We start from the raw sequence: 72,089 nt of genomic DNA, 5'->3' as shown, positions 1-72,089 counted from the left end.
GAAGCATAGAACCATGTGAGCTTTGGGCCCTGGGGACATAGAACCTTGTGAACATTGGACCTTGGAGACATAGGATCCTGTGAACTTTGGGCACTACAGGACCCTGTGAACATTGGGCCATGGAAACATAGGAACCTGTGAACACTGAGCCCTGAAAATATAGGACCCTGTGAACATTGGGCCCTAGAGACATAGCACCTTGTGAACATTTTTTTAATGGGAACCAGCACCCTGAGAACATATAAAAGCCTGGCAAAATAGGGCCCTGAGAAAATAGAACTATTAGAACAAATGACACAGGAAACACAGGGCCTTGGGAACACAGGGCACTTTGAAATTAGGACCCTGGGGGCAAAAAGGACTCTAGAAGCAAAGGACCATGAGAATATAGGCCCTTGAGGACATAGGACCCTGGGCAAAAGAGCCCTGGGAACATAGTTTCACACCCATCTAAAACATTGCATGCCTGCATTGTAAGCAATCTCAAATAGACTTTTATATACAGGCCTCGCACTTAACTCTTGTGTTATTCTGTTATCTTTAAAAATGGACAAAATCCAACATCAAGGTGGCTACTATTGTTGTTTTTAGCTAGCTGTATGTCAGTGTCACAACAGTTCTCTATGGCTCTGAGAGGCAAGTGGATGGAACCACAACCTCTCAATCTCAGTCCTGCTTTTTCAGTCTTGTTTGTGTAACTACAGGGCAAGATGAAAGTGCTATCAGCTATTCTGATAAAGTCTGCTTCCTTGGAAGAAAGCGCGATAGAGGAGAATGAAATTAAAGCTCCTTGAAGTCTTGCTCTTTTGTTCCACTCTCCTTTTTTTTTAGCTCTGGCTTTTATGAGAACTGCACGGTAAAAAAAGCAGCAGCACCCATCTAAAACTTTCTCACAGATAAATGTCTATTGCGTGTGAGTGTTGGGAGGGGTGGTGTATGAGAGTGGGGGTAGTTGGGTGGGTGTTTTAGTAATTGTAATCCACATGGATCCATCTCCAGACTGTGTATTAGCTTAGCATTGCTGCTATTCTCCAGGGAACCCAATTGGCTCTCCATCGCCGGGGGCACATACAGAGCTCTTTCAGTCTCCAGCCTTATTTTCTTCTGTGTAGCAGCTCAAGTAGAAAGGAGAGGAGGGTGAGGAGGATTTCTGTGTGAAAAAGGCATTTAGTCTTTGGGTTTTTCAAACAGAATTTCAAAGGCCTTTTAGTGAGTTTTACCTGGGGGTTGTTCTGTAGTGTTTCACAATTTTATTAAAGTGATTCACAATTTGAATCCAGTATGAATCTACAGCATGTGCGGATTTTACAGTCTGATAGTAATAATTGTGTAATGATTTTAATCCAGTATGAATCTGCTGTTGTAACGTGGAGCAAGGAGGCGGACGTATACGCTGAGATAAGCGACTTATATTTTTATTATGGGCAAATCCAGGGTTCAATGGTTCAGGGTCAAACAGCCGATATGGAGAGCAGGAGGGACAGACATGACAAAATAAACACAGAACCTCAAACAAGAACCAAACACCACGAGAATACAATACTCAATACAGCCAGCACATCAAACAAAGACCAACAGACACAAGGGGCAAACCAGAACTACGAGGGACAGGTGGGAAACAGGTGGAAACAATCAGGGGTGGAGCCATGAAACAAGAGGGCAGGACTGAAAACCAAAACAGAAGCACATGGACAGGACTGGGAAGTAAATAACACAAGCACATGGACAGGACTGGGAGGGGCACATCGTGACAGCTGTAGTTTTTACAACCTGACAAAAGTAATTGTGTAGTGAATGGTAATTGGAACTGGCTATACTCAGAACTCCTGACCTGTTCCAATCTACCTCACACTAAAGTAACTATAAGTGGATAATTCTGGTCCTAAAACTGGATTGACTGAGCCCATTTCTAAGCCATTGCAAAATACTCGATGCACAACTGAACAACTAAACTCTGTATTACTGGACCACACCACAAAAATTCCTTGTGCTGTTAATGGGATCATTTTTGACTCTAATGCTGCTCGCACTGACCACTGAGTGTACTGATGGAGTAAGAACCCACTTCTGTTTAAACTGAGGTGCCCACAACTTATTTTGAAGTCCCTGTAGTTTATTAGTCTTAGTATGTAATGAGCCTGGGATTTTAAAGGGTTACACTTGTTAAACTTGTTAACAGACGCTGCCATGTTGTTATTGTCATTGAATGTGTCTTGTGGTGTAACACTGCTACAAATCTGTGCTTATTTGAAGAAATTACACAGGTACTTTATACCAAACTAACTGATCATACAATTTTAGCACACCCTCCTCTGGAAAATACCAATCGAAAATGGCAGCAGACATTCAAAACTAGATCATAGCTTATGCAGACCATCAGAAAAGTAGAAGATAGAAAAGAAAAGAGGTATGTATACTGAAAAAGGTGATGTAATTTTTTCATAAATATATTACATCAACACTTGTGTTAATTTAATGCAATATGATTTATTCATGTGGAAAGTCTGTCATTTATTTTACTCCAATAAATCCAATGCATTTTTCAGTGCTGTTGGCAAGAGAGTCCCGACAAGCCATTCTCAGTACTGTTCATCTAGAATCACTACAGGTCACATAATAACCTACAGGCAGGTGGTCAGTTTAGATATTATGATGATGGATAGCATCACCCTGTCCTGTCAATGCCAGCAAGCCCAACTGCATACAGAACATCTCCAGCTCCCTTGAGACTGTCATTCAGCCTCACTGCCTACAGTATAGAACCAGACAGTGCAAAAGGCCAATTTACCATCCATGGGGTGGTGTAAAAAAAGACATTAAGCGTGCTATGCCTATAACCACACATGGCGAAGCTTGGAATACAAGTGTTGACAATACAAATGAGGGTGCTTGAATGTGAAGGTCAAGAAGGCCTGACATTTACAGGTCTTCCATTTAACCTTCCTTTGCTGTTAAATAGGGGTTTTACTTTGCATTACTGGCCAGCACATAAGCAGCTCTAGCAAAGTTTTTTTTCCTAATCTTTGAGTACCTTTATTCCATAGATCTCTTTGACTTCTTACATGGCCAGGGCTCTTCCGCAGGCCTAAAGTTCAATTACACACTTCTATAAGTCTCTGTAGCTCATCAATAATAAGGCTTAGTATATAATAAGCCTGAGACTTTAACCGTGTAACAAACCATTGGCCCTACACGTGTCTATAACGTAAGAATAGCTCCATTAGTTTGCATTGAAATCAGTGTAGTTACTGAATAATAAGCCTTTGTTTGAAATAAACCTAGATTGTTAAGGGTTTAAGGGGTTAAAGCAGTAGTCCAGTGTCCATCACTAAGGGACAGGGGCACTGACAATACAAATGAGGGCGTTTGGGGGTGGAGGTGAAAGCACGAGATGTTCTTTCCTTCTGACATTTAGAAGCCTCTGGTTTAATGGTGTGGGGAGTGGAATTGGCCTGGACCGCTCGCCGGCAACCTTTACTGATCTGTAGGAGTGGGGGCTACAGAGAAGAAGATGGCCTGCAAGGCAAAAGCAACATAACCCCAGACGCTGTTAGTTTGTTCTAAAATAGGGAGTCTGTACCGGATGTCACAGCTAAATTGGACCTGTAGTGGGACTACACAATATATCAATCCCTCAGCCTTAGACAGCACAGTTATTGCTGGTGATAACAAAAACATGCTGTCATTTAATATGAATTAATTTCTTATTTGTAGCACATTCTGTAGATGTTGTGTAGAAAATGCAGATTCTATAAGTTTCAATAACATGCATTTATACGTAGAAGAGGAGATATTTGATTATGATTTGAATTTGATGTAAGGTCATTTTCAGGTGTATAGCCTTGTTTTGTCTGAAGGAAAAACATCCTGTACATCCTTGTTTATTTATTTTGAGACATAGCATTGTAGACCAGAGGGGGACTTCAGAGAAGGCCTAAGGATTTCTGGGACCTTAAAAAAGCATGTCTGCAGTGTTTCTTCAATAAAATCATGCTTGTATTCAAACACTGCAAGCATTATAGTTTAACCTTTGTTCAATTGTAAAGTTTTGGATGAAAACAAAAGGGTTCAATTCTTTAATTAGATAATTATCCAATCAGGAATTGTTTTTCTCTGTGGTATCAAGGTAGATATAGCTAAGTGAGCTCTTCTACTGGGTAGGACTTCAGGAGCTGACAAGAAGTCCTAATAGATTAGACAAACCACTAGCATGAAGTAACCAAATATGCTTTTGGAAAGAATTTATGAAGAAAAACGTCACACTAGGTCTTGTCAAAGTTCTAGATACATCACTGATGATGAATATGACTGGGAGCCTAATCAGTGGGTTGTTAGAAATCTAAAACAGCAGTGGAGGCTCTATACCATCATCTACATTGAAACAGTTACAGTTAAACTACTACATGGTAAAATGAATTTTTAAAATTAATATTTAAAAAATATACATATTCAAATAAAATATTTTCTCCATAACTCTATGTCACGATTAGCTTTTTGTTTACTTTTTCATCCACATGCTTCTTTGTTTTGGTTCTTACTCCAGCCCCTTGTTTCATGACTCCGCCCTGATTGTTGCCACCTGTTTTCTACCTGTCCCTCGTGATCCCTGTGTTTTATAAGCCCCGTGTTTGCCCTGGTCTGTGTTGGTGTTTGTTTGTCTTGCTAGTCTTTGTTTGCTTTGTATGCTTGTTTGATTTGTTTGGTGTGTTTCTCCATCATGTCCAACCCCAATCTTTCCGTGTTGGCTTTTTTAACCTGGACTGTCATGACCACGACCCTGGATTTGCCCTCAATAAAAGTCGCTTATCTCAGCATATGCATCCGCCTCCTCGCTCCCCGGCATTACACTCTGTTATCAGATGAGCTAGGACTCGTTGTCTCCCTGTGTGTGAAATGTAGAGATGCTGTGTTGAGCTGCTAGCGAGCAACGAGGGTGAAAGGGGAGGGGAGAGCACCTGCTGCTGTGAAGACAATCCAGACCTGTGCTGAAATTAAACTGACAGTTTTCTTGAAAGTAAACAATGCTGTATGGCTGACCCAATAAAACGTAGCATTTAAACACAATAAAAACACATTTATAAATATTTTCTTGCTTGCTTATCTATGGTATCTTGGTAAATCATACACATTTCCATTTAAATATATTCCATTCATTTTACTGAAGGGAAACAACGCATAGATCCTCCAAAAGTAGTAATTACACTGCATGAAAAATAATAAAAGTTTCACAAGCAAACCCACAATGAGGACATATTGCTTTTTTCTTGACCTCAAAATCGAAACGTGTGCTCATAAGCACATATTAGCCCGGTGCTAACACTGTAGATTTTGTTTAGCACTTTATTTTAGAATATTGTACTTTTATTACCTTGAGTTCTCTAATAAACTAAAAATGAAAACGACACATTTTCAGTCACTCTTTATTTTTGCTGTATCACATAGTGAATCAAATTAGCACTTCACCGTATGGTATCAAACTGAATTATGAACTTTGTGAATCGTTACATCCCTAGCCCCTTATTCTCCAGGGCATATTTTGGTTCTTCCATCTGAATTTACGAGACTAAATCATGAGGCTAATTATTTAGTAACACAACGACATGAATGTAATATTTTTTTCTTTTTGTAAAAGTTCCCTTCAAATTAACATGCTTACAATTTACTGCTGAAAGCCAAAAATCTCCGACGCTCTTTGTATTATTGTATAAAAGTGATGTTTCCAGAGCAGATCACTGAAGATACACCGTCTGTTTATAGTTTAGAGCCCAGATTTGGGGAAAAACGGCTCGACTTTCAGTAGAAAAACAAAGTTCAGCTTCTTTTATTATAAGGGTTTAAAATGACATCACCATCTATTAGACTGGAGAGAAGAGCTGCAGCCTCACACGACGCCCAGCTTCTGAATGGAGCTTATGGAATATGAACGTTATGAAGAACATGACCAAGTGCGTTTTGGAACCACCGGTGGTCTCAAGGAGTTTAAGAGGCTAGGCTCATGTGTAAGTCCATGCCTCCTTTTTGGGTTTGTAATTTTGACACCCAAACCTAAAATATCGCAGTGAGCTTTTCAGCTCTAATGTTCATGGCGGCTTTAGGCCTGGTGGATTCTCAGTAAAGCAGTTCAGGGAATTGGTTTTATAGTGAAATCTTGGACAGCTCCGAGACGCCGTAGAGGCCGCAAACAAACAAGCCTGCAATCTCCGAGTCAAGTGCAAGTAATGAGCTATTGATTTTCTGCATCCTGCCATATGGCCTTTGCTGCAAAGACTCTGTTTGGCACTGGAGGGAGTGGGGTGGGGGTATGATCCCTGGTTGGGTGTCCATCTAGGCCATCTCATCGAAAACTAGTTAGCAAACACATCTTAATCTGAGATGCAGTAAATAGAGAACAAATAATCTAACATGATACGATAAGAACACAACTATTTTTAGAACACCAGACTTCTAAATTCAAGCCTACATACACTCAAGAGCTCAAGTCTCTCAGCAATGCAATGAAAAAGTCAACGGAGGACAAAAGTCCCTCAGTTATCTGCTGTGAAACACCCTGTAAATCCCCTAAAAATAGAGTCTCTTTGATGGTGTTATTCAGTAAAATTAAAAGAGACTCCGATATAGAGAAACTCTGTAAAGCCAGTTTGAGTTGCTGCATCTGTTGATGTGGTTGGAATTTAAATATTCTCTATTCATTGATCTCTTAATGCAGATGCATGAAACACATTTATTACTGAGCAAATGAAAATATGTTTGCTACTCTTGGGAGTACCCAGGCCTGAATTATCTAATGGGTTATATGGGTGCATGCACAGGGGCCCGAGCCAATAGGGGGCCGTGCAAGCAATTATAAGAAAATCTAAACAGCTGTTTTGACTCAAGGTGGGGGCTTTTTAGCAGCACAACTAACAAAATGAACTAGTATTAAGGCCGTCTTTTAGGAAAGACACTGTCCATGTCTTTCCTAAAAGTCTGTTTCATTTTCTCCTCCAATCACTGCTCAGCAACTGTTATACTACTGCCATTATCTCGTTCAAGCTTTCAGGTTTTTTAGCAGTAAGCTAATGTTCTTTTGAATGTGCTTTCAATTTGAAGTGCCAGATATTTCAAAGCTGTGCCTGGTGACACCGGATACTTCAACAGAATAGACGATTGGGGTCAGTCGTGGGCTGGAGGTTCATTGATTCGATCCCCTGAGCCGACAATATGTGACTGAGGTGCCCTTGAGCAAGACACCTAACCCCCAACTGCTCCCCAACTGGCACCATGGATAGGGCTGCTCACCACTCTGTGCTTACTGCCCCACAAGTGTGTACATTCACTATTGTGTATGTGGTGTTACACTGCACAGATGGGTTAAATGCAGAGGTGAAATTTCCCTGTTGACTAACTGGACTAACTTAAATGGGTCAATGATAAAAAACATCTCATTGATCTCAATAACGCTGATATTTGTTTCATGTTTATGTGTAATAATGAAGCTCAGCTTTAAACAGGATCAGCAGTTTTATCACCCAAAAAATGCCCTTTCAGAATAAAAGTTCTTTGCTGTTGCTGTGCCAGAAGACATTTGAGAGAATGGAACATTTGACGTTGTCATGTTATGAATTTATGGCTTTCAAACATGAAATCCTACCAAACTATTTTATTCTGAACTGTATGCAACTTTTTAATAGTTTACTCAGTGTGGATAGTGGAGCAGTTTGGAGATAAAGCCAGAGAGGCCAGGTTGAGATGGTTTGGACATGTGTTGAGGAGGAATAGTGGATATATTGGTCAAAGAATGTTGGAGATGGAGCTGCCGGGTAGAAGGAGAAGACGTAGACCTCAGAGAAGGTTTATGGATGTAGTGAAGGTGGACATGGAGATGGTTGGTGTGAAAGTAGAGGAGGCAGTGGATAGGGCAAGATGGAGGCAGATGATCCGCTGTGGCGACCCCTAAAGGGAGCAGCCGAAAGAAGAAGATGACTCAGTGTGGATATATAGATGGATGGTCACACCACCTGATATTTTCATATTTTGAGAGGCATACAAGTTTTTGCTGCACTGAAATTGTATTCATTTACATTTACGGCAGATGCTTTAATCCAGAGTAACTTACAATTTGATAATTTTACACAGGTAGGCAAAGGTAGTGTTAGGAGTCTTGCCCAAGGACTCTTATCAGAATAGTGTAGGGTGCTGACCCATGCAGGAATGGAACCCCACTCTATAGCATAGAAGGCAGTGGTGTTACCCACTACACTATTCCAACATGTACATGTATTCACATAGAAGAGGTAACACAGAATATATCATGTGTCTGTTACATTATTTTATAGGAAAATAATGGACACTGCGCACATCATGCCATTGACCCAAAAACATTGTAGCTACTAGTTAGCCAAGGGTATAAAACTTAATAAATAGTGATTTAAAGACATGAGACAGGCAATTACCGCACCTCCACTGCAGCTAAACAGACCACTGCATTCATTGATCAGCACATCAATAATCATTCAAAGTGTGTCATTATTATTATTAACATATTGACTAATTTAATAAGCTGTTCACCACCCAACAGGCCTCTGTAGTTCAAACTGAAAACCTCATATGCAGCAATGCCTGGCCCCGTTAACAAGATTCGTCCAGAAACTAATTTTAACATTTTGCCACAAAGCATCTAGAACACACTGCAATCTAAATGTCTCTCACTCTTTTTCCTCTCTCTCTCTCTTGTCTTCAGCATAATACAATCACAATATGGAGTGTACAGGGAAATACCTTCAAATAGGCTCCTCTGGGAACACATACAGTGACAAGTCAGCATACACTCTACGCAGAATCACAAGCGCAAGCAAAATGATAATCACAAAGGCAAAACAGCCTTGAACGCCTAAAAGCCCCAGCTTTTCATGTGTATGAATTATTTTTATGAAGTAATAGTGGAGACAAATTAAAATATATTAAAAACAGTGGCAGGGGTGTGCTCTTTGTTTTATAAAAACACTCTAAAGTGAGAGGTGGACGTTCTTTTACTTAGGTAGGCCAGGGTATTTAAAGCTGTGCCACAGGAAGGAGAACTGAAGAGAGAGTTTAAATACATTTGATATATGGAGTATCCTTTTAAATATAAACTATATCATAAATTCATAATTGCAGTGGACTACTGAACTGCAGTGAGGAGCAGTTAACAGGTCCAACTTACATAATGACAAGGCCACTGCACAGCATTGCATAATATCATGCAGATATGGACCAGCAGCTTATGGTGATGTTCACATCATCCATGATTTTGACTACAACCATGATTTTGACTGTTGGTGCCAGACTGGCTGTTTTGAGTATTTCTACAACTGCTGATCTCCTGGGATTTTCATGCACAGCAGTCTCTAGAGTTTACTCAGAATGGTGCAATAAATGTAGACTGGAAAAATGTTGCCTGGTCTGAAGAACTGTGTGCCAAGGCACACAGATGGTAAGGTCAGAATGTGGTACCAACCCTATGAATCCATGCACCCAACCTGCCTTACATCAATAGGCCAGGCTGGTGGAGGTGGTGTAATGGTGTGGGGAATGTTTTCTTGACACACTTTGGGCTCTTTAATAGTAATCGGTCATCACTTGAACGGCACAACATATGTGAGTGTCGCTGCTGACCATATGCATCCCTTCATGGCCACAATTTGCCAACTTCTAACAGCTACTTCCTGCATGGTAATGTATTGGTCACAAAGCAAAAGTTCTCTCAAACTGGTTTCATGAACATGACAATTGAAAGTGTTGTTCAGTGGCCTTCCCAGTCACCAAATCTGGATCCAATAGAACACCTTTGGGATGTGGTAGAACCACATGGACCAGGATCTCAAAGCAATGTTTCCAACATCCTATGGAATCCATGCCATGAAGAACTGAAGCTGTTTTGAGAGTAAAGGGAGGCCATACCCAGTATTGATGTAGTGTTCCTTATAAAGTACATATGCATGAAAATATGACAGAAGCAACATAGGAACATGAAATTATTTCCCATGACATTTGAGTTACTTAGAAGATCCCAGCAATATAAGGGTGTTTCCAAAATTACAAAGAGGGAACACAGGGCCTTGGGGACATAGGATTGATTTCTTATAATTTCAGTGAGAAAACCAAGAACTCGGGAAATATAGGACACTTGGGAACATAGGGTTGACCCCATCACAACATTCCACATTCCAGTATTCTGCCATTACTATTTTAAATTAAAACCATATTGAGACCACAGAAAGCCACAATACATAACATGTGGTTAGAAATCTGCACTGAGAAAGACACTCAGTCTTTTAGATAAACAGAAAAAATAGAAATGTAAATGTAGGACAATGAAAACAGAGAGGCTAGAAAATGACTTTACAAATAAGAAACAAATTGTGTTCTGAGAGGAGTGAACACTTTCAGAATAACAATATCAGCATGTAACTTAACTGTGTAGGTTTCCCAGCAAAGTAGCCTGAAGCATGCACAGCTGGTTCAAGTTTAGATCTGTTTAGATCTCAAGTTTAGATCTGGATCAAGTTTTAGATCATCAGACCTGAGAACACTGGTTTAGTGGCAGCAGGCTCAGCCAATCAGCTAAACAGTCAGAATGTGTTTGAAATCTCCACAACTTGGCCAAGTGCCACATAGAATCAATCCGAGGGCTAATGCTGACACGAGTCCAAGAATTTGACTGGGCGAGCTACGATGAAGAACAAGGAATGTTTAGCATTGTGCACCTCAGTGTGACTGAGAAGTAAGTAGCTCAGCTCCACTACTGAAAATTTACCAAATGTTTCAGTAGTGACCGTTTTGGTGGTGACAGATTTAGCTCATTTTGAGCAGAACACAGCTTTGAACAGTTGTACACACAAAGTCATAATGGTTTTCATTGAAACACAAAAAAGTTTATTTAACTGCAGAAAATTTGTGCTTCAGTATCATCTTAACTGCCAACAATCATAACTGCCAACAAAAGCCATTCACTTCCGGAGGGTTCGTTTTCATCTTTGCTAGCATCATGGGAGCCATCATGAAGCTTCATTGACTGACCACTGGGCTCATCACCCAGAATGTGTTTGAGTTCACCGTAAAAAAGGCCACGGTCACTTTGTTTGTTCGTGTCCTCAGATCTTTTAAACTTTGGTTTCAGACTTTTAGCTGTTCTTTGACGCTGCAGCCTTGCTCTCCTACGGCAGTGGGGTTACGTCATTTCGTTCGAAATCATTTCGAACATGGATTACTTACGATAAGTGCCTCCTAATTTTTCAATACTGAAACATCGGCCTAAATGTTTCTGAGCCTCAGCAGCACAAAATTATGATGGGTGCCAAGTTGGATTGACATAAAAGTCGCAGGAATTCCGATCTGGCTGTTCAGCCTGAGTTGCGTTGCCGCAGATCAGATACGCATTGGATTCCAGTAGCACATAAGAAAGCATCTCAAATGTCAGATTCAGTGTGTTTTTTACTGTTTACACTGACACACAGACACACATCTGTGCCAGATATGAAGAAAAAGATCCGATTTGGGCCACTTTCACCTGGCTTATAGCAAGTTAGCACTCCAGCTGGTCACTTAGCCCTAGTGGATCTACCTCATAAAATTGTGTGAGCTTGTGAGCAAGTGAAAGAGGACAGAGTAAGAAAGAATCTACCTCTAAAGGATGAATATGAAGCAGTCAGTCTGCTGATGGCGTCTTAGCATCACTGTGTGGGTTCCGAAGCCAATAAAACCACAGTTACGTATCTGATTTGACTTGGTGGGTTATGAGTCTGGAGGTGCTGCAGTTCCATCTGACCATGAACAATATGCCTCACTCATCTATGGAGCGATACCAAGCGAGCATTACCGTCAATACAGATGGGCACAAATAGAAATGGAGCCGCAACATCTGTGCAATGATGTAACACCTGAATCATCCCCTCAGAAACTGCTTTTCTCATGAGGTACTAGAGCGCATTCGCATGAGCAAGTGAGTGAACAAGTCCCAATTAGCTGAAGTCTGGTTTTGTGGACCAAGGACAAAGTGAAAGAAAGTCACCTCTGCGTCAAAGCACTTAGAAAATATCAAGTCTGACGTCACGTCTTAGCACAGTTACTTAAAAGGGAAATACTGATTGGGCCTATCTGAGTCGATAACACTGCCCTGTATTCGCATGTTCTTGAGCTAGGAATAGGCTACGCAGGAAGGCTGTCCATCAAGACTCACTATATTTTTTTCTGTGATATGACTTTGTGCAAACATGTTATCATTTTTCTAGCTAAACAGCCTGTTGTTCTGACCTTTATTGTCATATTTTAACATACACATAATTATTTTGTGTGGTTGGTTAGTGTAGTGGGTAACACCTCTGCCTTCTACACTGTAGACTGGGGTTCAATCCCCCACCTAGGCAAGCACCCTACACTATACCAATAAGGGTCCTTGGGCAAGACTCTTAACACCACCTTAGCCTACCTGTGTATAATGATCAAATTGTAAGTCGCTCTGGATAAGAGCGTCAGCCAAATGCCATAAATGTAAATGTATTTTAGAACAAAACTTCATTTCTGAAGCGATAATGATAAAAGCATTTGATCATTAATGTAACAAAGTCATTTTGGGCCATTTTGAGTGAATCTCTACCTTAGTTACGTTTATTTTATTCAAATGAATGACTGAACATCCCGTTTTGTCACTACCAAAACAATCATCATACTTCCAGAGCTTTACCAAACGTTTCGTAGAGATTGTTTTGGTCGTGACAATTTTAGCTCATTTTGATAAAACAATTTCTAACCAGTACATGACTAGCAAACACAGCTCTGAACAGCTGTACACCCAAAAAAAAAAAATCACATTTATCATTAAAAACCACAAAAAAGTACCTAACTGCAGAAAATCTGTGTTTCGGTAGTGACGATTTTTTATCGTCTACAGTGATTTTCAGACTTCGGGACACATTGATTTCAGGGGGATCTAACTGCTTACCATGTGGCCATGAGGGACAGGGATGCAGTCTCACCTCCTGCTCTAAACTCTAAATCTCTAATCTCTGTTTTGGTAGTGACATGAAAATGTGGGACAGCATTTTTTTGAATACAGTTTTTTATCATTTAAAAATTGAACTTTAAAAATCAAAATTCTTTATTCTTTTAAAAGAAATGAAAAAGCTCATTAATAAAAAAAAAACATTTTATCTATAATCTGATCATAAACGGATTTCTGCAGTTATCTAATCATTCAAGTGGTCATGTAAACAGCACACTCTGATTTCTTAGATCAGAGTAAGGTCCAGAAATTGGATTATGGAATCGGATTAAGAAAGGCTGGATTTTAGCTCAGTAGTCAGATTTCTCTGAATGTCTGAAAATGTCATATCTATCATGAATAAACGTGTTTGGCACTATGTCGTCTCCGGTTGGCGATGTTTGACAGTCACTTCAGCCTGCACCGGCGGTGTGGCGCGTGGTGTGGTGGTGTTTGTTTTAGAATTGTTCACAGCGGTGGTGATAGGAACCAGACATCTGAGGAGTTTAACGCCTCTAAAACTCCCACACAGAAGAAAAGGTCATTACATTCAGCCCTTATGAATCCACTGCCTGGTGTCTGAGGCATTGTTTTACAGTCGTTTTGGTCTAAAACGTGTTTGAATCAATTCATTTCGTAGTGGATGGATACATAAGAGGTGTTCTAAGGCTAGAAAACTAGTCCCCAAAGAAAACTTTTTTTTTTTCAGAAAACTTTTTTTTACAAAAAACCTTAAAGAAAAAAAAAAACACAGACGGAGGTTTACTGGTGGTTTTCAACAGTAAATAAAACGCCTATCTTTGCTCTTTGTGGACATCAGGACGCCTGGTTCCTATCACCACCACTGTAAAGAAATCTGAGTTGGTAAGTTTCAGAGCGCTCTGAATGACTTTATTTATATATCATCTGAAATATCCAGAAATGTTTGAAAAATGGGTGGAATTCCCCTTTATATCAATAAAAAAGGGAGAAGTGTTTTCAGTGATATGCGCCCTTTAATCCAAGGAACATTTTGGGGTCCCCTGAAGGGGTTAAATGCTCGCTCTGACACACACACACAAACACACACACACACACACACACACACACACACACACGCACAAACACATAGGCCTATATATAATTCATATGCCCCGTGCACGAGCGCACACGCGCGCGCTGATTTGTATCAACACCTCCCCCTTTCCGTCCCTGAGGTGAGTCCTCGCGGAAGAGCCGTTACCTGGTTACAGGCGGGCGATGGAGCTCGGAGTTATAACGAGCTGACGAGCGTCCAGAACCGCAGAGCCGGTGCCCGAGGAGGACCCCACGCCTCGCGCTGTCTACCGGAGAGGACACGAGACAGGACAGGAGACTTTTTTTTCCCGCGTCGCGCTTTTCCCGCCTTTCAAGCTGCCCGGAGTCGCGCGCCGAGCCGTTGGAACGCAGCCGCGCTGTAGAGGAGCGACGCCAACGCAGGTAAAGCTAAAACGCTGACCAGAAAAACCAAAATTCTGACAGAAAACAGCGCAGAAAAGACACTTTCCCGCCTCTTCCCTGTCAGGATGAGTCCCAGGAATCACAGTGCGCCGCTTTCTCCCGGTTTAGTCCAGGTAAGTTTGGATTTTTTCCTCGCTGTGTCCATCCCTTAAAAAAGACGCAGAAACCGTTAGGTTAGCCGCATGCTAAGTTACTTGTTAAGTTACTTGCTGATGGTTTTGGCTTTTTTTATGGGTTAATGCTTTAACAGGTGACCAAACGCTGGTTCTGTGCACTTGTTGGTTCCCTGATGGAATCTAAAGGTAATCAAAAAGGAAACTACTGGTCTCCATTGGAAACTTTCAAGCCAAGTCAAATTAGAAAGCCAAACCATGAGGTTTTAAGGCTAATGGCTGCTAGTGGTCCTTCTTCAGCAGGGTTGTGCTTAGCAACGCCAGCCGTCACTCGTTCGAAGGATTTCCCACTTTAAATCTCTGCAGTGTGAAAAACCTGAGGACCGAGGCAGGTCAGGGAAAAGAGGCTGCCTCAAACTCGGCTCAACTGTAATAGTGTGGGGTAATAACACCATTAAATAAGAGCGCCGTGGTGCTGCAGGTGGTGTTAGGCTCTAATTGCTTTGGGGGGAATTAAGTTGGCCAAGTGCAGTGAGCCGTGTTTTAATCTGTGATACACAACAGCAGCTCCATTTTATCTGCTCCATCGACCGAACGGGAGCTCTTTGTAGTTCTACAGTTTCAGACTGTAGTCCATCTGCTTCTCTGATACTCTGTTACCCTGTTCTTCAGTGGGCAGGACCCCCATGGACCCTCACAGAGCAGGTACTATTTGGGTGGTGGGTCATGCTCAGCACTGCAGTAACACTGACGTGGTGGCGGTGTGTTAGTGTGTGTTGCCCTGGTCTGAGTGGATCAGACGCAGCAGTGCTGCTGGAGTTTTTAAACACCTCAGTGTTGCTGCTGGACTGAGAACAGTCCACCAACCAAACACATCCAGCCAACAGCGTCCTGTGGGCAGCGTCCTGTGACCACTAATGAAGGACTAGAGGATGACCAACACAAACTGCGCAGCAGCAGATGAGCTGTCGTCTCTGACTTTACATCCACAAGGTGGACCGACAAGGTGGAGTAGAGTGGACAGTGAGTGGACACTTATACCAGCACAACACACACTAACACGCCACCAGTTGGGGGTCCAGTGAGGGTCCTGACCACTTGAGAACAGGGTAACAAGAAACAGATGGACTACAGTCTGTAACTGTAGAACTACAACATGCTTCTAAATGGTCAGCAGAGCTGATAATATGGACATTTCATCCGACATGCACGATGGTATCAGTATTGACAAGCAATTGCTGGAAAAAAGCCCAGCACATGTAAATATATAGATCACTAGGAATGCACAATATGAGTATTTGGCACATCATCGCTTAAAAAAGTATCAGCTCTTGCCAATGTTTAGATTTGACCGATATTTCAAACGGATATTTGATACTGGTCTGCATAAAGAGCCGAATGTGAAGTCGACGCTTGGCTTTCTGCATTTTTTTTCACTTTACTGCGTTTGTTACTCTACAGAAATGCGCTTATATTTCTCTGTAATGCACCGTCATTTATATATTTCATATATGTTTTGGCATCAAGGGCGTTTACATGCACTTCACAGTCTGATAACTGCAGAAAATGAGATTTTGTCAGTAATTTGGTCAATGCACTTGGGTAATCACTTAATGGGAACACGACTGGTCTGCAGGAGTCAGACAGTAATCGGATTTCTGCTCTGCAATCAGCCAGTAAACCCACAGAAGATGTGACGCTAACGTAACATAAAACGCAAACATCAGGCTTTTTTTTTAAACACTGAGTCACTTTTCCAGAAAATATGAATATACACACTGCCAAAACCGGTATCTTGTCAAGTTAAATGTTCTATGTATCTAATATTTCCCAATATTGAGATGGTTGTGCACTTATTATAAGATTTTCTTATAATTTCTAGACATTATTTACTTGTTTTAGGTCATTTTACTAAGTAAAACTATCTCACTATGCTGGCAGATCATTTTGCTGGTTTCCGCCACATTTCTTACAACAAGCACAATTATATGTCAATGTAGTATTACATAGTATTGTTACAAAATTACTTAAAACAAGTAAGAAATGTCTAGAAATAAAGTAGTAAGTAATCTTAAATTAAGCGTATATCGATCTCAACATGAGATTTTTAGTTTTATTGACTATTTTTAAGAGAATTTTCCTCGACATGATACTATTTTTTGCAGTGAAGAAGAACCATTTTCAGCTGATGCTTCTTTAACCTCTTAAATGGCCAGGACGTCCATTCCTCACTCCTACAGCTGAAGCATACCATGTTTTGCAGTGCGTAATCTGGAGGATTTTGTCAAGCATATAGTTGGTGTCAGTGTTGCTCCAAAAGTGTTTTGATGGCATTATGCAGGTGCTGGGACAGGCTATGAAAAAGGAAAGAAATCAGATTAAGAGTATAGATGCACTGAAAAAGCTGATTACAGCTCTTTTATTGGATTTCTGAAAATCTGACAGCCTTAATCTGATCAAAGATATCAGAGTATGCAGTTTACCAATCAGATAACTGCCAAAATGTGATAACAATTTTATTGTTGGCATGCATGTAAATGCACTTATTGGCAAATATGTGTTTAAAAATAATAGATATTGGCTCCCAATTCCCATGATTATTTAACTGTTGTTACATGCAATGTAATATATTGTCACTGACAAAACAAAACCTCATATGTTCAAAACAGTAAATCTAAAGAGGAAAACATTAAGTTGCCGTGCAACCAGATTTTTTTTTCATTTTGGACAACTTCTATTGCTCAGTTCATTATGACTTTTTAACACGGTGTAAAACGATTTTAAAATTTGTTTACGTAAGTATAGTAGATGCGGGTGATATGGCAAATGAACACAATATTGCAATATTTTAAGAATTTGAATGATACTGTAACGAGGAGCGATGATGTGGACGCGTGTGCTGAGTAAAGCGAAATTTATTTTGGGCAAATCCAGGGTCGTAGTCGGAACAGTCCAGGTTCATACAGCCAACACGGAGAGATCGCAGAGCAGACATGACAAACAGAACTCAGGCTAAACACAGAGAACAAATAGCTAACGTACAACTCAAACATCAAACAGCACGTCAAAACAAATCAAACAACTCCAACATACATCAAACAAAGACCAACAAAACCAAGGAGCAAACACTGGGCTTAAATACAGAAGGGATAACAGGACACAGGTGGGAACACAGGTGGGAACAATCAGGGGCGGAGTTACAAAACAAGGGGCCTGACTGGGGATCAAAACAAAGAAAAAACACGAACACATGGACAGGACTGGGAGGGGCCAATCGTGACAGATACACAGTCTGTCATGGTATTTATTTATTATATTTTTCAGAAATCTGATCAGTTGGATCAGAGAAAAAAGAACTAGCAGTGCTGCATTTTAAAATATACTGTCAAAAACTGTGAATATAATGACGTTTCAATATTTTGCATTCTATGTTGCACTAAATTCGGGACTAATTTTGCTCTCTGTATAATGAAACATGCAGTTTTCCAGTTCTACAGGCACTAACGATATCCACAATACACTCAGAAAAGTGTATTGTATTGTGACATAAATGAACACGATAACTGTAAATATACTGTCACATTGCCCAGCCCTGTATACAAGGTTTAAGCTCAGCAGTGCTGACTGGTAAGGCATACGTGTTATTTCAGTAATGACGTATGAGTAGCCTTCACTAATTTATCTGTACTTAAAAAATGTATTTTTATTTGTGTGCAAAATTATGTAAAAGTAGATCACGACAACAATAATAACATAGTTTAGGCTACAGCGTTATTAAAAGAGGTTCTTCGAGGGTTCTTAGGTAGACAGTTACATGTAGAACTATGTCACTTTACCATACCGTGGTTGCTTCAGTGGTTCTTGTCATGCTTAAAATGATCTCAGATTGATTTAGTTTTTTCCTTTATTGATCCCAGAGGGAAATTGCAGTTGTTACAGTTGCAACCATTTATTTAAAAGAATAAACACTTTAATAATTTAAGACAAAAAGAGAAATTTGCAATATGTACAAGTTTAAATTCTTATGAATACAGTAAAGTGGCTGTGATAAATATGAAACATACTGTATAAAACAGTTCAAATTACTGCACCTCTGAGTTGTTGTACATTGAGGGAGGAGTTTAATGGCCACAGGTGAGAATGACGTCCTGTGGTGCTCTGTGGTCATTTCAGTAGAATGAGTCTTGAACTGAATGAGCTCCTGTGTCTCATCACTGTGTCGTAGAGTGGGTGGGAGCCACTGTCCATAATGGCCTGCAGCTTAAACAGCGTCCTCCTCTCCGACACGGCCGTCAGCGAGTCCAGCAGTTTGTTGAGTCTGTTGGCGTCTGCCACCCTCAGCCTGCTTCCCCAGTATGCAACAACATAGAGGATAACACTCGCCACCACAGACTCACAGAAGATCCTGAGCATAGTACGGCAGATGTTGAAGGACCTTAGGCGTGTCAGAAAATAGAGACGAGTTGACTTTGGCCTTTTCTGTAGAGGGCATCAGTGTTCTTAGCCCAGTCCAGTTTATTGTCAGTATACACTCCCATTCTCCTCTGTGGTGGAGGTCGTGTTGTAAATGGTTCTTTAAAGGTTTTCAGTCCCATTCCATGTATTCCTCCAGCACACCTGATCCAGCTCATGAAGAGTTTGATAATTACCTAATGAGCCTGATGAGACAGAGAATACCTAAAACTGTGCAGAGCCTTGGGCCCCAGGACTGAGATTGAAAACTACTGCTTTAAAGGGCCTTTTAAAATGGTTCTATATAGCACCAAGAAAGATTCTGCTATTTTTACACATCGTAGAATTTTATTTGGTGATGTATAGAACCCTCTTTGTGAAAAATGTGCAACAAAAGAACATTACGACTGTGAAGAAATCATAATTTGTGTTATATATTGGATGTGTAAAGCATAGCCAAGCAGTACCGAGCTATAATAAAAAAAAGTTTTTGTCACACTGCTGCAAAAATAATCAAAATACACCAGCCGCTCTCCTCTCACCACGAGTTCTAGACAGGGATCTGACGTCTTTGAAGGCAGATACTCTTTGGTAGGGGCATGCTTAGGGGTGTGCTTTGGTATACTTTTCTTCACTCACATGTCATAGCCTGCATGTGGGTTGGCGCTGCCTCCACGTGATTTTGATGAAACTGGAATTCTCTCCTGTCAAGTGGGCTGACTGATGGCTTAACATTTCTGTGGAGAGTTATAGCTACAGAGCTTTGCACGACTCCGTTTTCGAGTACGTCCATTAGACTTCGCTTTTCATCCTCACGGCATGATGTGTAGGCACAGGTCAGTCGGCTTTGCCTTATAGGACTTTACCAAGTATCCACCTCAGACTAAGTGCAGTCTATCACATCTAAGGCATGTTTAGTGCTTGAAGTTTACTTGTTTGGTTATTAAGTTTCTGAGAAGTTGTTATTTATAAAAACTGACAAGCCCCAAGACAGCTGTACATATGTTTTTACTGATAACAGTATGCCTCACAGTGCCAGGAAACACATATGTGACAATGCTTAAATGGGAATTCCACACAAGGTTTTAAAATTGCTCCATCATTTGATCATTGAAATATAGAGTTCTTAGGAATGGTTTGATGTAAAATGGCTTGTTTTAGAGAAACAGTGGTGATAGGAACCAGTGGTTATGAAATCTACAACACAAATATAGCCATTTTATTTACTATCCAAAACCGCCAGTGAACCTACACATGTCCTATGAGTTTTATAGGCAGTGCTAATGATGATAAAATAGTTGTAAGTCTGAAAAATGCAGTTTTCTTTGGGGACTGTTTTGCCTTAAAGTGTCACACGTGTACCTCTCTACCATTCATATGCTTTAAAAATAAGGGTAAACATTTTATCTCAAAACTGTCACAAAATAATTCACTTTTTGTGAGGGGCCTTTCACAGAAACTCTTCAGATGTCTGGTTCCTATCACCACCACTGTGAACAAATGTGACTCGGTACTCACAGCCCATGTTCAAGTTCATGATTCAGCCTGTGTTGTTAAATAGGTGATGATAGTTATTGGGCTCTCAGATATATTAAAATTTTCACCAAATAATTATTTTAACTCAGAGTAGATTCCCACTGTATATTCAACAGGCACTGAACACTAAAGCTAGTCTCCCTCAGCCTGGCCATATCTAATAGTGTGTAAAGTTGAAATAAAAAAAGCATGGAAGAAGTTGAAGTCCAGCCAGCTGTTGACCTTTTGATAGAGTTCACTATCACCTCGCAGACAGAGTCCTAATACAGTTTGCCACTAATACTGTTAGCTTCTGATATAGTTAGCCCCTAATGCGGTTAGTGACTGAGGACAGAGGCCAGTTTCCTGCCTGGAAGGTGTCTTTCGCTACTCACCATAGTGTGGAAGAGTCAATTTCACTTACACTACTGTGCCAGCATGAGCAAAGAAGACCATAAAGCTATTTTTCTCCTCACATAACTCCTGTTTAGCTCCAATAGATTGTTGCCATTTGTCACAGGGGGAGGAATATTGTTTCAGAGCTTTGTTGCTGTTGTAAGAAAAGCTTGTATCTCCAATATGGCAGTTTTGTAGGAAAATCAGAAAAGTGTTCATGCGTTAATATAAAGAGATTTTATTCCATGTTTATACAGTGTAAAGGACAGTTATAATACACCGTAAAAAAAAGGATACAGCATTTTAACTTAACAAATGATTCTTTAAATTGAGATTAAATAGAATCCAAGTGCATCCAAGTTCATGCCTTTGTGAAAATGCCATTTTTTTTATAGTGTGTGAAAAGCCTCTGACAACTGACTAATGAGGAACTCCCCGACTCCATGTGAAAATCGTGCTTCACGAAGAATTATGACTTTGTAGGATATAGTGGAGCTTTAGTTTGAGGCAGTAAACCAAGTGAATTTTGCTTGTGAATGTCTTTGCTTGTGTGGTATAGTCGGCGCTTACATAACACTCCAAAAAAATGTCAGAATTCAATGGAATATTTTACATTCCAGTCAAATAATGCAGGCTCAGCATATAACACACCTCAACATAAAATTCAGTTGCAATTATTGTCGTCATGTCAGTTTGTAAGTCAGACAACTGCATCAAAGTTTGACCATTGTGTGCCCAGTTGGCTGTTTGAATGGAGTATTCATCTTTCAAACCCAGTGTTCTGCGTGGATGGGCGGTTGAATGCATCATGTCCAGTTTGCATATTCCATGTTTAAATGACCTACGGCTAACACTATCAATTTTAATAAAATCAAGTAATCTGTTGATTATTTTGAAGATTAATTGAGCAAGAGCTCAACACTGTAACTGAACTTAACTAAACATTCACCAACTCTGCAGAGCCTTTCAGTATTGCAGAATTTTATAATCCAGTAATTGAGTTTAAATAAGTAAATGGCCATTTTATAAGGCCAGATTTTGTGTTTTTGGACAGAGCTCAAGCGTCCAGTTTCCTATTCCAAGTTACAGGTAGTCTACTACTAGTCTGGTGACGTTTGAGGCATTTTGTTGTTTGTTGATTGTCCCAGTATAAGGGAACTTGTGTGGCTGCCAGCTGGTCTAAGCTTCTCTCTCGTCTCCTGAGTAAAGTGTGGAAGGAAGAATGCAACCAATGCAGTCCTTCATACTGATGGAGTATTTCACTAAATATCTGAAAGACTTGGTGTGTACTTTGTTCTACATTTACATTCATTTGCCGGACACTTTTATCCAATATGTCTAATTTTGTTGATGCTGTTACCAGTAGGAATAACCCAGCTTTGATGTAGACTCCTTAACAATACTCTCTTGATACCTTCTGCTGAATTACAAACTGAAAGTGAGTGCGGCTTAAGTCAGAAATGAGTGTGAGGAGCTGGAAGATGAAATATTTATGGACTGAAATGGATTGCAGGCTAGGAGAAGGACTGACATAAATAACATGCATATGAAATGTAATTTAGACAGTCAGTCAGCAGTGTAGCTTATGGAGCGAGCATGGATGCGAGCATGGTACGACTGACTACTGAAGAATGTATGAATATGCAGTAGTGCTAAGGTAATTAATTTGGTGCCTTAAAAGTATTGACTTTAGGTACCCAGTCATACACAGGTTCTATTTCTAGTTCTATTAAGTGCAAGGCAGCTTAGGAGTGGAGCCTGAATATAATGAAATGCAGAAAGGAAGACTGTGAGTGGACTATTATCAACTAATCAAGTGTTTAGAAGAGCAGGGGCTTAAAAAGCTTCTTAAAGTTTTGTAAAAAGAGTAACTAGTTAGAGTCTGTCACCATTGATTTTATAGGTAAATGATTAATATACAAAGTATTTTCACAATTAATCAAGTAATTTGAGTTTTCAAAAGTGCTAAACAATAAAAATGCATTTAAATGAGCACTGAATCATTCAGGATTTTAAAATATGCTACATATAAAAAAAAAAAAAAACGCTGTGGTAAAAATGCATACCAACGAGTGCTCATCAGGCTTAAAAGGGAGCTGTAAAACTGCATTATAGTCATAAAAACTCATTGCTAAGTCATCTAGAAGGTACATTTTTATCAATTGTGTCAGCTCTAACGCCCCGTGTAACCTAGGTTGAGTAAAAAATTTATATCATGAGCGAAATACGGCTTTGGAATAGCTTATCTCTGGAACTCTGGACTCAGCCATTTATACATAACTGTCTGAAGAGTTGATTGAAAGGAGAGAACCGCGTATAAGATGGAAATAGCATGAGGGCTGAGACCCTTCACTGACTTTAGCTCTCTGGCTTCTTCAGAGAAACAAGATTTCAGTGAATCCAGACAGACTCAGAAAACACAGTCCACCTGAAAAAAATCCTGCCTATCTGGAAATAAAAATAGTCCAGTACACTTTTTTTACAGACTTGCTGCCACTTTCAGCGCAAGTCTCCTGAGACAAATGCAGTCTGCCATTATGTAATTATTAGACGGCGTATGGAGCGGTGCTAGCCCCATAAAGTTTTACGTTTCTAAATTGCTGACCACATATTCCAGCAAATTGTAATGTATTCATTAGATCCCACTTAAAAACACCCCTGAGATATCTTTCTTTCTAGCTCCACTGAGTCTTGTCGTTGCATAGCAGGCGGCAGTGTTGTGCAGATGGTTTGAGCGTTAGTAAAGCTGTCAGTAGCCTTGTCCATCCGGCACTATGTGCTTAACAAAGCTATAAAAATCATTCACAGACTGCACCGCTCAGTCTTCATTAGTCAGCGTACGTGCTCAAAACGTACTGTCTTAATATGGGAGGAGTTGTCATGTCACTGTCTAAAGATTGAGGACCCACACACTGTCACCAAACACTATCAGTTCATTTCAAACTGTCCTATATGTCAGTACAAATGTGGCATCATTTATCACGCCAAGAAAGCTCACTGTGTTGAATAGAGAGACAGAAAACGATCGAGAGTGAGTGAGGGAGAGTGTGTATTGAGTGAGAGGAAAAAAGAAACACAAAGATGGGCAATATAACAAAAATGTAACGTGACTTTTTTATGATATATATTGTGATATCTTTTTTATGTACCAGCAAAACACACATAAAAAAGGCTATACAGTAATATATTTATTTAGCATTTGCAAACAATACGCAAGAAGAAGAAGAAAGAGGATAAAAAAAATCAAACAACTGGTGAAAAGAAAATTAAAAAAAAGGTGACATCATAATGAACTGCCATCCAACCAGCTACCTGTCTACCAGCTATCCAACCAGTTTTCTGTCTCTCTTGTTTCTATGCAGTTTATGCAGTTACTGTACACTGGATGTTGTTGTTAGGAGGCTGTTTATAATTGTCACATTGCCCCTAGTAAGACAGCAGAATTGAGAAATGAAGAGTGAGCGAGAGAGAAAGAGAGACAGAGAGAGAGAGAGAGAGAGAGAGAGGGTGAGTGATGAATGGATGGCTTCTCACATCGTCCCACTGCCCAGTTAGCATATCTTCACCAGCTGTGTTTCACCTCAGCTGGCAAACCTGGCAGTCCGTATCTCGGAATCAATTTTAAATCGCCTCTTTAAATAGTTTGTAATTACTTTCACTGGAGTGCCTCCTCGGCACCTGCAAAATATGTGGTTAGGGATGAGTCCAATAACTGCACAGTTATCCGTTGTAAAAATGAATAAGTAAACAGTTCTGCTGCTACAGTCTCCATGCAAAGCACATGGCAGGACAGTACATGTTTATGCAGTGATAATATGAACAGTAGTAAACAGAAGGATAATTTGAATCTGTATAAATTGTATTTTGTTGTCATAAAGAAATACTGATTCAATAAAAAAGAAAAAAATCAATCAAAATAATACCTGCAATTATTTTATTTTTAGTTTTATTTCTAAAAAGTGCTCATATTAATACAAACATAGTGCTAGATTGACTTCTGCATTAACCGTAAAGTCCCTTAAAGGGAACACAGTGTTTGTGTGTTTCAGTGTTGCATTGAACATTCATCAACATTTGATTGGGGAAAAGGCAGAAAGCAAGGCTTGAAAACAGCTTAAAGATCTGAGAACTGTCTGGGCATGGGCTAACATTCTAACCAGCATCCTTGATTGACAGCCCTTAGTCCAACACTTCCAGTCTGATACACCACTAAAGCACAACTAAATACAATAGGGAGAGAAATGAGTGAAAAAGCTTTTATATGGTGAATCTTAAAGAAGGCAAACTTCTCTCTGCTGCTGCGTCCAGGGATTCCTGGCATGGCTGGCTGACCGAATGAATGTATGAATGGATGTTCTTGCTAGCTCAGTTATGCTTGCCAGGATATATTTTATTCAGATTCAGATTCAGATTCCTTTATTGTTATCTTTCTCAAGTTTTGTTGAAGCTGTGGTATGGTATTAGTCACATCAGCTTTGTGATTTGTGAGGATACTGATTACAAATGAATAACCACAGAGTTTAGATTAGGACCACCCAGTTCACATTCAGTGCGAGATGTTAGGAGATTTAGTGGACATTGGAAAGTTATTTACGGGACACACATTGTGTGCCCACAAATGAAATTTAATTAACCTACCTGGAAAACACAGATTTACATTGGCTGGCACGTTAAACACTATCAGTGCACTCAGCAGTGGGTGATCTGTGGCCACTTTATGTAATTGTACATTGAGTTGTACAGGAATGTACATTGGCGTGGTGCAGTGTGCATTAATGCTGAGAAGTCTAGTTATTACTGTCAGTTCACTCTGATGGTTATCCAAGGCAACAAGTTCCAAGTAGTTTTTAGTCATTTTTTGCACTTTGGCTGTTGTTGGTGAATTTTTCTGTCATTTCAAGTCTACAAATGTTTATTTTTTGTTTTTTTTTCCTGTCCGAAAACATAAAGTGGCACTTTTGGTGCATTTGACCCTTTTCATATGAAAATTTTCAGTGCATCCTTACAATTTTGACTTTTCTCTGTTTGTTTTGATGCCAAAACAAAGGAAAAATGTAAAGGATGTTTTTTTCCTTCTGAGGAAGAGGTACATAATCATAATAAGCACTCAATCAAAAATCATAATAAATTACCTGCTCTTCCACATACTAAGATAGATAGATAGATAGATAGACAGATAGATAGATGGATGGATAGATTCATCTTTAGTGTCATTACTCAGTACAAGTACAAGGCCACAAAATGCAGTTAGCATCTACCAAAAGTGCAAACAGTAGCAATAGTGCAAAACAAATGTAATACAAATACAAGTACAAATGTATTTGTACATACATTTACAAACACAAAGGTGGTATGGTTTGAAAGTTTATAATCTGCACCCTCCACCCATTTTCTTATCTTATTTCAGTCAGAAATCATTCATATTCAAGTACCATGTTTTTGTATGTTACTGCAGTCATGTAAACGTCTATATTTGGCATTATGTTATACGGCAAGTGTCCCTTGTTATTTTTCCCTCATAAACATGCCAGCACCTCCGACGCATGCTTTCCCACGCCTCTTTGTGCCTCAGCATGACACTCAGTGTGCGAACAGAGTCCGAGCGCATTGTCTACTCACGCATCTTTACCATCACTGCTCTGTGCATACACTTCCACCCACACACACTCCACCATCTGCAGCCATGTGCACCTTGTACAGCACCAAGCTTACCACAAGCCTCACTGTTGGACATGTTAGATGCTTTTCCCCTTTTACACCAAATATAGTGGATCAGCCAAGACAGCTTTGGTATCTGAAGTTTGCTTCTTTGAGGCTAATGTAGCCAGCAAGTAATGATAGCTTATAAACCACCAACTAGCTTTGTGCATGCTGTATGCCTAAATCATTAAACACAAAGCAACTGATGCTTAGGCTTATGTGGTTTTTATCACTGTATAGAGTATATAGAATATATATTATGTATATTATATGTACAAAATAGGCACAATTCAGGCTCCCACATGGATGCTAATACCTTTTTTAAGCAATATGAAGGGCTTTTTGTCCATATTTACAGATAACAGTAATTCACAGTCTGTTTACACCTTGCATTAACATGTGTTTCATGTCTGTCTGTCTCTGATCACCTCTGAATGTGGTTTGTATGATCAGATCATAATCCGATCACAGTGCATCCTGGGGGTGTTTATACCTGGCTTTTCATTTGTCCTGAATCCAAACGCATAAATGAATAATTCATAGTAGATACTGAATAATTCATAGTAGATACTGGATAATTCATAGTATATACTGAATAATTCATAGTAGATACTGGATAATTCATCATAGATACTGAATGATTCATAGTAGATACTGGATAATTCATAGTAGATACTGAATGATTCATAGTAGATACTGAATGACTCATAGAAGATACTGGATAATTCATAGTAGATACTAGATAATTCGTAGTAGATACGGAATGATTCATAGTAGATACTGGATAATTCATAGTAGATACTGGATAATTCATAGTCGATACTAGATAATTCATAGTAGATACTGAATGATTCATAGTAGATACTGGATAATTCCTAGTAGAACTGAATACTTTGTAGTAGTTGCTGAATAAATAATAGTAGTTACTGAATAATTCATAGTAGTGACTGGATAATTTGTAGTAGTTGCTGAATAATTAATAGTAGTTACTGAATTATTCATAGTAGTTACTGAATAATTCATAATAGGCACTAATAATTCATAGTAGATACTGAATAATTTATAGTAGATACTGAATAATTCATAATAGGCACTAATAATTCATAGTAGATACTGAATAATTTATAGTAGATACCGAATAATTCATTAGTTACTGAATAATTCATAACACTAACTTATAATAGTCCGGGGTTTAAAGGGTTGAACACTTGCTGTCAGCTTGTCCACAATCTATCATTTACCCAGATGTTGCTCAGATGTTGCTTCCAATAAGCTGTAAGTAGTAGACGGTTTATTGGTCATAGATCACTTTATGTTTCCATGCCTAGCGCCTAGAGTTATATGTTTACCTTTTCTCTGGTTCACTGGCTTTCCTTCTCTCTCTCTCTGTCTCTCTCTCTCTCTCTTTCTCTCTCTCTCTCTCTCTCTCGTTCACTCAATCTGCCGCTATATTTTCTGACCGTGGGCGAAGTTCACAATTATAGCGAAAGGACAAGAACAGATCTCTTTTCAGCCTCTATCACATGTGCTTGACACATGTGCTTGATTCAGTTCTGCACTAACTGTGGGTACCGTGGGCACCATCAGCTCACTCTGTAGTAACATAACAGCCTTACACTGACAGATGTACAGAAATGTACCACACATCTGATCTGCGCAGATGTGCAGAATTAGTTTTCAAAGATGTTATGCAGCTTATGCCTTTCGTCTACTTTTCTTTTTCCTTAATAAGGTGATTTCTTATTGTGCGGATTTTGTTATATAGAATGGGATCTAACAAAGCCAAAAATTCATCAGTTTTTATTTTGTGTGTGCCAGTGGCCACCATTTTAAACAAACACATGAATATGAATGTTATTCACACTTCAGTGGCCTTTTATTTTACTCGAACTGAGGTGAACTGCGTTCTGAAAGTGAAGACAAGCTCGCTCTGAAAATATTAGTTCATCCAAAAATAAAGGCAGCACGGCACTTCCTTTATACAGTCACTCAAAACACAGTAGCTCACAAAATGCTCCAGTTATACCTGCTGATCCATTCTACTATAACCAATGTGGACGAGGCCTGGGAGTAACCCGATAACAACACTTCAAAGCCGCTAATCAAAAAGATACCGTGCTAATTAGTTCCAGCCCATGCCTGATGTGAACATGCACACACACCATCTAATCTGGACAGATTTTAATAAATTCATGGAGATTAATTACAGTTTGATAAGGTTAGACAAATACAGTCATGCCCTGAGCATACAATGCTTATAAGGGTTCTGAAAAATACTTAAGCATCTGCACATTGTCACTATACTGAAATGCTGTTTAGCAAGATTTTGATTTTACTCATGTAATTACTGAAGTTAAATACTGGTACTATTACTCAGTTACGTCTCCAAAAGAAATAAAATATGCTTTTTACTCCTTACATTTTCATTTAGACCTTAAAATGCTTACATATTTTATTGTAACCTTTAAAAAAATCAAAGTTGTGTAGAATTAGAGCATGTTGGCTCAAGCCCAGCATTAAAATATATAAGTTCCTGCAATTAAAAAAAAAAAAGTCCTCATTTATATATTTATTTTATAGACCTGTTTGTTAATATAAAGATCATTTTCTACCTTCACAAATATACATTTGACTCAATTTGATTTCAATTAAATTTTCAACTCAGTTACCAAACTTTAAGTACAGTCCCTTTGTATTTTTCCACCGCTGAATGTATGTGACCCGTAAAGCCAGGGACATCCATTTTGGAGAGGGATTGTTTTTGAAAATGGGAGCAATTTGTTCTTTTTCGTGTTCTTCTTCCTCTTTTTTCCAGTCTGTAGATGTTTGAGAGGTGTGCGATGACTCAAGTTGGGTTTTCACACGTTTTGTCGCTTGATTCGTGCCATTCTGATTGGGTGACATTTGTAGCGGCTGATGTTTAGAGGTGCCTCTATTGATCCCTGTGGTTGTTTTTAATGGGTTTGGCATGTTTCCTGAATATCTGTGAGCGGTTTGGTGGTTAGGGAATGGCAGAGATGTAGTCTTTGTGATACACAGGTATAAAGTGTAGAGCCACTAACCTCTAAACCACCAAAAATGCACAGTAACTGATCAGTAAGATATCGACTTATTTTGGTATTGATACCACTATATTTGAAATGTAGGGGCAGTCGTTCTGTGTCTGCCTCTCTGCCCGTTTCTGCCTCTGTGCCCATTTCTGTGTCTGTGCCTGTCCTTGTTTAGTTTGGTTCTGTCTGTTTTTGGGTTTTGCTTTCTTGTCTGTTTCCGTTTTTTGTTCTGTGTGGCACGCCTCAGTGTGCGTGCCTTTGGGGGGGGGGCGGGGGTACTGTCACGATTGGCTCCTCCCACTCCATGTCCGTTTGTTTTCGTTTTGTAACTCCGCCCTTGATTGGGTTCACCTGTCCCTCATTGTCCCGTGTATTTAAGCCCTGTGTTTGCCCCTTGTGTTTGCCAGTCTTTGCATGATTGTATTGGTCTTTGTTTAATGTGTTGATTCTGGTTTTTGTCATGTCTGTCCCCCGATCTGTCCGTGTCGGCTATATGAACCTGGACTGTTTTGACCACGACCCTGGATTTGCCCTTAATAAATCTCGCTTATCTCAACGTGTGCGTCCGCAGAAATATATAAAATTCTAAAGGGTTCCCAAACCTTCAAGCACCACTGTACATTTTCCAGTGTTATTTTAATTACATCTTGCTGTGCAAAAATTGCCAGTTGCCTGGTAACACACATAATAATGGATTATCAGTCGTGTAGTTTGGGATTTCCTGACTTGAGATATGTTATTTAAGATAAGATAAAATTCCTTCATTAAGATCGAATTTGCTTCTGTAATTCAAATTTGTGAAAAATCCTATTTTGTCCTTGTCAGATAGGAAGTTTCTCTAATACTGCCTCAAGGCTGTATACTGTATCTGCAGCACAAATGTGTCGTTAACTTGGCTAGTCTTGCTGACCATGATGGGCTCAGCCAGTCACAGTCATACCCACTACTTCAAACTAGGGAAAGGTGCTGTGCTAATATTCACATTAAGTTTAGGAACTTGAGAGAGAGATCTGAGAAAGGACATTTGTCTGATCTCAGAAGGACCCCTGGAGATGCGTGGAGTGTTCTGTGAGGGGGTGGGTTTAGAGAACTCTTGAGAGCGTTGTGGTGATAATCTTGGGTTATTTTTTGCTGTTTTCATGCCATAATTTGGACAAAGTTGAGCCCTGGGGGAGACCTGAAGAATCACAGTGTGCACAGACGCTCCGGCATGCAGAGTTCTACACTACTGCCCACGGCACAGACGGCGATAAGACCTAATCCATTTCAAAGCGTTCACAATCCGCTGATTCAGAATTGGCTCCCAAGAGGCCAGTGCCACCCCGGAGACCTTGTAATAGTCGAGATGTGATACGCTGCCCATAGCGATTTAGGGTGAGCATTGTTGAAATCTTGGCATTAACATATCATGCTCATTTAGGCAAGTGCTTGATCATCTCTTTGATAATTTATTCAAGGCTTCCTGGCTGATTAGAGTTGAGGAGGAGGATAGGAAAACTCCCAGATGGAGGGCCCCTGCTGCTTGCTTGGTAATGCATGTGAGATAGATACACACACAGACAGACCCTGTCCAAACTCCATTCCCGCCCACGTGGTCTTTATGTGCGGTATGTTTTAATATAAATGCAAATAAACACATCAGGCGTACAACATACGTATGTGAGTGAAGCGTTTATTAAAGTTAGCCTGAAATAAATTCCATAAACTAACATGAATTTGCACAAAATGAGACTACAAAGCACTTGAAGAAACCAAACATATTGAGCCAAGGCTACAAGCCTTGTGCGCTAACTTTTGAGTTTGCATGTATTAGGCTTTAATAAAAAAGGGCTTTTGCTTACATTTGAATGCAATATAAGAAAATACATACAGACACACATACAGCCATAGGGGGAACAACAATGAAAGTAGCATGTCAGTATAAACATTTCATGAAATCCAGAGCTCTAAAACACTACACCTGAGTTACCACCTTGCGCTGACTATAGTCTATAGAATGTTGACCCATTAATGGCCAGAGGCAGTTATCATCATCTGAACTGCAGGTAGATAAAGGGTTTTCAGACGTGTTGAGATGGAGATATGGCATGCAAACAGAGCAAAATGCTAACAGCACTTACCATTGAACCTGACCTTCAAACATTTGAGGCTCCATCGATTCTGGTCTAAGACTGAGTGAGAAGGAAACAAGAAAGAGAGAATGGCAAAGCAAATGCATTTGGTGAGAGGGATGGGCAATATGGGCAAAAAAGAAAATAATAATAATAATATAAATATATGATTGCACTAACATCCAGTTAGTTCAGTGTGATGGTGCTGGTTGTTGTACATATTCTTTTAGTGCACTCTCAAAAATGTGAGCAACACTTCTCATGTAGTTATAAAACATTTTGTGACACTTTTAGTGCACACAGAATGCATTGCCCTTTACACATTTACATGCTCTCCTTAAGTGGATGTGTTGTTTTGGTAAAAAATGTTGTCCATTTATTCATTTATTTCCGTCAGACCATAGCAGGACACTAAGGCTACGTTTACACAGCAGGTAAAAGTGTCCCAAATCCAATGCTGTGTCTGTGTCAGTGTGAACAGCAAGAAACGCATTGAATCTGACATTTTCAATTGCAATTTGAGATGCTTTAGCTACAAAAAAAGAAAAAGGTGAGATGTGTTGTTTTTCCGGTGTTTACAGGCTTTAACTTCTGTTCTGTTCTGCTGCCATGGTAACGCTGAATGAGGGCGCACGCGCAGTGGAGAAAAAAAGCACATGAATTCCGATCCGAGAGTCACATTAAGGTTGCATGGCCATGATTTGGATACGTATCCGATCTAGGACCACATACGGAAGTGGCTTAGGTTGGATTTTGAAGGAATTGTGTACATTCTGTATCTGTGTGCACGTGCTGAGGTTGGCTGTCTATTTTGTGTTTACCCCATATGATCATGTTTGTCACACCTGTTACTTGTCCTGTATAAGCAGAGTCTAATCTTGGCATCAGTCCAGCTATATAACTGTGTTAGCCCAATGTCTTATGGGCTAGCTGGATGTCTGAGACCTGCGCGTGCAACAAATAAACTTCACTTGTCCAGACAGTGGTCCCCTGGATCAAGAGGGTTTGAAACTCTTCAATTTGAAAAGATGAGATTTGCATTTACACAAAGCCCTGAAAACATCAGATCTGAGTCGCATTAGGGCAGAAAGACGGATTTGTGCCACTTCAACTTGGTAATGTGAACATTCATATGCCTTTCATATGTGGTATTGAAGTCTGATACGTATACAATCTACGACAATGCGACTCTGTCTGAACAGCCAGATCAGAATTCATGTGGCTTATACGTCAGTCCAACTCAACATTCGTCATAATTTCACGCTGCTGAGACTCATAAGCATTTAGGCTGATGTTTCTGTACCAAAAAATTAGAAGAGACTCGTCGCCACTGCTCCATGTTTGAAAAGGTTTCGAATGAAACGGCCAAACGTGGCTGGAGGAGAACAGTTTAAAGAATCCGTGGACATGAACCAAAGAAGTGGTCCAGGCCAAATAATGTGCCTGAACTCGAACACACTGTGGGTAATGAGCCCAGCTGTTGACCATTGGAACTTCACAATGGCTCCTGTGATGCTGGCAAAGACGAAATTGATCCCTCCAGAAGCAACAGGCATTCACTGGTCATCGTGTTTACCTCTGGACGAGCTACGTGAAGTGTTGTTCTTTTGCACATGTGAGTCGGTTTAGGAGTTGATCTGTTCAGACTGATGTCGCATACAGATCACATTTAAAAGATAATGTGAACAGCCAAACTAAAAAAATCGAATTTGGTGAGAAAATCAGACTCGGGCCACTTTTACCTGCTGTGTAAAAGTAGCTTAATATTGTGTTAGAACATAATTTAACTTTTAAACATGCTGAGTGATATCCTACATTAATACTACATTTACGTTAATAAAGATTAGACTGTTCTAGAAAGCAAAAAGCCAAATTAATTTTACTGTGTACATTCTCAGACCTCAGCATTCTCAGACAAAACAGCTTCACGTTTGGAGAAATGTCTCAGCTCTTGTACATTGTATGAAAAAAGGGGGGTTTAGAAAAGTTAGTGTCTTGGCTGCCTTAAAATTTTTAATTATTTCACTTTCAGATGATAAATTGATAGGGCATAAAACACATATTCTTCTTCCATTATCTTTAATTAAATTTTTTAACGCAGCCCAAACACTAACTTTTTTTAAGTTACAGCATTTTTAGCAGGATACAAGCAGACTAATCTGCTAAGTGGCATTGGATGGTAAAGTGTACTAGTTTATCGTCAAACTTTATTTGTCTGGTCCTCTATAGATGATCTACAGATACATAAATTATTAATAAACTTTCTGATGATACAGTTAATTATCAGCGACATTAAGGTTAGGGTTAGGTTTAGGAGAAGGTGTAGATTTAATAGAATCTGTCAAACACAACAAGTTCAGTTGCATTTAATAGATATTTATTTGAATGGTTGTTAAAGACAGACTGAGTATCTACAGTGGACCATCCAAATAAAGTGTCTCAAAGTGGTCTCAAAACCACCACTACTTTAATTATTATTATTAGTAGTAGTAGTTTTTGTAAAGACATCTGCTGATGCTTCTGGACACCATAAGTGATGTTCTTTGCAGATACAATGATGTTCCTTACAGAAATAATAATGATAATAATAATAATAGTAGTAGTAGTAGTATCACCTTTTCTTTGAGACAGCTCCTAACTCCTACGCATACGCAGCAGCACACACAGTGGTAGTGTACAAGTCGAAGCTTAATCTTGGTTAAATAAGAGATAAAGCAAAACAATAAGAATACCCACATGGTTTATGGTTATAACATGATTCTGTTACTGACACAGGGCTAATCTAATCATTTATCTTGACAATTAACATATCATTATATTGGCCACCCCTACTCTGTATCACCATGGTGTACAGAGAGCGGCCTAAAGTGACTAGCAAGGCACACTGCTGAAGCAGGAGACGTGTTGGGCATGTTAAACGGATGCTTTGCGGGATGATGCAGCCAAGCAAAATATGTCCAGTCTCACTTTAGTCCTCAGGTAAAGCCCAGAAAGAGAGATAAAGCCAGTGAAGCAGCCGAGTGAACCACCATACCTCTGACCCTTCCAAGACAGTCTGACTGACCACCTTATAACAAGAGGCAGAATAACTCTTTAAAGGCTATAGTTACCATTGTAGTTTAATTTATAATAAATGTCGTAGTTGCATTATGAATTGTATAGAAATTTGGTTCATATTCTATACCGACAGGTCTAAAAATGACAAACATAAAAACAAACAATACCTTATCATCAAATTCAAATCATAAGACATCTCTTCCTCTACTTACACAAAGCTGGCGCTGATTAAAATGTTCAAATCTGCAATTTCTCCTCTTCAATGAGCTCTGAGTGAGACGTAATTCAAATGAAAGTATGAGAAGCTTTTGTTATCACTGGAGATGCTGCTACAACTTAAAATGCATCTTTTACATGAGCTCAGTGATGTTGAAACAGCTCAAAGAAAACGTGTGATGATTCTTTTTATTCCATATCTCATAGATCATTTTAGCACTGCTTTTGCACAGAAGTAGCCGTGCGAAATCTGCTCTACTCTTCACATTTGAAGATTGCATTTCATGTGATGAAAAGTTTAGACTTCAATAAGATCACGGTTGGAGTAGGTGTTGTCAGAGCTTTTCTTAAGACCTCATTTATCAAGAAGTTTCTACACTCACAACAGTTCCTGCAGGACCCCTCCCCTGTGGGAAGGCTGGGCCATGTGGATCAAAATCTTAACACATTTTTTCATGTCAGAAAATCGGCATTTGTATGGAATTTTGCGCCCTGAGAAAAGCAACAAACAGTTGATTAGAAAATGTTATATAAAATTTAAACAAGCTGACCAAGTTCCACACTGCAGAGGACATGCAGCCTTTTTTCTTCTTGTTCTGGCATGTTTTGAAACATTCTTAAGCTCTTTATCCTTTCAACACTGAAAAAAGTTAACGCTAATGTGAATATCCATTTCTCTGGTGTGTGCTGTTGTGAATGATTGTACATTCAAAGTTGGGACAGTGTGTGAAATGCTAAAGTCACAGAAATCAGTGATTAATACATCATCATGCATTTTAAATTGAGAACATGAACATTTTTGTTTTTTTTTGTGTTTTTGTCAGCAACACGTTCCAAAAAACCTTGGGACAGGAGCATGTTTCCCACTGTGTTACATCCTGTTTACCGTCTATTTAATGTTATTGCTATACCACAATTGTCTGTATGTCCTGTACATATTGCAGAATTGACCAGAAAGCTGACTTAAGCACTTAAAGCTTGAAGATAAGCTTTAATAATAATTTAATAACACTTAATAATCATTTGGGGCTGAAGACCCAAACTGATCCTATTTTGAAAGCAGAATTTTTTGCCATTCTTTTTATTTTAAGCTTAATAATGCTACATGAGAGAAAGGCCAGTATAACACCTGCATTCTCTGAATACGTGTTCATTCTGTTGAGCATGAGCAGGTTGTGGCTTGGTGTTGTCATGTTGATATAAGTATGGGCGTCCTTGAAAAAGACGTCATCTGTAAGGCAGCATATTTTTTTCTTTATGCACAGAGATATCTCCCAGTTCTCTTATACGTCTGATGTTATTATGCGCTGTAGATGGTGGAATGCTTAAAATTCTTGCAATCTTTGGTTGAGAACATTATTTTTAGACTTGGATTTTTTGCTGGGCGGCACGGTGGCGTGGTGGGTAGCGCTGTCGCCTCACAGCAAGGAGGGCCTGGGTTCGATTCCCCGGCCGGGCGGCCAGGGTCCTCTCTGTGTGGAGTTTGCATGTTCTCCCCGTGTCTGCGTGGGTTTCCTCCGGGTTCTCCGGTTTCCTCCCACAGTCCAAAGACATGCAGTCAGGCCAATTGGGTGTGCTAAATTGTCCCTGTGTGTGAGTGACTGTCTGTGTCTGCCCTGCGATGGACTGGCGACCTGTCCAGGGTGTATCCTGCCTTCCGCCCGAAGACTGCTGGGATAGGCTCCAGCTCCCCCCCGCGACCCTGACGGAGAAGCGGCTTAGAAAATGGATGGATGGATGGATGGATGGATTTTTTGCTGATACATTTTAGGCAAAGTAGTGAGCCTCGACTCATCCTTGAGCATAAAGGACTCTGGCTTTCCTGAATGATACTTTTATACCAAAGCATGATTGTATCACCTGTTTATGATGTTTTTTGAGCATTTCTTAAATGTTCCTAGTCTTATATTTCTTTTATTATGTCCCACCTTATTTGAAATAAGTTGCAGACGTCAATTTCAGAATGAACAAATATTAAAAAAAAAAAATGTGATAAGATAAAACTGATCTTGTCTTTTGTTCAAAAACTGGTAAACGTAGATTTATAAATTACTGCATTCTGTTTTTGTTTGCATTTTACCTACTGTCCCAGCTTTTTTGGAATTGGGTTTGTATTTTTAAAATATTTTGTCTAGTATTTTACCATACCAGTATGCACACACGCACACACAAAAACACACACACATATATATATATAAAATACACACACTCACCAGCCACTTTATTAGGTACACTATTGCTAGTAAAAGGTTGGACCCCCTTTTGCCTTTAGAACTGCCTTAATTCTTCGTGGCAGGCTTTCAACAAGGTGTTGGAAACGTTCCTCAGAGATGTTTGTTGGTTATTTGAGTTACTGTTTCCTTTCTATCATCTGGAACCAGTCTGCCCATTCTCCTCTGACCTCTCACATCAACAAGGCATTTTTCTCCACACAACTGACCGCTCACTGGATATTTCCTCTTTTTCGGACCGTTCTCTGTAAACCCTAGAGATGGTTGTGCGTAAAAATCCCAGCAGATCAGCAGTTTCTGAAATACTCAGACCAGCCCGTCTGGCACCAACAACCACGCCACGTTCAAAGTCTCTTAAAACCCCTTTCTTCCCCGTTCTGATGCTCGGTCTGCACTTCAGCAAGTTGTCTTGACCACCTCTACATGCCTAAATGCACTGAGTTGTGGCCGTGTGATTGGCTGATTAGCTATTTGTGTTAACAAGCAATTGAACATTGTACATAATAAAGTGGCTGGTGAGTGTATATGACATCCACAGCATGAATTCAATCAATTTATCAAAAATATGTCTATTGCACACAATTGATATGTAAAATAAGTTTGATATTGATCACTTGTGCTGTCATTTTATTGCCCAGTTCTAGATCAGGATGCCTGCTTCATGTCCACCGTGATCTACCACCACAGTTTCTCAATAGCCATGTGACTCTCTGAGTTGTATTCATGTTTTGTCTCAGCTGGGGTTTCAGATAACTGGCTTATTAAAATGTGAAACGTGTCCCATTAAGCACAGGGGCAGGCCAGACCTCCCTTAACAAAGAGCATGGATTTATTACGACCTCCAAGGCCTAAAACCGCGATGATCTGACTGGTAAACATTAGACGGAGATGAATATCTAAATGTCAGCCTCCGTCTCCGCTGTGTGTTTGCAAACATTAATATACAACACTGTGTGTGTGGTATAGAGATAACAAACAGGGAGACACCACGCACCCCATATGGTGTTAAAACATTTATAAGTGCCTTTTTATATTTAGCAGATTTCCCAGCATTACAGGTTTCAGTTACAACGTTTTGTGAAATGTTTGTACCTTGTTAGTCCAAACTAAAGAATGCAAGCAGTGTTTGGACTAACAAGGTACAAAGTGGTACCTCGTTACAATTATCTCATTACTTTTTCCTGTAATGAAGTACACCCTTAAAAACGATGAGTCTTCAAGGGTTCTTTAGTGGAGAAAAGGTTTTTTATATAAAACCATGAACACTCAAATAGCCCTTTGTATGATTAAAGGGTTCTTCGCATCATGAAAGGCCCCTTCAGATTGATGGAGAATGTGCTGTAGATAGCACCAAAATAGGTTCTTTTATTGTTATGATGTTAGGCCTGTTACAGTGGAAGAACCTTTTTGTGATATATAGAACCCTTTTCAAAAAGGTGCTATATAGAAACATGTACATCACATTCTCCATCAATCTGAATAACCTTTCATGATGCAAAGAACCTTTTAATCATGCAAAGGGTTCTTTGACCATTCATGGTTGTACATAGAATGATTTTCTTTACTAAAGAACCCCTTATGGTTTAAATTCTTGTAATCATATTACAGTGACTTTTGTAACATGCATTACTGATGTCTCTAACAGAGCAATATTAATTATGCATGATGCGTTTAAAGCATAAATTTCCTCTATATAGATTATCCATGTTTAGCTTTGTATGTTATTTCCCACGTGTGTCTCCTCCCTCCACACGTAATCCCATTACACTTTGCAAGAATACCATGAAAACTACACTAAATTGGACAGGTAAGTATAAAATTGTTGGAGCAGTAGAAAATGTTGGCAAATTGTAGGGAAATGTTATTGGGTCAAACTATATTTTTCATACAAAAGTATACAAAAGAGTTGCATTTTTTCATTTCTCACTTGTACAGTGTGTTTATTTGGCTGTTTATTAGATAAACTTGGAACAGAAATTTGACACTGTCATAATTTTCAAATAACATTTGAATAAATAACATTTTAAATATGACAGTATACCTTACTACTACTACACCTTTCAGCCGTAGAGTTATTACAATGTGAGCAATTGTGTAGTCACATTTAAATAATTCTATAATGGAAATCATATGTATAGCACAATAATAGTAATTAGAAGTAATCTGAACCCCTGATAGTCAAAACCTACATTAAGGAGATTATCTTCTACCATTATCTATGTATATCCAGTCACTTGCTGTACTGTACCTGTCCTAAAGAAAAAGAAAACCAGGGCCAATTTGTACCTGAAAGCTTTCTTATCTGAGCCATGGAGTGCTTAAGTGCTGAAGTCTTGGCACAGCGTTCCACCAAGATGTGCATTAGAGAGTACGCTTCCGGGCTGCAGACAGGAAAGGTGACAGGTTGCTTGCTGTTTTTCAGTCTCTTTGAAAGAAACTCTTGTGTATGCATGGATGCTTTTCTCCTCTACACAGCATATTCCAGGCCTTTGAATGAAAACCAGTCAGTTAGCACAAATCTGTGGTGTGTAGAAGAAGTAACACTTCCAAGAACTGTGTTTAGCCCCTTGCTAAAGCATCATAAGGTGATTATTAATGATGAAGTGAAGTGAAATTTCTTGACTAAAACCAAACCTTTAATTGAGGACTCATGCAACTGAAAACCAAAACCAAACTACTGGAAAATAAATGTATTTTTATTTATAATTTCATTCAACACAGTAATGCTGCCTTCAAAAGTTAACATCGCCACTAACAGAATTAGAGAGAAAGCATAATATCAATAATACATAATATATGTAATACATAATATCAAATGTTTCTACACTCATTGTCAATTTTATCAGCTCCACTGACCATATAGGAGAACATTGAAATCTACATTTACAAACTATAGTCCGTCTGTTTCTCTGCATACATTGTCATCCTGTTCTTCGGTGGTCAGGATTACCACAGGACCACCACAGAGTAGGTATCATTTGGCTGGCGGATCATTCTTAGCACTGCAGTAACACTAACGCAGTGGTGTGTTGTTGAGTGTTGCGCTCGTACGAGTGGATCAGACACGGCAGTAGTGCTGGAGTTTTTGAATCACAATTGAACTGCATTTGATTTTCTCTGCAGTTTTTCTTAGAGTCCGTTTAAAAGCCCGCTAAAGCTGTAATCTCCACATGTGGGAACTTCAGTGTGAAATTACAGTTACTATATATGGCGGAATGTAATGCTGCTGTTTTGATGTATTGCTGCATCGGATCTAATAGCACGCTTCACCCTGGCTTGTTTTGTTAAAACGATTATGTGTTTGAACTAAGAAGTGTTGTAGACAAACTGTGCCGCAACAGCAGATAAGATTGCTTTCACCTTCAACAAGTCTAGTAATCCACTAGCATGGGAGTGTAAAAAAGCGCTGCTTCCAGGAAAGTGAATGAGCCTACGCCAGAATAAACAGATTTAAGAAATAAGAAAAAGACAGAAGAGTTTTGCTTTCTGCACTTCATCTTTTAACCTCAAAACATACACTGATCAGGCGTAACATTCTGACCTCCTCGTTTCTACGCTCACTGTCCATTTTATCAGCTCCACTTACTACATAGCTGCACTTTGTAGTTCTACAGTTTCAGACTGTAGTCCATCTGTTTCTCTGATACTCTATTACCCTGTTCTTCAGTGGTCAAGACCTCCATGGACCCTCACAGAGCAGGTACTATTTGGGTGGTGGACATTCTCAGCACTGCAGTTACACTGACGTGGTGGTGGTGGTGGTCCTTCATCAGTCGTCACAGGACGCTGCCCACAGGATGCTGTTGGCTGAATGTTTTTGGTTGGTGGACTGTTTTCAGTCCAGCAGCGACACTGAGGTGTTGAAAAATGTAAAAAGCGTTGACCAAAGCTTTTGCTTTTTACTTGGTAAGAGAATGTAGGATTAGATTAAGGTTGCTTGAGGTGAAGTGCTGCGAGAAAGAAAGTAAACATATTCAAACAGCAAAGCCACAGCTGAGCTCAGTTTCTATGGTTTGACCCGAGTAGAGGTCTAGAGTAGGAGGACAATGGTATTGACCTCCCACTTGAAAAAGGACGCTGAAGAACCAGCCTATCATAGAGTCAAACCAGCATCAAAGAGGGCCCATATCAAAGGGCAGGAGCGCTGAGATAGGTGGCGATGGCAGGTGGTGAAGGTCGACAAGTGGAAATAAATGGAAAAGCACGTAGCTGATTTTTGCAATTAGCACAAAGACACAAAGTGCATCCGAACTCAATCAAGTAACAAAGCAAAGAGTCAATCAAAGCCCGAGGCCCCTTAGACATCAGTGGAACTCTCAGCGTAATGACATCAAAAAGCAACCGCGCTGTGCACAGGTGCATGCAGTTCTTTGGAGATGCTCTTGTCTGATTGGACTCTTCTGTTTATCTCTGTTAAAACTGCTGCAAACTGTGATAGAACAGCGGCCATATGCCTTTACTGCATGCTGGGATGCAGGAAGGCGTTTAGGTTGGAGGTGCAGCAAATAAGTGACAAAATACTAAATGCTCTGCCAAATGATTTTGTTACCAGATATCGATCGTTTAATTGCTATTAAAGACTGGAGATACAGCTCAGTCACCAATACATAACCAGCTAAGGTAACAGGGTGAACAAGTGGCAACATCAACTGTGATAGGCTAATGCACATTTTGAAAAAATACAAATAAATAATAATAATAGAAATACCAACACACGTCTACAAAATGCACACATTGGTGTATAATTTGACCAAACAACTTTTTTTGGCATTTTTAGCATAATGCATACAATATTTTCTTAGTGTCATAACACTTTCGCATAAAAAATTGGTCCCACGTTTATTGAGGTAATGTAATTTATGAAGCATATTTAAGTCAAAAATTCCACTAAGTTACTAAAAAGTCAAAATTACATTATTTTAATTAGCTACATTGTAAGGATATTAAATCAAAATGTTCGAATAATTGCTGTTGTTCATTGGCCTTTTATGTCATTTTTTCCCTATAAATGTCTGCCCCTCATTTTCAGTCTTAACTGTGACACTGATCATATGACCTAAAGTAGGGTGTCTTTAAAAAGCAAACCTACTTTTTGGTGGACGAGTTAGCCAAGGAGGACATGGACAGCCCTTATCCCTGTCCCTGTCCACAGAAAAACAAAGTGAATAATCATCTTTTACTTAAAGTAGACTTCTAAAACAATTTCATGTTTATGTACAATCAAATATAAGAGATATTTGACACTTGCTAGACCAGCTAATTCAGTTCTTATGAACTTTAACTAACTGAACTTTAATTAACTGAAAACTATTTCAGATTCAGGTTTTTAAATTACAGTATATGCACTTATTTGGGTAACAGGCTCTGATATTTAAAATATATAAAACCACTTTATAAGTCATGACCAAAAAATGATTGTAAGATTTGTGGTTTCATCTAATTCTCATCCACAGAAATCACGGTGTGTGTGCCTGCCTTTAGCAGTGCCGATGCAGTGCTGGTGGCAGCGCTTGTGATCACATTAGGCAATCACGCTGCATCAGGCCTGTTCGATGGACAGACAAATGGTCCTCATGTGGCACCATCTGAGAAGGCTGATTAGAGTTGGCCTTTATTCAAATGAAGCTGACCTCTCTTCCCCCTTGCTTAATTTGCAAGAAGGATCTCTCTTTTATTGCTTATATCAGGCTTCTACAATATATTGGTTGTTAAATGTTATTGTGATACTGGCATTTGCATAGGAACAATATTTATCGATATTGTGATAAACTTCTTCAGATAATGTCGCAATATGCTTTTCTGAGCATATTGCAGATATTAGTACTTCTATAAGAGTGAACAGCTGCACGTTTCACTATAAAGAGTCCATCATTAGTCCTGTTTAACTGGATTTAGGGTTTTTAATGTGATTTTTTAAAATATGACACTACTGACTCTTTTTTGCCTGTTTCATCATTCAACAATTCAAATGTCAGAAAAATAAGTATCGTAACAAGTGTATGGTGGAAATGTTTTGAAGTATTGCGATATATTTTGCCATATCACCCACCTCTACATTTACAATACTGATATCACAGGCTGCAATATGCAAATGAGCCCTCAATCCAATCAGAACATTCCTTACTGTCAGCATTGGGGTATTAATTGATTTCAACCCAAGTAAATGGTTTTGGTTAAAATAACGCAGGCTGGACTTCGAGAGAGCACAATTGGCCTCACTCTCTGGGTGGGTGGGATGGCCCCCTGTCTTCCCCATCAAGCCAGAAAAGGTGTATCTTATTGAAGAAAAAAAAAACCCAGGCCTAAACCTTAATTTACATAAAATAATTGCAGTTCAGCAGTATGAGATGCCCTCGACCTCTGACTGAATGCTGTTTGTTCCTAATTCGTGTTCAGAATGAAAATCTCAGTATTTCTTCTTCTCTTGGTCGTCTTTTCATTTAAAACTAAGCCATAGCGACAGCATCTAGAGATTACATCGCTTAGTTAGAAGAGCAAATTAAAGTAATTTTCTTTTCATTTAAAATCAGGTGCCATGACAGCATTTAGTGACTTTATTACAGGAGTAAATTTAGACAGCATCAGTTTTTTTCCCCCTTCGGGAAGCACTCAGCGAATGAGGAATGTTCATGTTCACAGTGGATGCACCGTTTTGAGTAACGCCGAATTCACACTAGACGTGACATAGTCAGCGTATGTGAAGCACAAGCGACTGCGTGTCTCCTTTTTCTGATCAATACATTTTTATAGCAGTTTTAAAACTTGACAGTACAAACAGCAGATCTGACTCACTATTTTGAGTCAGATAAAAGCCTCATATCAGTAGCCGTATCAGCACACACGCACACAAAGGATGGTTCTTCAAGGGTTCTTTCTCAAAAGAAATGGTTCTACTTAAAATCGTGAGTTCTACATAGAAGCTGCATAGAAGTTCTACATATATAGAATCATTATCAAAAAGGACCTATATAGAACCATATACAACACATTCTCTAACAGTATGAAGAACCATTTCACCATGCAAAGAACCTTTTAAGCATGAAATGGTTCTTCATATAGACAGAGAATATGCTGTATATGGTTCCATGTAGATCCTTTTTGAAAATGGTTCTACATAGAACCAAAAACAGTTCTGCTATTGTTACAATGTCAAGCTTGTCATATGTGCTACATAGGACCATATATGGTACTTACTATATGGTATTTACTAAAGAACCTTTGCAGCGACAGCATTTTTTGTGTGTGTAGTACAGCTCAGGAGGTATTAGGCAGATTCTAGATTGACTTGATCATCGCATTTTCAGTAAATTATTATTTAAAATGTTATGAAGGAAAGTGGGTTTGTGTGATTTGACTGGACTTCCGTGCTTAAAGGAGGACATTGGAGGACATAAGACGTCTAGCACAGCCGATGTGGTATGACTCACTGATTGCAATGGAACCCAAAAGTGCATCCAGTGTGAATTGGCCATGAATGTATACAATATGTAGCTTGTAAGAATGAATTTCATGCTCAAATCACACACACACACACACACACACACACACACACACACACACAAACATACAGACCTCAGGCTTGTTGGTGTCCCACTGTCCCACTAATGATGCAACTCCCCCACAAAAATAGGATTGTTTTTCATACCTGGTGCCAGACAGCAGGGAGCAAATCCTGCTGCACAAGAGTATTTAATATCTGAATTCGATTTATAATGATCTGTATGAATTATTCATATTAGTTAATTGCAAATATGTGGCACCTGATTATTGATTATCTTGTTATGGTTGCTGAAGGTCATATAATTAAGTGGACATATTTCGCTCAATCCGTTTCTACGTGACATTTACTGACTGTACCTCTCTTGTAGGGGTGAAATCTCTCTATAGATGTAAGTGAACTCCTACAAGCAGCTGTGTGGACTGAGCTTTTGTTGTTTCTCTGTACAACTGCCTGGCCAACACCACACACTGCCTGTCCAGAAACTAGACACAGGGCAGAAAAGGAAACTGGCTGGCTTTGAAGAAAATATGGATAGATCAATAACAGGTGTGGATGCGGAGCAGGATTGATAGAAGCAGTATTGATGTGGAATGAACCTTAATCTTGAGACAGTTAATCAGTCAATAATCAATCAACAAATACATGACAAATGCATGCATATTGCAGGAGGCAATCAGTGGTTCTATATCAAGCCATGAACACTCAAAGAACCATTTGCATGCTTAAAGGGATCTTTCCATCATGAAATGGTTCTTTGGATGGTTGTATATAGCACCAAAAATGGTTCTGCTTTTCTTATGATGCTATGCTTGTTACAACTGAAGAAACCTTTTTGGGGCTGTAGAGAACCCTTTTGAAAGAGGTTCTACATAGCATCGTACACACATTCTTCATCAGTCTGAACTATTTCACCAAGCAAAGGACCATTTAAGCATGCAGATGGTTCTACATAGAACCATTGTTTGTACTGAAGAAGCCTTTAAGAACTATCTTTTTAAGACTGTAAGCTCATGATTAAATGCAAGTAAACTTTTCAAATGCAGAATGAATTTGATTCCTATGTCCTTACTTCAAAAAATGGAAAAAAGAGATTTAAAACACTCCAATAAGTGTTTTCCAGCAACAACGCAACAACAAGCTCTCAATGTAAACAGAAGAGGACAGGTCCTCATCCACATCAACTATTATATCGGTTGGCTCATATTTGAAGAGCCTCTGATCACCAAACACAAAAACAGCAAATTTCTCTCAGCTTTTTTTGAATAATTAATCATGTTTTCATATGCATTCCTATGGTAAATGTTTGTGCTACTGATTTTTCTCTTGAGCCTCCAGCTCCAGCCCTGTGGTAATTTCAATCAAAGTATGTAGTTAACCGGATATTCATTCACTAACTCGTGTGGATACTAGAGTGTCAAAATGAATCAGAATACATACATTTTGACTGGCCAATTACATTTGGGGATAGAGGGGAAAGCTGTTCTTTTAAACCCAGCATTTCTAATATTCTTCATGGAGAGGGAAGGAGGGAGAAAATCAGAGAGATGTCTTTCTCTGTGGTGTGCACAGGTGTGAATGTTCCACACAGACGTAAGCAGATCACTGTTTGTCCAGAGAGAATAAGAACACGAGGACAAGGTTGCTTCGCCTTCATCCATTTGCATTCACACATACTCTCAGTCACTGAAGGACACTTACTCATACAGTGAAAGAGCCCAGCTCCATCCACAATATCCACTTCACACACATGCATGAACACCCGTACATTACATGGCTATTAAGATCTCCGTAGCTTGCTCAGTTCTCCAGGGTTCCTGGGTAAAATGTCAATTATTAGCCATGGCATGTGGGAACACACACTGTTTAAACTGTCTGAGGGTTCAATAGATACACAACGCTGGCCAAACACACACTTCTTATGGCAGCTCATCCCAGAACGGCCCTTCTCACTTCCTCTCCATCTCCTCTAATTGTTTCCTGCATGACTCATGCCCACTGCCAAAACGTTTGGCTCGGTCCTTTTATTTCTCGCCCTGTTATCATTTAATTATGTTTTTTGAATTAGTATTTCCATCTAAACTCCCTCGCTCCCCTACGTCCTATACCACCTCCTTCTTCTCGTCAGTGTTTCATTCTTCTCATGGCCTCTGTTGATTTTTCCATGTCTGTATTTGCACAATGTAATGACATCTTCTAATTGCACGTTTTGCCATTCTCATCACTCGCGTCTCTGCCTTTGAACGTCAAGCAAACCCTGCCTAATTGGCCTGTCAGAAACAAAAGCAGTGCATTTCAAAACCCTATTATCGGCAAGTCTCCCTGAAAAATATGAAATCTAGCCCTCCACAGAGGAAAAAAAAAAGAATCAAAATTATTTATGAGTGTTGGTTGAAAATTAAGCTTAATCTGTGTCTGGGAAGTAGCCCAGAGTCATACTCTTGCTATTGCTTGCATATACAGTATCTCACAAGAGTGCACCCCTCACATTTCTTTAAATATTTTATTCTATCTTGGGACGACGCTATAGAAATGAAACTTGGATATAACTTAAAGTAGTCAGTGTGCAGCTTGTATAGCAGTGCAGATTTACTGTCCTCTGAAAATAACTCAACACACAGACATTAATGTCTAAATAGCTGGCAGCGCAAATGAGTCCACCTCACAGTGAACATGTCCAAATTGTGCTCAAAGTGTCAATATTTTGTGTGACCATTATTATTATCTAGCACTGCCTGAACCCTCTTGGGCATGGAATTCACCAGAGCTGCACAGGTTGCTACTGGAATCCTCTTCCACTCCTCCATGATGGCATCACGGAGCTGGTGGATGTTAGACATGTTGCGTTCCTCCACCTTCCACTTGAGGATGCCCCACAGTTGCTCAGGAGGTCTTTGCCGTGAGTTGCCATGTTGAATATCCAGTGGCCTGTATGAGCGAATTGTACCCAAAACACCAAATTTAACAGCCCTGCTCCCCATTCACACCTGGAACCTTATAAGTCTAACAAGTAACATGACACCTGGGAGGGACAACGACACAACTGGGCACAATATGGACATATTCACTGTGAGGTGGACTCAGTTGTGCTGCCAGCTATTTAGACATTAATGGCCATGTGTTGAGTTCTTTTCAGACGACAGTAAATCTGCACTGCTATACAAGCTGCACACTGACTACTTTAAGTTATATCCAAGTTTCATTTCTATAGTGTCGTCCCATGAAAAGACAGAATAAAATATTTGCAGAAATGTGAGGGGTGTACTCACTTTTGTGAGTTACTGTATGTCTATATTCATTTTGACTTGTGTTCTTTGTCACTCTGACCTTGTCATTCCAAGATTATGTGCACTTTAAATGCCAAAGTGTGTCTTTTAGTGTCAGGGAACACTGAAAAGAGAATTACATTTTCTGTTTTACTCTTTCATAGGGCCATGGCCACCAGCTGAGCACTGCTTGAGAGAGAGAGGGTACCAGGGCTATGATGGAGTTTACCTCTGCAGACGCTTCTGCCATAGCAGAGCTTTGTTGCAACATCTCCCTCCCAGGGTTCCTCTTCAACGACACATTCCTCAACAACACATGCCACTTTAACACCTCCAAGTGTGCCAATGGAACTAATTCTGGTGACCGGCCAGGCACAGGAGTGGCAGGAGTACTAATCCCTCTCATATACATCATCGTCTGCATCGTTGGCCTGGCCGGAAACACTTTGGTCATCCACATAGTCCTACATTACTCCAAGACAGAATCTGTCACCAACATCTACATCCTCAATCTAGCCATTGCTGATGAGCTTTTCATGCTAGGCCTCCCATTCCTGGCCGTCCAGAATGCCATGATGTCTTGGCCGTTTGGCTCCTTCATGTGCCGTCTGGTGATGACAGTTGACGGAATTAACATGTTCACCAGTATCTTTTGTCTAACAGTGATGAGCATTGACCGCTACTTGGCTGTGGTACATCCCATCCGCTCTTCCAAGTGGAGGAGGCCACAGGTGGCCAAGGCAGTGAACGGATCAGTATGGGCTTTGTCCTTCTTGGTGGTACTGCCTATGGTCATCTTCGCCGACGTCTCTGAAAAAGGAGGTACATGCAACATCAACTGGCCACAACCATATGAGATCTGGCGTGCCGCATTCATTATTTATACCTCTACGGTGGGTTTCTTCTTCCCCTTGCTGGTCATCTGTATGTGCTACCTGCTCATTGTGGTCAAGATCCGCAGCTCTAGCAAGAAGGTCCATGCCACTTCTACCAAAAGGCGCAAGTCTGAGCGCAAGGTAACTCGCATGGTCGTGATAGTGGTGGCCGTGTTTGTTTTCTGCTGGCTCCCTTTTTATGCTCTGAATATCATAAACTTGATCGTGTCTCCACCGAGTAACAACCTTCAGGGCCTTTACTACTTTGTGGTGGTCCTGTCTTACGCCAACAGTTGTGCCAACCCCATCGTTTACAGTTTCCTCTCTGACAACTTTAAGCGGGGTTTCCGGAAGGCACTGTGCCGCTCTTCTAGGAAAGTGGAAAACCACGAACCTCCAGAGCGCCAGGAGCAAGAAGAGCGCAGACAGATACTAATGCCCAGAGAAAGCCTGCGCAGGGTGGTTAGAGATGATGAAGAAGAGGATGAGGATGAGGACAGGGAGGAAGTGACTGAGATGACTGAAATCTGCAAGATTACCCAGAATGGAAATGGCAGCGGACGGGCCGAGAGTGCCCATGCCTTGTTCTCCGAGAGGCCATTAGCTCCAGGGCTGTCTGAGCCTGGTACCCCAGACAGGAGAGGCCCAGGTGGGGATGGGCTTGGTAAAGGTTCTGGCTATGGACCATCCACAACCCTGCTGAACGGGGCAAAAAATGGCAGTGTGAAGCCCTTGCCAGAGGAGCCTGTGGAGAAGAACGCCTCACTGGAGATTAGCTACTTGTAACATGACTCTAAATACGTTACATGAAGCAGAGCCACAGTATTTCTATCATTGTAATGTTTAGCCTAACTGCCACACTGGAGCCTTGTTCAAATTTGCAACTTCTCTCAAATTCTCTTGTGAGCCCTGACTGAAACCTCTTCTCAAGAAGAGAATGTACTGACAATGTTATTTCTTTTGTAATTATTCTGTAAATTATAGAAGCTTAAATTATGGAATACTCCTCAGCAGCAGTTGGCCTTACTGTTCACACTATAGAGTTTGTAAAGATGATATCGTCGCTGTTCTGCCTGTGTTCTCAAATTCCATCTCGTGCAATTCAGGTGATACAAAAATCACTTCGTCAATATGCTTGCATGAACATTCTCTAAATTTGTCCTGGGCTTTTTTCCACCCTGATTGATACCATAACAGTGAAACAAAGCTGATTTTCATTTGCACTAACATGTAATTGAATCAGAAATGCTTTAGTTCAAGAGTCCTGCTTCAGTTGATGACATTAAGCAGACACTTATGTAAACAAAACTCTGTTGTTTGACTTGGCATTGATTACATAGACACATTAACACCCTTGACAGTCCGTGGTCATCTGCATCTGGTTACAGATCAGTTTGTTTCTTTATGATGTTTGTGGATGGCCATTTATGTATTCTATGTAAATATTTTTTAGAAGCCTCCCTCAGGAGCCTTTTAAATGAAATGTGTGTTGTGTTGGATAGAGGAATCTTTTTTTTTTTTAATTTCATATTTTTGTGAACAATACTTGAAGATGCATTAAAGTGCTCTGACAGGTTACAGTCTACAACCCTGTTTCCAAAAACGTTGGGAAGCTGTGCAAAAAATAATTAAAAACAAAATGCAATGATGTGCAAATCACTTAAAACACAAATACATGCCTGTTACGAATTTGATGCTAGAAACATGACTCAAAAAAGTTGGGATAAGCAACTAAAATGTGTGTGTGTGAGGCTAAAAACACCTGGTGGTTAGGCAACAGGTCAGTAACATGACTGGGTATAAAAAGAGCATCACAGAGCAGCTGAGACTTTCCGAAGTAAAGATGAGGAGGGGTTCACCACTCTGTTAAAGTGTGTCATAATGTAAAATAATGTAAAATAGCGAAAAGCGAGGCTTTCATTATCTCTGGTACATGATATCAGTTGAAGAAAGAAATGTATTCAAGGAGTAAGGCCAAAAAATATTTTGGCTGGTCGTGATCTTTGCACCCTCAGGCAGCACTGCATTAAAAACAGACATGATTCTGTAACAGAAATCACTGCATGGGTTCAGGAACCTTTCCAAAAACCACTGTCTGTGAACACAATTTGCTGATTCACCCACAAATGTAAATTAAAAATTACCATGCAGAGAAGAAACCATATATATATATATGGATCCAGGATCCAGAAACACTGCCGCCTTCTTTGGGCCCCAGCTCATTTAAGATGGCCTTAGGTAAAGTGGAAAAGTGCTGTGGTCTGACGAATCATAATTTTTAATTCTGTTTGGAAATCATGGATGCTGCATCCTCTGTGCTAAAGAGCCACTACAGTATGGCTCCATAATAAAAGAGTCCGGGTGCTAAACTGGTCTACCTGCAGTCCAGACCTGTCACTCATTAAAAACTTAATTATGCCGCATTATGAAATTAAAAACACAACAAAGGAAACAAACTGCTGAAAACCTACAAGACTGAGAAAACATTTCACTTTCAAAACTACAGCTGTTGGCTTCCTCAGTCTCCAAATGCTTACAGGATGTTTAAAGAAGAGACGATTCAGTACAGTGGTAAACATCTCACTCTCCCAACTCAAACATGCTGCTAGCATTAAATCAAAATGGGCATATATTGCTCAAAAAAACATTTCTCAGTTTCAACATTTTGTACTGTCTTTGTACTATTTTCAATGAAATATGTAGGGTTTAAATGCATGATTTGCAAATCAGCATTCTGTTTTATGTATTTATATTTTGCAAAGCATCACAACTTTTTAGGGAATAAGAAAGGCTCAAACATTAAAAGCCAACCTCTGCAGAAGTTCGTCAAATACTGTCTTTCTACCTGTTGCTCATGTTAAGCACCGTTGAAGCTGGATTATTTTTCCCAGAGGAGGATGGGTAATATAATATCTGTGTGATTTGACAGATTGGTTTGGGATGAAGTGATTCCCACAGATAGTCCACATTTTTCATTGCCCAGATGTTCACATCAGCATTACACTACAGGCTGCATTCATTACTCCGCAGTTGTTACTGCAGTTGTTATCTGCACACACTGCAGATTCATACTGGATTCTAATCACTCCACAGTCAGTCTTTGGACCTCTTTTGTTTATTGTGTACATGCTTCCTCTTGGCCACATAATACGTAGTTTCAAGCTGAAATTTCACTGTTATGCGGATGACGCACAGATTTACATTTGCACTCAATCTATTGAAAATCCCCGCGCCCAGCTTGAAAACTTCATAACAGAAATTAAAACCTGGATGAAGCACAACTTTCTCATGTTAAATAGTGATAAAACAGAACTTATAGCATCCAAATCAACTCTTTCTAAAACTTGACAATGTAGCTCTGTCCCCTTCCCCGCTGGTATGAAATCTGGGCGTTCTCTTTGACTCAACTCTCTCATTCAGTGCAAACATCAACTCTGTATTTAAAACCTCTTTTTTCATCTGCATAACATCGCAAAAATTCATACACTCATTCAATCACTCCACAATTATTACCGTCAGACTGTAAAACTACACACTGCAGATTCATACTGGATTAACATCACTCCACAATTATTACAGTCAGACTGTAAAACTATACACTGCAGATTCATACTGGATTAAAATCACTCCACAATTATTACAGTCAGACTGTAAAACTACACACACTGCAGATTCATACTGGATTAAAATCACTCCACAATTATTACCGTCAGACTGTAAAACTACACACTGCAGATTCATACTGGATTAACATCACTCCACAATTATTACAGTCAGACTGTAAAACTATACACTGCAGATTCATACTGGATTAAAATCACTCCACAATTATTACAGTCAGACTGTAAAACTACACACACTGCAGATTCATACTGGATTAAAATCACTCCACAATTATTACCGTCAGACTGTAAAACTACACACTGCAGATTCAAACTGGATTAAAATCACTCCACAATTATTACAGTCAGACTGTAAAACTACACACTGCAGATTCATACTGGATTAAAATCACTCCACAATTATTACAGTCAGACTGTAAAACTACACACTGCAGATTCATACTGGATTAAAATCACTCCACAATTATTACAGTGAGACTGTAAAACTACACGCTGCAGATTCATACTGGATTAACATCACTCCACAATTATTACAGTCAGACTGTAAAACTACGCACTGCAGATTCATACTGGATTAAAATCACTCCACAATTATTACAGTCAGACTGTAAAACTACACACTGCAGATTCATACTGGATTAAAATCTCTCCACAATTATTCGTCACAAATATACAATCGCAAATCCTCTGCATATGTATTATATTACACTACCTCCTTAGTTATAGCTAATCCAGCTTAAACAAGGCTTAAGATCTGCAGCACCAAAGAGAAAAACCTTTATTATGCCCAATATAATGTGCAGTTGCATATATCCGAGACCTTTTAGCCAAATAATATCATTAATAATTCATGAGTGTGAATAAATGGCCTCCTGCCTTTTATGAACAGTGATTTAAACGGTACTGCTTAGACATTTCTGCACTGAATTTGTAGAAAAAATCTTAAGAGCACCAGCCTCTCTGAGGCTGACCACATGCAGCTGGCCTTTCTTAACGTATAATGGCTCTAAGTGCCCCCTATTACGACCATATTGTACTCTCTAATAACCCACCCACTCGACCAGACCCTTAAACACACACGCAAAGGACTAGGAGGATCCTGCTTAACCATGTAGGTAGATCATTTTACATTCAGATCATTTGTGAAGGAGCTGTAAATAAATCACAGTCTGCACATTCAGGTCCATGGCAAGCTCTACTGCATCATCGCCAGCCACATCCACCCACCCGTTCATGCAGCAGCCGCGCGTAAGAAGCAGCTTTAAATGATTACAGTTTCCATTTGGTGATAGCCTGGTGTTGCCCGGCGCCTTGTTGGTGATGGATTTCACAGCTTTCGGTTTGGAGTGACTGTTGAGTAAATGCTTAGGTGTCAAGTGTTGTACTCTTGTTCCTGTTTGGTTAAAACACGTCTTGTTTCCTGTGATTATTTCCTATTCTGACCCATTCCTCCTCAGTGGTGTTACTCACAAACTGTACAGTCCAGCCTGGCAGAAAAAGCAGTCAGCTCTGGCCGTGGGCAGCAACCAGATGACCATGTGACTGGACTAGCCTCTGGATCGTAATGAATTTCTACGAATTCATTGGATGCTTGCTGCCCACTGAGGCCTGCCCACACATGACACGGAGACACAAAGAGCCAAGCAGGGCTGCGGGCTACTGGTAAACACCATGACATTTCCCACCTCTTGGCACGGACTTCTATGGAGCCCTTGTGCAAACACAGTCATTAGCTCACGGATGAAAATGCAAGGTCGAGCCCACGTCCTCGAAGGCAGCCCAGTTTTGTTGCATTGGTCAAGTGCAAGTGTCTGTTTTCCGTCAGCTATGGCGTCTTGGACTCCTAATGGTGCCTAATGTATATGAAATCTATTTACAGACGTTGACTTTGTTTTGTGTCCTACGTGTTCTCAGTGTCTATTTGCCACCAGCTGTCCCTTTTTAACTGGCTTTTACTCAAGACACAGTGGTCAGAGAAGATAGACACGGTGGTCAGCTCTTCTAAAAGATGGGGATTTTTCTGCAGCTGGTAAATCTTGTACTACATTCAGTGCATCTTTTCATCTCTTTACCAAATCCTAGATTTCTATATTTCATAAAAAAATGAGTGAAATAAATATTTTGTGACTGTTTCTCGGCATCATGCTTCGTTCTTTCTGTTTCATCCTTGCAAGCCAGAGATGCTTCAGTAAGTGGATGAGCGAGAGCGAATGGGAATAAACACAGGTGACGTCAAGCAGCACGGTGGTGTTTACACATCACATTTCTGCCAATTTTTCATAAATAAACTGACGGTTGTGTCAGCGAGGACACACTCGGCAAATGGGGCATAATAATATATCTAAAAATAAAAGTGTAATTGCCTAGGTGTCTATCTAGCACTTTTCTCACGACCTTGCGAATCCATCAAACCTGCCATTTACGTTTGAACTCAAAACTGTTCGCATGTTTTTATGAACTATTATGAAAGAGCTATTTATAGCATTAGTCATTTTCATGCATGTGTGTTGATGTAGGCTCCTTGAATAAGAACAGGGTAAGTGAAGTTTTACGTCCCTAAAAGTTTAGATCATAGGAGAGGCCACCGTGTTTGAAAGCTCTGCAGAACTTCAGGTGAAGTTATGGCCCTATAGGGCCTTGATCTTCTTGCAGAGATCAAGTTCACCTGGTTTGGTAAATAATATGACTGAGAAATATATTGGGGAGAAAATGAACATCCACAGCTGGATGCCCATGTTGGGCATAGGGCAGCTGGACTCCCTGGACCAGGTCGGCAACTCTTTTACTGCCCTGTTGCGGCTCCACAGCAGAATTAGATTTTTAGGTAAAGTTAATATAAACATACTTTGCAGTAAAATAAGGCTCGGCTGATCGTTCAACAGTTTTAACAACAAATGGTCTTAAATGTTGGAGTTTGTGTGTAGTCTATATCTGCTAATTTACCAACCTTTAACACTAAAGGATTGGTGCTCAGACTGGTCACCATAGCAACGAAGACAACAATTTTGCCTAGCTAGTAGCTAATGAAACGGTAAAGAGAGAGATTTAAGACGAACATAGATGGTTTGGGGATGAATGGACCTATTTGCATTTATAATCACTCCAGCTGGTTTCCCAAAACGTTTAATCTTCAATGAGAAACTGACAAACACCAAAAAACATTCATGCAACATTCATACATTCTGACAATTCAAACAAGAAGCATTTTGGGAAGAGTGTCCTGCCAGAGCTAAAGCTAAAGCTTAAAGCTGAGCTAAAGATTAAAGTCTGCATTTTCGTTTATATGTTTAGCTTATAAAAGCACATCAGCACATACTGAGACATATTTACAGCCAAGATGGTAAATTGGACATAAAATGTTGTGGTTTGATTTTTGTTGAAAGGACAAAATGGCTCGTATTAACATTTGGGTTTGTCGATCTCTGGGCTAGACGAAAACGCTGCGGGACAGAGCCTGTGATTGGTCGGTACAGAAGAGGCGTGCCATGAAACGAAGCTGGACGTGTTTGAGGAACAACTCTCAGTAGGTATGAAAGTATCGACACCTTTATGATTCGACACCCAGTGTTTTAAACTTGGACGGTTTGCCGTCCAAAGTGGAAAAACCTCAGTGACGAATTTTTAAGAGCAAAAAAAACGCTTGAAGGGTTGGAGTGGAGATGCTGGTGGCGTCTTTCTGTTTTCTCCTTCTCAAGTTAAAATCTGTTACATCAGCAAAGGGAGAGCAAGGCACTCAAAAAAAGAGAAGTAACTGCTTAACAAGGTTTTTACAGTTTGTGACTTGTTACTATATAGACAATATATATATAATACTATACATAAAAAAACTATCATTCACAAAAAAATAACAATATAAAGGATTATAAATAAATAAAAGGCCAAGATATTTACACTGTAAGGATATTTTGCCCGAGATTCACATGGAGTTTTGCACATGAGGTACTGATTTATGTTACACATGGGACAGTGAAGAGTGACAATATAAATATTATAAATATAAAAGCAAAAAATCTTTACACTTTTAAAATCTTTACACTACAGAAATATGAAAAAGAAAAATACTGCACTTTAGTTGATTAAATCGTACACAGGAAAAGACGATAAATTCACAGTTTATGTTCTGTAGGTGTGTGAGGTCTAATGGGGGTGGAGGAGGTTCTAATTGGAGCAGTGCTGGTTGTACAGTCTAACAGCAGCAGGACGGAAAGAGCTGTAATAGCCTCCTTTACACACTTGGGGTGAAGCAGCCTGTCACTGAAGGAGCTCCCAGAGTCTCATGAATGGGGTGGGAGCTGTTCTCCAGCATGGATGCTCGTCTGGCCATCTCTTCATAAAGACAGAGCAGCAAAACCAGTTTTTTTTGCCTTTTCTTATTCTAGCATTTGTTTATATGCTTCCAATAACTCGCACATCACCATAGCTAGAACCTTGATCGTTTACCAGTGTTCATGGAACTTCTCATAAACTTGTCGTAGCGTCACCTGAAGTAGTGGAGCTTATGCGACAGGCGAATGGAAACCGCAGAAAAAGCGCAAGCTTGGAAGGTCATGAAGGTCATGAAGGTCATGAACAGGGCACTTCAGTCACATACTCTTGCCTCAGGGGATCCAGCTGGCGACCTTCTGGTCACGAGGGTGGATCCCTAACCTCCAGCCCACGACTATAGAGCATTATGTATCATCACTGTCATATCGAGACCTCATAATTCCATTGTGGCAGCAGGGGGCGGGCCCTCAGAGGTAGTTTGTTCCCTAGTGCCTCCAGACCTCACCTCCTACTCGGGAAGCAATGGTCCAAAACTTACTTGGGATAAAATCTCAAGTTAAAGTTAAGAAAATACAAATCTTTTTTCTTCTTATACTGTATAGCCAAACCATTTTGAAAATAAAAAGTTGAGAGCCTTTTTTTAGTGCAAGTCTTGCCTTTGTCAGTCAAGCTGCCTCAGCCATATCAATAATTCAAACCCACAGTGAATATCCTCAGGACTTGGACCATCTATCAGCTCTCTGTACATTAGAGTAAAGACATTTAAAACACAGCTATACATATGTGTATGCCAGTTGGCTAGCAGTTAAGGGGAATAGCAAAATAGGGTGTTAATAGATTTATAGATTTCCCACTGAGGTAATCTGATGCTCTCACTACTGAGCTTGAGGCAATTATGTTGTGTGGCTTTATATGACAGCACACTGCTCAAGGCCTTATAGACTTGATGACATCTCTGAGACCAATTTCAGACACTGGAATGCCTCAAATTTCCGATAATATCACTGTGTACTCGCTGAGCAGCTCTCCTCACCAGTGAGTCGACAGTGACATAGAGAGCCAATTAGTGTAGTGGACGTTTTAACTCCGTAAACTCCAAGGAAACATTCCTGACTCTCAGATCTACATACCTTACGTGTTATTCCCTGCAGCTGAATTATTTTGCCCAGTAGAGGTTCTTAAATTTAGGTAATTGTCAAAAAGACCTGTGATGTAATCCAGTATGAATCTGCAGTGTGTAGTTTTACAGTCTGACTGTAATAATTGTGGAGTGATTTTAATCCAGTATGAATCTGCAGTGTGTAGATTTACAGTCTGACTGTAATAATTGTGGAGTGATTTTAATCCAGTATGAATCTGCAGTGTGTAGTTTTACAGTCTGACTGTAATAATTGTGGAGTGATTTTAATCCAGTATGAATCTGCAGTGTGTAGTTTTACAGTCTGACTGTAATAATTGTGGAGTGATTTTAATCCAGTATGAATCTGCAGCGTGTGTAGTTTTACAGTCTGACTGTAATAATTGTGGAGTGATTTTAATCCAGTATGAATCTGCAGCGCGTGTAGTTTTACAGTCTGACTGTAATAATTGTGGAGTGATTTTAATCCAGTATGAATCTGCAGTGTGTAGTTTTACAGTCTGACTGTAATAATTGTGGAGTGATTTTAATCCAGTATGAATCTGCAGTGTGTAGTTTTACAGTCTGACTGTAATAATTGTGGAGTGATTTTAATCCAGTATGAATCTGCAGTGTGTAGTTTTACTGTCTGACTGTAATAATTGTGGAGTGATTTTAATCCAGTATGAATCTGCAGTGTGTAGTTTTACAGTCTGACTGTAATAATTGTGGAGTGATTTTAATCCAGTATGAATCTGCTGTGTGTAGTTTTACAGTCTGACTGTAATAATTGTGGAGTGATTTTAATCCAGTATGAATCTGCAGTGTGTAGTTTTACAGTCTGACTGTAATAATTGTGGAGTGATTTTAATCCAGTATGAATCTGCAGCGTGTGTAGTTTTACAGTCTGACTGTAATAATTGTGGAGTGATTTTAATCCAGTATGAATCTGCAGCGCGTGTAGTTTTACAGTCTGACTGTAATAATTGTGGAGTGATTTTAATCCAGTATGAATCTGCAGTGTGTAGTTTTACAGTCTGACTGTAATAATTGTGGAGTGATTTTAATCCAGTATGAATCTGCAGTGTGTAGTTTTACAGTCTGACTGTAATAATTGTGGAGTGATTTTAATCCAGTATGAATCTGCAGTGTGTAGTTTTACTGTCTGACTGTAATAATTGTGGAGTGATTTTAATCCAGTATGAATCTGCAGTGTGTAGTTTTACAGTCTGACTGTAATAATTGTGGAGTGATTTTAATCCAGTATGAATCTGCAGTGTGTAGTTTTACTGTCTGACTGTAATAATTGTGGAGTGATTTTAATCCAGTATGAATCTGCAGTGTGTAGTTTTACAGTCTGACTGTAATAATTGTGGAGTGATTTTAATCCAGTATGAATCTGCAGTGTGTAGTTTTACAGTCTGACTGTAATAATTGTGGAGTGATTTTAATCCAGTATGAATCTGCAGTGTGTAGTTTTACAGTCTGACTGTAATAATTGTGGAGTGATTTTAATCCAGTATGAATCTGCAGTGTGTAGTTTTACAGTCTGACTGTAATAATTGTGGAGTGATGTTAATCCAGTATGAATCTGCAGTGTGTAGTTTTACAGTCTGACTGTAATAATTGTGGAGTGATTTTAATCCAGTATGAATCTGCAGTGTGTGTAGTTTTACAGTCTGACTGTAATAATTGTGGAGTGATTTTAATCCAGTATGAATCTGCAGTGTGTAGATTTACAGTCTGACTGTAATAATTGTGGAGTGATTTTAATCCAGTATGAATCTGCAGTGTGTAGTTTTACAGTCTGACTGTAATAATTGTGGAGTGATTTTAATCCAGTATGAATCTGCAGTGTGTAGTTTTACAGTCTGACTGTAATAATTGTGGTGTGATTTTAATCCAGTTTGAATCTGCAGTGCGTAGTTTTACAGTCTGACGGTAATAATTGTGGAGTGATTTTAATCCAGTATGAATCTGCAGTGTGTGTAGTTTTACAGTCTGACTGTAATAATTGTGGAGTGATTTTAATCCAGTATGAATCTGCAGTGTGTGTAGTTTTACAGTCTGACTGTAATAATTGTGGAGTGATTTTAATCCAGTATGAATCTGCAGTGTGTGTAGTTTTACAGTCTCTCATGCTAATGGAATAACTAAACCACAGCCATATAATGTGTTGTTATCGTCTTTGTTATTGAATGTGTCCTGTTGTGCAAGACTGATGTGAACAATCTAGGCAGTGACCTTTCAATCTCAAATATCTTTGGGAATTTGGGAAAACTACTCAAATGCTTTCTCATGAACAAATCAGCCAATGAAATCCAACACAACTTCCTTAGAGAAAACTAATCCAGCCGTAACACGATTTTGGTTTCATATTAGTCTCTGAATAAGCAGCTAATGCATAATAAGCCATTAAGGATAAGAATTTCTCACTGATCAGTCCCTTCTGGCCATGGTCATCAACCATGTCTGGACTCTCCAGAAATCCCATGAGTGGTGCTCATGCTGTTTAGTTTTTTAAAAGGTAAACAGTGGCTTTAATCATCAAGCTCTTTCATTCTGTCATATCTCCAAGTGGATGAGAGAGAGAGAGAGACTTAAGAACAAAGCTGCTGAATAATCTCTCTCTCTCTCTGTCTCTCTGTCTCTATCTCTCTGTGTCTCTCACTCACTCACTCTCTCACTCTGAACTGGAGGTTTTTTACTGTTGAATCAGAAGATGAAAGAGGGAACTGAGGACAAACACTTATCTGAGACTTAATAATCTTAAGTCTGAATCAAAGGAAGCAAACACACTTAAGGTCAAAACCACCTCCACTATAAAGCCTATATACAAGCAATACAAGCATCACCACTGTACCACCAGCACACACACTACCATGAGTGGAAATACAAGGCAGGTGTTTCTAATCAAGTGGCCAGTGAGTGGAAGTATAAGGTTGGTGTTTCTAATTAAGTGGCCAGTAAATGGAAGTACAAAGTGGGTGTTTCTTTTAAGCTGGCAACTTTCTGTATATATCAGGTCTTTCCATTCAGAGAAAAATACTAAATGCAGTTGGTAATGACATCCACTAGTCCTGGATGCAGAATAAAAGAGTGGGTGCACAATACAGGCAACAAAAGATGAAACAAGCTTTTAAATGAGGCTGTAACACACACGCTTCAGGCCATTCCAGCCCGCAGATACTGGAGTGTTGCCAACTTCTCAATCATTTTCTGAAATCGAACATCAATTCTGAAGCTTGTATGAAGCAGGTGGGCGAAGTGCTGATGTGTTTCAGCGGGCAGCATCATCTTCCTGCCCTCATTCTGCATCTCTAAACCCAGCATCAAACTGCATCAGGGTTTTTTTGCAATTCAAATGTATCTAAATTGGTGCATAAACGTTCCTGTGTAAGCCTTATTCTTATTCCAGTCTTATTCCACTCATTGCACACACTTCAGTTTCATGGCTCACCATATGTACATAGTTTTGATGTCCTAGCTGTTTAACCAAATTATACCGCAGTTGTTACATTGGATATTAAATATCACAATATAAATATTACATCGTTTTGAAGAAGTACATGAAAAGGGTTTCTAAACACAAGAGAGCCTCATGCCTTGAAGCCTAATAGAAATATCTAAACAGTAGTTGTGGATCATCAACATAATCATTTACTGAATTGATTAAATGCACTGGAGCACAAAGATCGTCATCAAATCAGCCTAAAGCAAAATATAAATCACTAAATCAATGTAGAACGCAAAGTTAAACCACTTACTCAGTATACAACACAAAGCTTAATCACTAATCACTTAATCCACTACATCATCATAAAACACAAAGATTAATCACTACGTCAGGCGGAAACACAAAGGTAAACCATTAAAGTGGTCTTAAACGAAGAGATAATCACTAAATCAGTCCAAAAAAATGAAGACAACCTATTAACTGCACTAAGTGGCCCGAAAGCACAAAGATTAATCACCAAAATGGCCCAAAACACAGAGATAAGTTAAGAATTTAGCTTAATACACAAAGATAAGCCAATAAATCAGTATAAAACACAAATATTTCACCAAGTCACCCTAAGGCACAAAGACGAGTCACTAAATCGGCCTAAAACACAAAGATAAGCCACTAATACTGTATAAAACACAAAGATAAGCCAGTAATACTGTATAAAACACAAAGAGAAGCCGCTAATACTGTATAAAACACAAAGATAAGCCAGTAATACTGTATAAAACACAAAGAGAAGCCACTAATACTGTATAAAACACAAAGAGAAGCCACTAATACTGTATAAAACACAAAGATAAGCCACTAATACTGTATAAAACACAAAGATAAGCCAGTAATACTGTATAAAACACAAAGATAAGCCAGTAATACTGTATAAAACACAAAGATAAGCCAGTAATACTGTATAAAACACAAAGATAAATAATTAAATTCACTAGAGCACAAAGTTTAATCACTAAATTTGTCCAAAATACAAAGATATGCATGATAAGTTGGCCTAAAACCTAAACCATCAAACAGACCTTTAACAAAGAGATAATCACAGATTCGGCCTAAAACAGAAAATCAGCCTAAAAGCAGAAAGACGAATAATTAAATCCATCCAACCATCTCGTAACATCTCATAGCAGTAATGTGACATTGTCATGGAAAAAATGGTAAGAAATGCCCAGCCCTACTGAAAAGACATGTAGCTGAACAACTCTCTGACTTCAGACGTCGCAGCTCCTGCCAGTGCCCTCTTTTCTCTTTGGAATGTTTCAGTTTTTTACTGAGGTGTCTGAGAACAAAGAAAAACAGATTCAAATGCCTATTTCTACTCAAAATACTCTGAGGCCAGCCGTGCACTACATCTCAAACTGGAACAAATAGAAAGATCTGGTGGACTTTCCCCAGAAATTAATTGCAGTGCTAGCTGTAGCGATGAATTCTCCACCGGCTGACCTGCGAATGACCTGGATATGAATGACAGGTGGGGAAGTAAAACAGCCCCTGTCGCCTCACCTGTCTAATTGCCGTTCTTCATGAGCGCTGAGAGCCGCTTCACCAAAAGAGGAGAATTAAATGTCACCACCCCTAATTTGCTACCTCTCACGCTCGCGCCGTGAGAGCACTCAGTGTGTTGGAGAAGCCTGTGTTTTGATTACTGCCAGAGCGCCGCATCTGCTGGTTCCGGAGCTGCAGAACAGGCTGGTGGTTTTATTGGGCTGTGAGGGAGCTGAGAGCTCGGTGTGAGAACGTGGTAGAAGCTCCAGGTGTTTATTCTACAGCACATCCTGAGAGGAGCCCTGTTCAGCCGTATGCTCAGCACTTACTGCTTACGCAGGAGCTCCATTCAGGAACCTTTCATCGTCTTTAGCACCAACAGAGAACATAACTCACAGGAATTAATGACACTGACTGAGGGCCAAAATATTCATTCATCAACAAAAAATCTTGGTCTGTCTGTCTGTCTGCCTATTAATATTTGTGTCTATCTATCTATCTTTGTCTGTCTGTCTGTCTGTCTGTCTATCTGTCTGTCTGTCTGTCTGTCTGCCTATTAATATTTGTGTCTATCTATCTTTGTCTGTCTGTCTGTCTACCTATTAATATTTGTGTCTATCTATCTATCTTTGTCTGTCTGTCTGTCTGTCTGTCTATCTGTCTGTCTGTCTGTCTGTCTGCCTATTAATATTTGTGTCTATCTTTGTCTGTCTGTCTGTCTGCCTATTAATATTTGTGTCTATCTATCTTTGTCTGTCTGTCTGTCTGTCTATTAATATTTGTGTCTATCTATCTATCTTTGTCTGTCTGTCTGTCTATCTATCTGTCTGTCTGTCTGTCTATCTGTCTGTCTGTCTGTCTGTCTATCTATCTGTCTGTCTGTCTCTATATCTATCTGTCTGTCTGTGTATCTATCTATGTATCTATCTGTCTGTCTATCTATCTATCTATCTATCTATCTATCTATCTATCTATCTATCTATCTATCTATCTGTCTGTCTGTCTGTCTGTCTGTCTATCTATGTATCCCTCTATCTGTCTGTCCGTCTGTCTGTCTATCTATGTATCTATCTGTCTGTCTCTCTGTCTGTCTGTCTATCTATCTATCTATGTATCTATCTGTCTGGCTGTCTGTGTATCTATCTATCTATCTATCTATCTATCTATCTATCTATCTGTCTGTCTGTCTGTCTGTCTGTCTGTCTATCTATGTATCCCTCTATCTGTCTGTCCGTCTGTCTGTCTATCTATGTATCTATCTGTCTGTCTCTCTGTCTGTCTGTCTATCTATCTATCTATGTATCTATCTGTCTGGCTGTCTGTGCATCTATCTATGTATCTATCTGTCTGTCTGTCTGTGTATCTATCTATGTATCTATCTGTCTGTCTGTCTGTCGGTCTGTCTATCTATCTATCTGTCTGTCTGTCTATCTGTCTGTATATCTATCTATCTGTCTGTCTGTCTATCTGTCTGTCTGTCTGTCTATCTGTCTGTCTGTCTGTATATCTATCTCTCTGTCTGTCTATCTATCTATGTATCTATCTGTCTGGCTGTCTGTCTGTCTGTCTGTCTGTCTGTCTATCTATGCAAATATGTACAAATCATTGAAACTCTATATTTAATTGAAAATAAAACAAATACAGTTACATGTTGAAACTGAAATCCGTCTTGCTTTTGAAAAATAAATGCCTATTTTGAATTTACCATCAGCCAACGTGTTTGAAAAAAACTGTGGGGCAGGAGCAACAAAAGACTGTTAAAATGGTGTAATGCTAAAAATAGCCCGGCGGGCTGCATCCAGCCCTGACAAAACATCGTTCATTTAAATGGAAATGGAGATGTGTTAAACACCCTGTTGTGTTACGCGAGCACCGCAACAATGGCACTAGGACGGCCCTTATCTGTGTTCTTTTCAAAGAGTTTTCAGAGTCTGATATTTAATGGGTTTAAATATGTGTTTAATACATCGAAGTACATTTTCTAACTTCTTCAACTGTTTGGACACCAAGGTGCAGAGCTTTATTGGAATCCTTTGTGTGCGCTGCCTTTGTAATACGGCAGGGTTTATATTTTCTACATTTTTATACAGAGAAAATGTCCTTAACAATCCTGCGCCACACAATTTCACAGCATTTCATAGAAAAACGATGCACTCTGTTTTGAGATCAAAAATGCCTCTAGTGGAACTAATTAGGTTTATTGGTAACAGGCCAGTAACATAATTGGATATAAAAAGGGAATCCCACAGGGGCTGAGTCTTCCAGAAGTAAAGATGAGTGCTCACAGTTCACCGCTGCACCCACAAATGCAAGTTAAAATATATAAATAGGATCCAGAAGCAGCAGCGCTGCTGGAGTTTTTAAACACTGTGTCCACTCACTGTCCACTCTATTGGGCATGCCTCCCTTTCAGACCACCTTGCAGATGTAAAGTCAGAGGCGACAGCTCATCTGCTGCTGCACAGTTTGTGTTGGTCATCCTCTAGTCCTTCACCAGTGGTCACAGGACTCTGCCCACCGGACGCTGTTGGCTGGATGTGTTTGGTTGGTGGACTGTTCTCAGTCCAGCAGCAACACTGAGGTGTTTAAAAACTCCAGCAGCACTGCTGTGTCTGATCCACTCAGACCAGCGCAACATACACTAACACACCACCACCACATCAGTGTTACTGCAGTGCTGAGAATGACCCACCACCCAAATAGTACCTGCTCTGTGAGGGTCCATGGGGGTCCTGACCACTGAAGAACAGGGTAACAGAGTATCAGAGAAACAGATGGACTACAGTCTGTAACTGTAGAACTACAGAGTGCAGCTATACAGTAAGTGGAGCTGATAAAGTGGACAGTGAGCGTAGAAACGAGGAGGTGGTCATGATGTCATGCCTGATCGGTGTATGTGTATTATATCTTCTTGTGTATGTATATATTTGTCTATGCACACCTACCTGTACAAACTGACCCATTGATACTTGTTTTGCAGCTCAGTGGGGACCCAGGCTGTGATGTTTTTATGATTTCACTTTGATACTAATGTGATAATTACACTAGCAGAAAGAAACTATTATTACACACACACGCCCACCCGAAAACACACTTTTCAATAAGCACCACCCCCACCACACACACACACACACACACACACACGCATCCTATCCACACAACTTCATCTGCCTCGGCCGTCTCAAAGGAAATGAGTCATGTTGCTAAGAGACCAGAAAGTCTGGCAGCTAAAGAGAAGGAGAGAAAAGGAAAGTTTTATGTGATGTTATTAGATGGAGAGAAAGGCAGGTAAGTGGGTGGATGGAGCAACAATACAGCAGAAAAGAAGACAGGGAGAGAGAAAGAGACAGAGGGAGGGGTGGGGAGACGATGCGTACTGCACCCTTCCTATCTTTTAGGGTCTTTTAAAGTGGCGTTTGTTTCATTGGAAATAACACGTCAGCGTCAAAATGCATCTGGACGAGCTACAGTATCTAAATAATGAAGATGCTTGAGCTCCACTGAATACCGCATCTCTCAATGCCTCCTTCCGTACTTTCCTTGGTTGCTGCTGTAGGCGTAGCATCTTTGCATCCCTGCGCAAAGACTGCACACAGTCAGCATTTTTCATGTTCCTTTACTGCAGCAGACGTAGGTCCAGTTTTCTAATTTTTAAGAGACTCAAGGAAGTTTTAAAGTGGGGTGAACCGAGCAAGCTAACCCCGGATCATCTCATGAGTATTATGGCTGTGTGCACAGGAGCCTGAGCCACATTATGACAAAAATCTACACAGCTTCTAAAACTACTTCCACCCTTGTTACTGCCAATCAAAATCCTGACGCTCACTTCATTTTTTTTCCCTGCAGTCACTGCTTAACAACCCTTCCACTATGCACCATTATCTCAAGCTTTCAGTTTTTTTCATAGTGAGTCAATGTCAATGTATTTTGAATTTGAGGTGAGGTTGGGCAAATGCATTGAAGAAGCTGAGGCCATTATGCATTGACAACATAAGAAGCCTACAGTTTTCCCTGCACACCTAGACACTACATCACTGCTCAGCAGCTCTCTCCTCAAAACTTTGCTGCTGGAATTTTGCTGTACAGTTTCCTGCATCTGCAGTTTTCAGCCACTTCCCACCATTTTTCAACCCAATCTCTTAATCTGAAAACAGAGGAACAGTTTTGACCTCTGGCAGCATCAATCAGTTCCTATACTCAAGCTTCTCATTGTTGATACACTATATTGCCAAAAGTCTTCACTCACCCCTCCAAATCACTGAATTCAGGTGTTCCAGTCACTTCCATGGCCACAGGTTTATAAAGCCGAGCCCCTAGGCCTGCAGACTGCTTCTACAGACCGTGAAAGAATGGGTCGCTCTCAGGAGCTCAGTGAATTCCAGCGTGGTACCGTGATCGGACGCCACCTGTGCAACAAGTCCAGTCGTGAAATTTCCTCACTACTAAATATTCCACAGTCAACTGTCAGTGGGATTATAACAAAGTGGAAGCGATTGGGAACGACAGCAACTCAGCCACGAAGTGGTCGGCCATGTAAAATGACAGAGCGGGGTCAGCGGATGCTGAGGGGCATAGTGCGCAGAGGTCACCAACTTTCTGCAGTCAATCACTACAGACCTCCAAAGTTCATGTGACCTTCAGATCAGCTCAAGAACAGCGTAGGGAGCTTCATGGAATGGGTTTCCATGGCCGAGCAGCTGCATCCAAGCCTTACACCACCAAGCGCAATGCAAAGCGTGGAATGCAGTGGTGTAAAGCGCCGCCACTGGACTCTAGAGCAGTGGAGACGTGTTCTCTGGAGTGACAAATCCGCTTCTCCATCTGCCAATTCGATGGACGAGTCTGGGTTTGGCGGTTACCAGGAGACGGTACTTGTCTGACTGCATTGTGCCAAGTGTAAAGTTTGGTGGAGGGGGGATCATGGTGTGGGGTTGTTTTGCAGGAGTTGGGCTCGGCCCCTTAGTTCCAATGAAAGGAACTCTTAAAGCTTCAGCACCAAGAGATTTTGGACAATTTCATCCTCCCAACTTTGTGGGAACAGTTTAGGGACGGCCCCTTCCTGTTCCAACATGACTGCACACCAGTGTACAAAGCAGGTCCATAAAGATATGGATGAGCGAGTTTGGTGTGGAAGAACTTGACTGGCCTGCACAGAGTCCTGACCTCAACCCGATACAAATACCTTTGGGATGAATTAGAGCAGAGACTGTGAGCCAGGCCTTCTCGTCCAACATCAGTGTCTGACCTCACAAATGCGCTTCTGGAAGAACGGTCAAAAATTCACATAAACACACTCCTAACCCTTGTGGAAAGCCTTACCAGAAGAGTTGAAGCTGTTATAGCTGCAAAGGGTGGGCCGACATCATATTAAACTCTATTTTAAGGGTTAAGGATTAAGAATGGGATCTGACTCAACTTCATATGCATGTGAAGCCAGACAAGCGAATACTTTTGGCAATAAAGTGTAGGTCCACTTAGCCCATCATGTGTAATTTTAGAAGTCAGTGAAACCAATTGTTCAGCAGTCACGGTCACCACACTGTATGTTACGTGGGACAATTAATATTCCTAAAAAATTGGTACCAACATATATTTCCTTCACAGATGCTAATATAAGCTGAGTATGTTCCATTCAAGAGGCGGGTTAACTGCATGTTACAGTGCCATTAAGCTCTTTTGTCCAACGGGCTCACACAGCATCACATTGTCGGTTTGAAGGAAATATTATGACCATCATCACCATCTTAAACCGCTTGGGTGCAGATGGGATCATAGTAGCAGTAGGGAAAGCAGAGAAATCCAGACGACCTTGTCCCCCACAACTTCTCCAAGCTCATTCTGGCGGACCGTGAGCATCTTCCAGGCCTACTTGGAGAAATAATCCCTCCAGCGGGTCCTAGGACGACCTCAGGGTTTCATCCCAGTAGGCTGTATCTGGTAAACCTTCAACGGGAGGCGACCAGTGGACATCTGATCTTAATTGGTTCCTCTCAATCTGTAGGAGTAGTGGCTCTTCTCTGCTTGTTCCAGCTCACGTTTAGTCCCTCCACTCACAAAACAGCTTGGCTAATCGACTTTCCAAGGCATGCTAGCCAAACTGATATTATTAGTATAATAGTTTTAATTTTCCGACAATGTTTGGGAACGCTTTTAGGAATATCATGGATCGAGTTAAATAGATCTCTAGAAAATATTCTGGTTATCACACACTTTACAGCATTAAATCTACCTTTATTTGATTAATGGTGGGTATCATCTCACACATGGGGGAAAAAAAAAAAAAAATATATATATATATATATATATATATATATATATATATATATAGTAACATCCATATAGTGATAAACAATGGTACTTACCATTGAAAGGACTTCTGCTAGATCTATACACCAATTGGGTGTATAGTTCTAAGAAGGAGGCTAGGAACTTCCTTCCTTCTGTACACAGAAACGCTCAAAGACAAACACAATAATGTGTTAAATGCTACTGTTCAAACACACACATCCACTTTCCGGAGTACTCACAGTAAAACAAACACCCCCACACTCACTCTCGCACACCACTGAGCCAATTCACAATAGCTGCCGGCTAATAACAGCACTTGTGGCTGGTAATCAGTTAGTTTTGCCTGCCTGGCTCCACTGTGACACCTCCATTACTCTAAATCACCTCCTGACTGGGCTAACACCAGGGCTGAAGGTCTGACCTCACATCAATTCAGTTCAGCTCCTGATTTTTAGGAAACGCTTCAGTTACATTTGGAACAATTCAGAATTACTTTTACAGATATATAATATATAATATACCGAATACTCAAATGTGATGTAATGTGACTGCAGTTAGGCTGAAATGCAATGCAGTATAGACCATAAGCCAGTACACCAAGAAGGCTACTGGCTAAATTTTGATTACAATATTCTAAATGTATTCAGTAGTGTTTCTTGTTCCAATACATACAAAGTAGCATAATCAGAATGCATAACATATACATTTAGCATACAGCACTCTTCTTCATTGTTAGTGATTGGCTGTAATGTATTCCTTTCAAACAAAAAGCCTCTTCTTTATTTTAAATACAAAGTTCTAGCTACATCCTGTTTTGGTTGCCAACGACTGCCAACTGCCAAATGTGTGACTGTGTAATGATGCAATAAATTATTATCTACTTACAGGCATATGTTAGAAAAAAGGTTATAAATATATTACTGATTTTTTTTTATCTTTTCCATCAAGTGTTTTCAATTTAGCATCAGGTTTTCAGATATCAGACTATTCAATTCACTCATCTCTCAAAAGAGCTAAGCAAAGCACAGTTGGTTTCTCAGTCTATTCATGCTGTAGCAGAGCTGAGAAACACAGATTAATAACCGATCACATTGATTTATCAGTCTACTCAGGCTTTAGCAGAGCTCAGTAACACTGAGATTAATAACTGATCACATTGATTTATCAGTCTACTCAGACTTTAGCAGAGCTCAGTAACACTGAGATTAATAACTGATCACATTGATTTATCAGTCTACTCAGGCTTTAGCAGAGCTCAGTAACACTGAGATTAATGACTGATCACATTGATTTATCAGTCTACTCAGGCTTTAGCAGAGCTCAGTAACGCTGAGATTAATAACAGATCACATTGATTTATCAGTCTACTCAGGCTTTAGCAGAGCTCAGTAACACTGAGATTAATAACTGATCACATTGATTGATCAGTCTACTCAGGCTTTAGCAGAGCTCAGTAACACTGAGATTAATAACTGATCACATTGATTTATCAGTCTACTCAGGCTTTAGCAGAGCTCAGTAACACTGAGATTAATAACTGATCATCACATTGATTTATCAGTCTACTCAGGCTTTAGCAGAGCTCAGTAACACTGAGATTAATAACTGATCACATTGATTTATCAGTCTACTCAGGCTTTAGCAGAGCTCAGTAACACTGAGATTAATAACCGATCACATTGATTTATCAGTCTACTCAGGCTTTAGCAGAGCTCAGTAACACTGAGATTAATAACTGATCAAATTGATTTATCAGTCTACTCAGGCTTTAGCAGAGCTCAGTAACACTGAGATTAATAACTGATTACATTGATTTATCAGTCTACTCAGGCTTTAGCAGAGCTCAGTAACACTGAGATTAATAACTGATCACGTTGATTTATCAGTCTACTCAGACTTTAGCAGAGCTCAGTAACACTGAGATTAATAACCGATCACATTGATTTATCAGTCTACTCAGGCTTTAGCAGAGCTCAGTAACACTGAGATTAATAACCGATCACATTGATTTATCAGTCTACTCAGGCTTTAGCAGACCTCAGTAACACTGAGATTAATAACCGATCACATTGATTTATCAGTCTACTCAGGCTTTAGCAGAGCTCAGTAACACTGAGATTAATAACTGATCACATTGATTGATCAGTCTACTCAGGCTTTAGCAGAGCTCAGTAACACTGAGATTAATAACTGATCACATTGATTTATCAGTCTACTCAGGCTTTAGCAGAGCTCAGTAACACTGAGATTAATAACTGATCACATTGATTTATCAGTCTACTCAGGCTTTAGCAGAGCTCAGTAACGCTGAGATTAATAACTGATCACATTGATTGATCAGTCTACTCAGACTTTAGCAGAGCTCAGTAACACTGAGATTAATAACCGATCACATTGATTTATCAGTCTACTCAGGCTTTAGCAGAGCTCAGTAACACTGAGATTAATAACTGATCACATTGATTTATCAGTCTACTCAGGCTTTAGCAGAGCTCAGTAACGCTGAGATTAATAACCGATCACATTGATTTATCAGTCTACTCAGGCTTTAGCAGAGCTCAGTAACGCTGAGATTAATAACTGATCACATTGATTTATCAGTCTACTCAGGCTTTAGCAGAGCTCAGTAACACTGAGATTAATAACCGATCACATTGATTTATCAGTCTACTCAGGCTTTAGCAGAGCTCAGTAACACTGAGATTAATAACCGATCACATTGATTTATCAGTCTACTCAGGCTTTAGCAGAGCTCAGTAACACTGAGATTAATAACCGATCACATTGATTTATCAGTCTACTCAGACTTTAGCAGAGCTCAGTAACGCTGAGATTAATAACAG

The 72,089-nt window shown here is 39.8% G+C and overlaps 1 protein-coding gene across 3 annotated transcripts; it reads left to right on the top strand.

The window, feature by feature from the left end:
* The first annotated feature begins 14,151 nt into the window (after positions 1-14,151).
* sstr3 (somatostatin receptor 3) lies at positions 14,152-51,072 on the top strand. 3 transcript variants are annotated; one of them, XM_037544595.1, is made up of 3 exons: positions 14,152-14,455; positions 14,541-14,589; positions 48,246-51,072. In XM_037544595.1, the coding sequence occupies exon 3, from the start codon at positions 48,297-48,299 to the stop codon at positions 49,740-49,742; it is 1,446 nt and encodes a 481-aa protein (XP_037400492.1). In that variant the 5' UTR covers positions 14,152-14,455; positions 14,541-14,589; positions 48,246-48,296; the 3' UTR covers positions 49,743-51,072. The 3 variants fall into 3 exon arrangements, with proteins under 3 accessions (XP_037400492.1, XP_037400493.1, XP_017568758.1); XM_037544596.1 differs by lacking the exon at positions 14,541-14,589; XM_017713269.2 differs by having other exon boundaries at positions 14,152-14,589.
* The last annotated feature ends 21,017 nt before the right edge of the window (positions 51,073-72,089 follow it).

Source organism: Pygocentrus nattereri, chromosome 14 (genome assembly GCF_015220715.1).
Source record: "Pygocentrus nattereri isolate fPygNat1 chromosome 14, fPygNat1.pri, whole genome shotgun sequence".
NCBI lineage: Eukaryota > Metazoa > Chordata > Actinopteri > Characiformes > Serrasalmidae > Pygocentrus > Pygocentrus nattereri.
Note: the sequence above shows the minus strand (reverse complement) of the source record. Positions and strands in the feature narration are given on the sequence as shown.

Bases quoted from the DNA above. Each gene is read 5' to 3' on its own strand.
- sstr3 (XM_037544596.1), top strand. From the start codon at position 48,297: ATGATGGAGTTTACCTCTGCAGACGCTTCTGCCATAGCAGAGCTTTGT.